Genomic DNA, 72,089 nt, shown 5'->3' with positions numbered 1-72,089 from the left:
ACAACCTTAGCATGGCATGTAAACTTTCTCTGTATCACTTTCCTCTGCATCCCTTGAGGCTATAGCAAGTTACAGAAAAAAAGAGGAAAAATAGAAAAGGAATGTAAATTGATACGTGCCTACATAAATAATGAGAAACGAATCTTTACATAGGCTCTAAACTTTGTTACAGAACATCCAAAGATTATCTTATCTGTACCATTGTAGAAATGTCAGGCCTCTCCATGACTGTGAGAGATACAGCAATGTGATATGCTCATAGGAGGATGTGTCCTGTGTTAGTAAAAACTTCCTCCATTAAAGAAAAGGGGGATTTTTGATCTCTCCAGGTCCAGTTTTTTACAATGGGTGGCAAAATACACATTAGCATTTGATTAAACCATCTTGTCCTTTAAAGTTAGTTTGTATATATATCACTGCGTCAGCTCATTAACACTTGGACAAAGTACATAGTAAGTTTGTAATTAAACATCCTCTCCCCTCCTATGGAAGTCAAACACAATCCTAAGTTCTTCCTTCCTTGTATTTGTTTATGCTAAAGCCTTGTCATTGCCCCCAAATTATGTTAGTTTTGGTGCATACTTCAAGTGAATTCTTTTATTGTCGTGGTTCAGATAGAAAAACAAACATTTTTGCATATACTTAAATGTTCTTTTATTCAGCTACCAGTTCCAGGTAACACACCATGCAAACGAAAGTCAGTTCTTTACCACTGATATAACTCAGTTAAGAAATATTGAAACATAAGTACAGACATGACAGAGACTAAAAATTAAATGGGCTGGACATAAACAGCAAGTCCACTGTGGTGTTATGTGGCTGGCATACTTCGCAATAGCCAGACAGAAGATTTTTAAAAATGGCAACATGTCATAAACAGATATTATATTAACTGGCCTTTATCTTGAGAAAACATTCTGTTTGAGCCAAACATCTCCCACTCCTGAAATAAAATGTGTTGGAGTTTTAATATTTTTTATGATTCTGAGGCCGCATCAGTTCAGTTCTCTCATCCTTTTTTAATGTAAGTAATATTTCCTACCTCCACTAATATCAAGTCAAGACATATGGCTGAAATACCCATTCTATTTACTGTAATAACATAGTATTGTAATTCTCAGATTACCTCAATGTGTTTTGAATTCAGTAGTTCATAGTGTAACCTTTACTGGTAAAGGGAACAACATATTTGTCCTCTCTTGGCGATTTATATTGGTTTGATTTTTCAGCTCAAATTATCTGTGTCATTTTAATTCTAGTTTTCATATCAATAAATGGGCTCACTCTCTTGTATTTCTCTGATCTTATGAAATATACACAATTCAGACAATTTTTCTCTTCTAATCAATGTCACTTGAATTTTGTTCTGTTCAGACTGAACACATATGACTGAAAGGCTTCCTTCCCTCTCCACCCCCCCTTAGTTTTAGTAACTCTCAGGTAATTTTTTTTTCAAGTCTACTTTCTCCTTTTGTAAGTTTCTATACAAGTTTTTTTTCACTGTTTCTTTAAACCCTTACTACTTGCCTTCTTTTCTGTGTAATCTAGCATTAATGTCAATTCCTTTTATTGGAAGGCAAATAGTTCAGTAGGTTTTTCCAGGGCACACTTAGAAAGTTTCTACCGCTTTAGAAACTTTACCATTTCTATTTACCGCTTTACCATTTCTATTTGTTTCCCCCACTATCAGTAAATGGTTAAAAATAGACTAAGTGGATCAGTATCCTTGCAGTGCATACAGCCTCCAGTTTGAACTGTAAAATGTGGGTTCACTGACCTTACTAAAGCAAGTGTTGTGGAAAGGCTGGCTGGTCTGAATTTTTCCAAAGGCTAGAGGGAAAAGTTAAACTTAACAGAAGAACCAGTAGAGTGATTAATTTTAGCAAAGGGGCTGGCACCAGACTCGATCACTTTTATTGCCAAAACTGATTAATTCTTCACATTTAACCAGTTACATTTCATTTAGATACACACACTCTGACTTGGCTGTGGTGTTGCATGTTTAAGGCTACAGATAGTCTATAGGATGATTTTCTTGAGGTAATTTAAATGGAATTGCTGACACTTCATGGCAAGCACCATGTCTTCATATATGTTTGTATTGCACTTAGCACAATACAGCCCCAATCCTGAATGCAGTATAATATTATAGGGTTGGTGTAGACCAGGGGTAGGCAACCTATGGCACGCGTGCCAAAGGTGGCATGCGAGATGATTTTCAGTGGCACTCACACTGCCCGGGTCTTGGCCACTGGTCCGGGGGGGGGGGGGCTGCATTTTAATTTAATTTAATTTTAAAAGAAGCTTCTTAAACATTTTAAAAAACTTATTTACTTTACATACAACAATAGTTTAGTTATATATTATAGACTTATAGAAAGAGACCTTCTAAAAACTGGAATGCGAAACCTTAAACTAGAGTGAATAAATGAAGACTCGGCACATCACTTATTTACTTTACATACAACAATAGTTTAGTTATATATTAAAGACCTTCTAAAAATGTTAAAATGTATTACTGGCATGCAAAACCTTAAATTAGAGTGAATAAATGAAGACTTGGCAAGCTGCTTCTGAAAGTTTGCCGACCCCTGGTGTAGACTTTATATTTGTATATTAACAAAAGAGATGATTTTCCAAATTTGATCTATTTGATGAAGTGTCTAATACTTGTGAATTTTCTAATTCATTGTAAACAATGATTACAAATTTCAGTGGTCTTACACTGTCTGAAAATCATTAAGATCTTCTAACAGAGAGACTGATATCTTATTGTGAATCAGCTAATGTATGAATATCAATGAGTGATAAGCAGTTTTGAAAGTGTTTCTGATAGCTCTTCAACACAAATACTGAGTCAACATGGCACCATTTCATGGTTGGATGTGAGGTGAAGAAAAGTAAAAACAAAATCCAAGGAAAATAATTAAATTAGTTGAGAAAAGATTAATTAGTTGAGGAAACATAAATAAATTATTCTATTTGACAGACTGAGTGCAGTAATGTGTCTTTAATTTCTAAACTTCTTGCTTAATTGTTGGTTTACTTTTTCTCAGTTTTCCTTTGTTCAGAGATCCATGTGTCCACTTCTTAATTTGATTTGATATTAGGGGTGAAATCCTGGTCGCACTGAAGTCAATGGCAAAACTCCCATTTTCTTCGATGGGGCCAGGATTTCACCTAAGATCTCCCCAATGTTCATACAGTCATTCCAGTGCTACTCTTTGCTGGCATGTCATAGAACTTCAAAATATGCTGACATAATGTCCCAGGAGATGTGTTATTGCTGTTGTTATCAGTCCTAACAGAACCATGAAACAGCTAAAAAGGAGACTGAGACTGACCTAAAGAATCACCCCAAGTATAAGCTGAGGTGAAACTTTGGGTCACTTACTGTGGTGTAGCTGCCCAACAAATATGGACATTTCAATGAAGCTTAAAGTCACTTATAAAGTTGAGTCTGGTGGCCAGAATTTGATCTCACTTACAAAGAGTTGCCAACTTTCTAATCACACAAAACCAAGCGCTCTTGCCCTGCCCCCTGCTTCACCTCTTCCCCAAGACCCCACCCCTTCTCTGAGGCCCTGGCCCCAACTCACTTCATCCTCCCTCCATTCACCCTCCTTCCACCTCTCACTCTCCCCTACTCTTACTCACTCACTCATTTTCACCAGATTGAGGCAGGTGTTTGGGGTGCGGGCTCCGGGGTAGGGCTAGAAATGAGGGTTTTAGGGTGCAGAAGGAGGCTCAAGGCTGGGGCAGGGAATTGGGGTGCAGAGGAGGAGGGTGAGGGCTCCAGCTAGGGGTGCAGGCTCTGGGATGGGGCCAGGGATGAGGGGTTTGGGGTGTGGGAGGGGACTCAGGGCTGGGACAGGGGTTTGGGTATGTATGGGAGTGAGGGCTCCGGCGGGGGGTGCAGGCTCTGGTGTTGGGTGGCGGATGAGGGTTTTGGAGTGCAGGAAGGGGCTCTGGGCTGAGGGCTTGGGCCGAGGGGTTTGGAGTGTGGAAGGTGGCTCCAGGCTGGGGCAGAGGTTGGGCAGTGTGGAGGAGTGAGAGCTCTGGCTGGGGGAGTGGGGGGTTGTGGTACAGGAAGGGGCTCAGGCTGGAGCAGAGGGTTGGTGTGTGGGAGGGGGTACGGTGTGTGGGCTCTAGGAGGGAGTTTGGGTACAGGAGGGGGTTCTGACCTGGGATAGGGGGTTGGAGTGTGGGAGAGGGTTCAGGGTGTGGGCTCCAGGCAGCACTTATATTATGTGGCTCCCAGAAGTGGCCAGTATGTTCCTGTGGCCCCTAGGCACAGGGGTGGCCAGGGGGTTCCCCACATGCTCTCACTCGCAGGCGCCACCCCTGCAGCTCCCATTGGCTGCAGTTCCCAGCCAATGGAAGCTGCGGAGCCAGTGCTTGAGGTGGGAGCAGTGCACGGAACCTCCCTGGCTGCCCCTGCACCTAGGAGCCAGAGAAACATGCCATCACTTACAGGAGCTGCGCAGAGCTGAGGCAGGCAGGGAGCTTGCATTAGCCCTTCTGCGCCACTGATTGGACTTTTAATGGCCTGGTCAGCAGTGCTAACCAGAACTGCCAGGGACCCTTTTCAACCTCGCATTCTGATCGAAAACCAGATGCCTGACAACCCTATTTACACTGGTGTAACAATACTGATTTCTAAAAAGCTGCTTCAGATTTGGCCTCAGTACTGCTAAGCACATAAGCACTTGCTTGTATGATCTGCTGAAAAGGGATGTGTGACAGGCTGGACCCTTGGGAAGCCACCTGATGTGCTGAGATACCACTGAGTCTACCTGTTCTGCCAGTATGGGCCCCCTTTTACCTGTCTTGTTGAGCCAGGCTATTGAAGCCTCCTCTAACACATACAGGCAGGGCCACACCCAGCTGCAGATCAGCTCTGGGAAGACTCAGTTTAAGGGACTTGCTCCAGCACTCAGATGTCCACCTCCTTTGGAGTGCAAACCCAAAGATAGATTATAAAATGTGTCCACTCCCTCAATGTGGAGAGAGGTGTGCACACTTCTTGCCCTCATCCGTTAGAAATTACAGAAACTGGGTTTAATAATTAACAAAACAAATTTTATTAACTATAAAGGACAGATTTTAAGAGGTAAAAGGGGTAACGAACAGAACAAAGCAGATTACTAAGCAAATGAAATCAAACATGCAAACTAAGCTAGTTTCACTAAAGACATTGGTTACAAATAGTTTTTCTAACCCTAGATATTGTTGCAGGCAGGTTGCAAAGTTTCTGTGGTTCAGAGTTCCAGTTATATTCCTTTTCAGTCTGGACTCCTCCATTGCCTTCCCTTCAGATGGCTTTTGCAGACTTTCTTCTTGGGTAGACAGCCATGGAGAGGAGGAGTCCTGTTTGCCTTCCTCCCCACCCTTAAATAGGATTTACATAAGGCGGGAATCCTTTGTTTCCCAAACTTGACCCCCCCCCCCCTTCCCTTACAGTGGAAAGTTACAAGAAGTCCCAGGTAATGTTTTAGCATCAGATGATAAGACCACCTGACTTTGTAGGATCACAGCGCCCATGAGTCAGTTGCAGTATGGAGCGTCCACAGGAAGGCCAAGCTTTTCACAGTCTATTGTCCTTGTTGATGGGCCATCCTCCCTGTCTGGCTTTTCCATTGTTGTACCTGAAGTGTTAGCAGTGGGCATCACCCAAAGTAACATAGTTGAAATACAGATACATAGTCAATATTCCTAACTTCAGATACAGAAATTATACAAATTGGATAATCACATTCAGTAAATCATAACCTTTCCAATGATATCTCACATGAGCCCTCTTGCATAAAGTATATCTCAGTTATGTCATGTTCATATCATAAGCATATTTGCATAAAGCATATGGACTGACACATCACAGGATGGACTTAAGCATATGCTTAAAGTTAAATATGTGATTAAGTGCTCTGCTGAATCGGGGCCTTACACCGATGTAAGTGGTATTTGAATCATGCTCTCTGGTGAACTTCACCCATGTGCATAAGGCAAGTGTAAAGCCTAGGCATCACTTAACTCACATAAACCCTATTTTGAAATATTAAATGGGGAATGGGGTTTAAGTGATACCTAGGCTTTGTGTTGGTCCCCTGAACATGGGTGAATTTCACCCTAAGTGCATTCATCCAATATTCCCAGTGACATGAGGATTTACATCTGAAATTATTGTTGTTTAGCTCACTGAACGGGATTCTTCCCTTACATTCCATGCATCAAACAGACAAGCTCTTTAAGCAGAAGTTTTTTGGCCTTGGAACTTGTCCCCCTTTCCCCCCCCCCACCATTGGTCTGCTGGAGCTTGACTTTGTTAACACTCTAGGCATAAGACATAGCTCATCTTTCTCATTTGTACAGGGGTTGGGCTGCAGAGCAGAGAACCTTTATTATTACACCTGTTTTGAGTGGATGTGTGTGGGGGTCTTATTTAACTACAAAGCCTGCTGGGGCATATTTGTATAGTTATTGCACTGGAGTGAGCAGTCTATTACCATATATATTGCATAAAACAAATGGCCTATGGGTGTCCACAGTGTGGGCTGGGTGCCTCTTTATTTAATATGTGTACAATCATTCTCTCCATCATGAAAAGAAAAGGAGACTAACCTTAGAGACTAACCAATTTATTTGAGCATAAGCTTTCGTGAGCTACAGCTCACTTCATCGGATGCATCCGATGAAGTGACCTGTAGCTCACAAAAGCTTATGCTCAAATAAATTGGTTAGTCTCTAAGGTGCCACAAGTACTCCTTTTCTTTTTGCGAATACAGACTAACATGGCTGTTACTCTGAAATCTCTCCATCATGTCTTCAAGAAAAAGTACTTTATATTCCAGGGGTAGGCAACCTATGGCACACGTACCAAAGACGGCACGTGAGCTGATTTTGAGTGGCACTCACACTGCCCGGGTTCTGGCCACCGGTCTGGGGGGCTCTGCATTTTAATTTAATTTTAAATGAAGCTTCTTAAACATTTTAAAAAACTTATTTACTTTACATACAACAATAGTTTAGTTATATATTATAGACTTATAGAAAGAGACCTTCTAAAAACTGGAATGCGAAACCTTAAATTAGAGTGAATAAATGAAGACTCGGCACATCACTTCTGAAAGGTTGCCGACCCCTGTTATATTCCTTCCTTGCTCTTCTTCAACAAAGTATATTTCTATACTTAAAGCACCTTTAGTATAACACTTCATCCTTACAATATGTTATGCCATTGGAAGGAAGAGTATTTTTACTATTAGAAAACACAGATGGGCATAATACAGTCAGCCATAATTTGGTACCTTCCAAATTCATTTCCCATTTGAGGGAAAATCATTTAAGCAAAGTCTGGGTATTTTTTTTAAGTGTAACTTGTTTCATTTACTTTATATACCTTAGTCCTTAAAAAGAAGTGGTCAAACTGCATGCAAGTGTAACGCCAACAGACCCTGGTTGTCGGCGGGCAGGATCGAAGCTGGGACCTTAAATCGCTGGCCCCAGGGCAGCTACCCCTTTTGCCCCCCGCTGTTGGCGGCCCTTTCGGTAGGGTCCCTATCGGCAGGGCTACTGACAGGGGTGGGGTGGGGGGCAAAAGGGGCAGCGGTGTTAAAGTGCTGCCGTGGCAGTGCTTTAAGGAAGGTCCTTTGCCATGACAGAACTTTAACATCAGCTGTGTACGGGCTGGTACCAGCTTCTTACTAGTACACCGTACTAGCCCACTTTCACCCCTGTTTGTGGATTATGTACTTCCCCTAGCTGAGGAAGCGCATCCTGAGTGTCAGAGATTTTGCAGTTGAAATCCTGGATAAGCTGCCACTTGTAATGCTGACAGACCCCAGCTGTTGGGCAGGACTGAACCTGAGGCTTTTAGAGCTTAGTGCATGAGCTGCTACTGCATGAGCTAGAAGCCAACTGGCTGCTAGCTAATGCTGTAGAGAAAACTCATTTTGTCTCTCTCTCTAAGTGGTCTCACTGCCACTAGATGGGACAGAACACCACACCCAGAAGGTGTGTGGGTTACACAAGCAATTCTCTTCTTTGAGGCATCTTTGCCAAAATATATTGCAATGCCCAGTGCCCTGAGTAACTGCCCCTAGAATTGGCTGTATTTATAAAGATTAAGACAGAGCACAAATTCTCCTGCTGCTTGCAGCAGCCTCCCTCAAAAGAACCTTCATCACAAAACTAACAAAAATACAACATTTCTTCAAAGACTGAACAGTGTTCACAGGGTAATATAAAGAATGTGTACAAGTATGCCTGACCATGCTATCTGGTGTCTCCTGCCATAATAAGAAATTACCCAAAGCCCAATAAACAACAGTTTATAAAAATATTAGAAAACTGTACTTTCTGCAGAGTTTAAACAAGACCATTTTCCTCTGTATTGCAGAAAGTGTAATTCCTGTGCAGTCAATTCTTTTGGACTGGTGCAACCAGCAAGCCACTGATTTTAAATGTGGTAGACATGCCTAGTGATGAACGAGTTTGGGATTAAGGTATATCATTAGATTATTCAAATCACTAAACCTAAAATTTCTTTTTGACTTGGGTCCCAATTCTACAATTTAATCCATGCCAGCAGACCCCTGTACAAATCATTGGGATTTACTCTCCTAAATTATGCAGGTGCTTATGAAAACTGCACCCTTACCACATACTTCACTTAGACAATGATCCTTATCCCTACTATGTCACTGATTTACTGTGAGACTTTGGCAAGTTATTTATCCTCTCTGTACATTAGTTTCCCCATCTGTAAAAGGGATAATAACGCTTAACAGCTTCACGAGGCATTGTGAAGCTTAATGCACACATTTTTGCAAAGCCCTTTGTTATCCTTGGCTCATCCTACAGGTTTGGAATGCACTGGACACATGCCAAGTATTAATGTTATTGTACCTTAATTAAGGGCAGATTTTTCATGTCCCAACTTCTTTCCACCACAAATGAATGGCTACCTAATCAAGCACAAAGGAGTTGCAAGCCTACTTTGGTTTAAAAAAATCTCCCAAACTTAAAAACATTTACTGTTAGATACACATGAAAGCAAAACTGCAACTCACCATAAAACTAGAGTCTCTGTAAACATGAGAAAGACAAACCTTTTCAAAATATTTCTTGACAAGCTGTTGATGGTTCATATTGGCAGTGGGCAACTGCAGAATATTAATAAAGTACTGGGAGAAGAACAATCTGAACATGTTGGTCATGACTGACCGAAAGCTGAAGTGCATGATATCAAGATGCATTATTTTTCTCTAGTTATTGGTCTTAATTTGTCCTCGTTACTGCAATATTTTCTTTCTTTCTTTCTTTTCTTTCTTTCAGTGGCTTTCATTGGCACTAACCTTTGACATTGAACCATCCACAGAGATGGACTGAACTTTTGCCCAGTTGATTTTCTTCGTGGCTAGAAATTAGATTCCAGTGAGCAAAGTGAAATCTAGATAACTGTGCTTAGCACAATAGGGTCCTGTCCCATAGGGGCAAAGAACAGGCAGAGCCAGCCCAACACCTGGTGGAAAAGCCTATGCAATGGATGAATTTCCTGGGGGTTTATGTTTTTGTAGGGTACGAAAACTATATTTGTTCAACTTTTTCTCAGTGATGTGATGGTAGTGATCTTTAAACAGGTATATTTTATTTTTTTAAATGGAGGACTTACTCAGTTTATCACTTTAAATTGTGTTACATTATGGACTTAAAAGTTGATGGTGTATAGACTGCATTGGTATAATTTTAGTTTGGGATAAAATGTTGATACATTAATCTGAAATATCTTCAGTTCAAACTGATGAAATATAGGAAAATAGATTCATGTCTGAATTTTTTTAATGTGTATTTGTAGGATCTGCCCAAAAAGTTTGTCAGCAGAGGAAGGAAATTGTGATCAGTGGCAGGTAGGAATCTCCGCAATTACCCTGTAGTACACCCTCAGTTGGTCTACCTATAGGAATGAAGTAGTGTATTTAATGCTAAACTGAGTTTGTTTTCTGGATGCTTAGAAGTGGGATTAATAAATTAGCATGTCTTCTGGATGGCCAGGAGAATTTTTATTTATTTTTTTATTTTTTATTTTAGCATTTCAGACCCTGATTCAACAAGGCGCTTAATCATAGGCGTAAGTGCTTTGCTGAAGTTAAACCTCAACTAGCAATCTATGAGGTTAGAAAAAACTCTTTGTCCCCATTGTCCAAATTCTTTATTTCTTTCAAATAAAGGACCTGATTCTCCTCTCACTCCAGTGTAACTCAGTGGAGTCACATGAAAGTAAAACAGGATAAGTAAGATCAGAATAAGGTCCAAGGTCTTGTCTTGTACTTTGTGTATATTATGTGCTGTATGTTTGTAACAGATACCTATTCCTGCCAAAACCAGGCATATCTGATGTGATGCAAAAGCCAAATTATTTAGGCTTTTCCAACTTTGCATAGGAGCCAAATATATTTTTGTTTGATTTAGCTCGTGGAGGTCTGTTATTACAGAGGTGATGTTTACAATCATCTTGGAGAATCTTGGAGTGCTGTGACTTTATGTATGGGCTAGGCTGGTAATAGGTAATCTTAAAGACAACCCTATGTTTTTTTTCTAACATATACTGTATGCATTGCTATGTGCACTTTACTATGGGTGTACTCAAAGCATACTGCAGAGAGATTAATTTAAGCTAACACAGTTCATTTTTTACTTTTTGCTAAAGGTAATCATATCACTGCCACCACTGATACAATTTGCTATGAGAAATCTGAGCAGTCTTTAAGTGGCATGGAAAAAAATCACATGGAGATCCACTGGCAAAAGTATGCATAATGGAAACCTACACATAGTTCTGGGTTCGTAACTTTGGTTGGTGGTACAGAGATGATCACTTGAGCTTAAAACAGAGCTGAAATGCCCAAAAAGGAACAGAAGGGGAGGGTGGAAGCTTTATTGCATGCTCTCTACATGTTCTGGAAATGCACAGAAGTAAACACTGAATGACTGGTGCTCTATGTTTTTAGGGTCGGGAGATGCCTGGTGGGAGGATGGCAGGACTGGGAAGCAGACACTCTATCCAACATGTTCTCCACTGACACAAGTTGATTTCTAAGCAGGATGTGGATGGTCTTAGTGTTCAGATACCAGATGAGCAAAGTATAAACCTTAATTGGACAGGGGGTTGATTTGATTTGTCCATTAATTCTTGGGCTCCATAGTGTTTGCTGGTTGCACCTGTTATCCCTCCCATAAGAGGAACATGAAGTGGTATATCTGTAAGATTTCACTCCTGAAGCTTTCTACAAAATAAAATTATTAGTTGTTAAAAGTTTGAGCCATTTATTCTCTTGGTGAAAAACTTTGCTCTGATATCCTCACAGCAATTGACTTTAAGACTCTGCCACCTATACATGTTCAGAACGCTCTTTGACATCAGTAGGAATTCTGTGTATGTAAGAAAAGCAAAGTATTACAGTCAAGTTCTGTAATGTGCATCTGAAAGAAGCACTGTATTCTTATGAGTTGCAGCATACATCAAAGTATGCCAACAAACCTGTCTGAAAACTTCAAAAATAAACACGTCACAGAATCATAACTTTTTAAAACTTTTATGATGGATACACAGAGAATTTAAATCTGATTTGAAACTTAAAAAAAAAACCATTTTCAGATAGTAAAAGTGAAGGAGATTTCAAATAGTGTTCAATTTAATAAAAGCATTTTTGGCAATTTGTTACTTGGTATTATTTCCCAAAGGCTTGTAAACTTTGAGTAGATGTTATTGAAATGGCATTTAGTAACAGTGGATTGCAACTTTTGAATTGAACCATCATTTACTATAGGGGTGAAATCAAGATTTACTTTATATTTTGACACCCGTGTTTGAATTAAAAGGGCAAATCCTTAAGACACTGGAGCTATGTCAGTTCCCACCAGCTGAGAATCTGGCCCAAAATGTCACTTTTCTATAAGTGATTAATTGCTAAATATAACTTCAGTGATTGGAATCAATAATCTGTAACAGTTACAAGGTACTTAATGGGATTCTCTGACTAACTATTGCCAAGTAATTCCCCCCCTCCCTCTAGGGTAGATATGGGTTTAAAGGCAAGTATTCATGCTATATCATCCCAAGCCTTCTAGTACAATTTGGGAGTTTGTTCTCTATTGTGATTATGATTTATAATCCGTTGCCATTATTATCAATAATATGCATTTGTTAAATTCAGTGTGCTAAAGCAAAAAGGTCGCTATTTGAAACATTATTTCTACTTTTCATTTACAGCCTAGCTTGAAAACAAAGCCTGACAATGCCGCCAGCAACAACAGCACCACAATACGCACCCCCAGATGGAGGATGGGGCTGGGTTGTGGTCTTTGGGGCTTTTATCTCCATTGGATTTTCCTATGCATTCCCAAAAGCCATCACAGTGTTCTTCAAGGAAATTCAGGAGATCTTCCACACATCATATAGTGAGATAGCTTGGATATCATCGATTATGTTGGCTGTTATGTATGCAGGAGGTAAGGCATTTGAGAAACTAACAAATGGTATAGCTCTTTAGCGTTTTGTGTAGTCTTAAATAATGTAAAGTTAATTCCTGTTGCCTGCTTACACACTCACTCACCATACCCTGACTTATGGCATAGCTGTATCTACTCCACAGTTAAGGTTGCATCTATGTTTCCATCATGAACCCAATTATTTCACCAACCCCTGATCCTTTCTTAAACCTAAAAAGTAATATATGTCAGGGTTGGGTCTGGAACCAAGGTAAAGTTGTTCTACTATATTTGTCCATAACTGGACAAAAGGTTCCAACTTTGTCACTTTTTAGCCAAAAATACCTCCAAAAATCAATCACTCAATCAATTAATCACACTAAAAACCATGCGCATAAAGGAGGGCAATAAAATTTAGTCTACCTGATTCATTGGTTCATCTAGTTCAAATGTAGGGCTTGATATTGCCAGGTGCTGAGCACTACAATGGGGTGCTGAGTGCTCTCATCTGCCAATGATGCTCAGGGCCTCAAAGTGTTCCCAGTACCAAACATTAGTTGATTGCACTTAAATTTAGAAAATTCTGATATTAATATCAAGTTTATGAGGCTAGCTGGCCCTCTGTTCCCCCTGTGGTCTCTCTGAGGGCACTTCCCCTGAGGTGTTAGACCTCTTGCCGTTACCTGTTTTGGATGGAATCTCATGATTATTCCACTCTTAGACCAAGATCCAGAGCAGTCCCCATGTATACCAGCTGCTTATCACCCTGCAGGTCCTACTGGGTTTCCGGCACCTCCATTTCCTCCCTTTGAGAATGGAATGGACAGTGAATAAATATTCCAACACACCATGTTCTTGAAAACAAACAAATAACTGTATTTAAGATTAGAAAAAGATAATTATACATTAGGAAAAAAAGGACTAAAAATAAAACTTGTACACATGCCTATCTTATCTAAAGTACTACCATCCCATAATGGCACCCCTGTGGGTTGCTCTGTCTGAGTATCTCTCTCCACACCCTGGAGAGTGTGTTTTAAAACCCTGACTGGTTTCTTCACTCTTTTGGAGGCTTCTTTAAGTGCTAGTGGTCTTGGCCTTCCCAATCAAACTGGTACTGTAGGCTTTCCAGGGGACTAGTTCAGGGTTATCAGGGCCAGTAATTCTGGTATTGTCATTTAATGGCAATGGAAGCTGATAGGTGACTATCATAAGACATCTCCTCCTTCGTGTCTGGAATGTTCAGGATGGTTCTCTGTTGGGAAACACTTAGTCAAAATATATTTGTCCTGAAAATAGGCCAGAGGCAGATTAAGATATAGTATTCATAATTATTAAAGAGCACCCACATATTTCTCACAAGTGACACCTGAATAGTAATACAGCATGGTAATATCAGGCCCAATAAACTTAAAAAGTGATTGCTGGAGACATACACTTTCATGTTTAACAGAGTAAGCTCCTAGTCCTTTTCCTTACAGATGTAGACCTCACAGCCTCTGGCCTGGGATGTTCAGGGGCAGTGCTAGGACAGGAGATGGAGTATAGTCCTTTGTACCAGGCCTATTCTGGGCAAGGCTAGAGGCTCCTGTATTAGCCCCTGCTCCATGCAGAATCTGGGAGGTGCAAAAGTGTCTTAAAGCCATTTTTGCTTCCCTTTCCTCTTAGCTGTGCCTTCTGTCCTGGGCCTCCTGAGGGCGTGGAGTCTAACTGTTTGTAACATGCCCCTCTAATCACTGCAAAGTTTTGTAAAGGCAGATTTGTCCTGCAACCTTAAGTAAGTGTTTTGTTGCCTGGGATTAATGTTTAATTTACACAACCATCCATATAATCTCTCAGTTTGGCCCTTAATTATTAATAGTTTGAATGCTAATTATATAATATTCAACAATGGAAGAGTTCATTTTAGGAGACCACAAAACAGAAAGAGTTTGTTTATGATACTTGTTAGGGGGCTTATTCCTTCACCCACTTACTTCCCTGGTCCTTCTCGCATGAACAGAGAGCAACAATACCCGAAGTCCAAAGATGTAAACAATTCGACGTTTATTAGGGTGAACTTCCAGCAAGCATGATTTCAGTTTCCTTCCTTAGTGTCCCCCTTCCCAGCTCCGACACCACAGAGCCTTACCTGTGTCCCTGTTCCCATTCCCCCGCCTTAGCAAAACATGATTCCAATTTCCCCACCCCATTCCGTTCCCATTCCCTCTCTTAGCAAAACATGATTCCAATTCTCCATCCCCATTCCCTGTTCCCATTCCCCCCCCCGCATACTTCCTGATTGACTGCAGACTATATAGTAAAACTTGAGTTCTGCTTAGCTATACCTTAACCAATCATTTTCCTGAAATTTAACTAACCAATCCTAACATATTGTAACTTGATTATGTAACCAATTATATCCCACCACCTTAATTAGTTTACACCCAGCAAAATTAATTATACAGCAGACAGAAACAATCACAGAACCAGACAGAGACCATGCAAATAAACAATAGCAAAGTGGGAACTATAATGACAAAACAATACAGAAGTGAGGATTTCACATCCCAGCTATTGATAAGTGAGTTCTTGCCAGACAGGATGCAAGAACTAAGTTTCCTTTTACATCTTCTAGGCACTTCCCTTTCTCTGGAGGCGATAGGCATTATCAGGACAGGATTGTATTCCTAACAGCCCAATAGCACCTTATTTCAATGTGACTAGTTTGGAATGTGAGGATGTGACCGTTCGCTTCCCAGCTTGTGGCTGCCTCTGCTGCTTAGCCTAAGAACAGGGCCTCAGTCTGCCACAGTAAGGGAAGGCTCTTACACCGGCAGACAGTGATTTTGATGGTTTCTTTTATACCTCTATAACTAGCCAAGTGATAAGAATACACCTAAATTCTTAGAGTATAGGCCTTTACAGACAGGCCTGAATTTCTATATCCTAACAATACTACCTATTTTTTATTTAGTATTTCTTTAAATCCAGTGTCCAACAACCTGATAATTTGCCATTCAGTCTAGACTAACCAACGTATACCTCAGTCAATGTAAATAACATCAGTACAAGAAAACTGTGTAAAGTTATTTTGATGTCTTATTACAATGCTAACAGTGAGCAACCCTGCCCAACATAAACTTTCTTTGAAGCCACAGCTACTGTATAACTGCTTCCTAAAAAATAAGCCATTTAGACAATCACTGGAAGAATATGAAATAGGCAAGAAAAACATTTGAGAAGGAAATCATTTTATTGTTTTTCCTTTCTGGATATGGCTATGTTTGCATTCTAGCATTTGATGTACTGTAATCTGAAATAAGTAGGAGGTACAAGCTGCACTGTTTACTATGAAGTGCACTAGGTATATCTAAAATGTTACTGGTACGCTTTGTTCAGCATACTGCTAATTGAGGTAACCTGAAAAAAATCTTCTTAAGATCTGACATACTCATTATGGCTTAGCATTCTGCCTACTAATCATCTCAGTGGGGTCTTTGAGTAAGTTTGAATCTATTCAGAGGTTCTTTGCTTAGGGGCTGCAGCCTCTTGCAGTAATTAGATGGCATCTGTGTCTCAGTAACAAGATATTAACTTACCTTTCAATGTTTGAAAAAAAATGAAAGTAATAAAAGACATCCAGTAAGGAGCTAAAAGAATGTTAATTATATTTATCACTTACTTCATACTTAGAATAAATGGCATTAAATTGCAGCAGACCATCTGGCAATCCGTATGGTCTCCTGGAGTCCTGGTGAATTCCAGCAAAAAGGTCAAGCACAGTGTTCACCCTGTTAGGAAAGCACTAAGCAGAGGTGGCAAATAGTATAAATTAAATCAATATGAAACCCTTTTCCCCTCTCAATCCGATATAATGCACACTTGTATGCTTTTAACAATGAGCACATATATTGTGTTTCTTTTTAGTTAGTAAGTTATTTTCTGTTTGTTCAAGTTGATTAAATTGCCAACCCTGAAAACAATGTCTTCTGTGTGATCATCATGGTACATGGACAATGGGCAGCCAGTGGCAGTGAGAGCTCCCCATATTGTTCAGCCTGTGCAGACTGAATCATTCTCTTTGGAGAGGAGCAGTAGTTCAGTCGCCATGGCAACTCATTCTTCTGCCTCTCTTGAGCAGAAACTGTCAATTGTGTTAAATTAAAGGTGATGGTTTTGTGATGGATTCCTGATCACAAGGGACTGAGATTGAGACCACCAAACTTATTTTACTGGAGGCCAAGACACAGGATGTTGTAGGGTTTATGTGTCAGTAGCTATAATGCAACTTATTTCTATCTACCTATCTACTTTTATATTTATATAACTATAGATAAATATATTAAACTTCGCTCTCTATTTATTTCATAAATTCACTTTTTACTCTACACAGCATTAACTGCCAAAAAGTGGCTGCAGTAAAACAGAAGGCTTCCTCCAAATGGTTGCCTTCTTAGGGTTCAATCCACTTCCCATTAAAGTCAATGGAAAGATTCTCATTGTCTGCAATAAAAGTTTGATAGGTCCCTTCGTGACAACTCTGAAGCCAGTTCCATGTGACAGCTCAGTACACCCCAGACAAGTCTGACCCTATGTGTTAGTTTTCCTTGGGAAATAATATTTGTTTTTGCTATTAGATTCTGCTTTGCTACTGTTTTTTTTTTTCAGTGATAAGTTCCATGGTGTCCCAATAATGACTATTTAGGGTTCAGCACAGCAGAATGAAACATTTCTCTCAAAGAAAAGTGTTTTGGTATTTTATGGTTGTAATAGATAAATAAATAAATAAAATTATGGCCATTTCTATGTACAACTTCAAAGTCCCCTTCCATTATTTGATAACTTTTCACAAGAAAACAGACAATACTATTGAGAGTAAGACAAAATGGTATCACATCTTTATTAATTAAAATATTCTTCCATCCCCACTCCCCACAGGTACTGGCACTACTTAAAATTAAAGACCCACAGGCATGATAGAAAGGAATTGCAATAGATCATGGTGTCCTAGCCCAAACCAGAGTGGTGCTAAGTGCCCTTAACTCCCATTGTCTCAACTTCTACTTCAAAGGGAGTTGAAAGATCAGCATTTAGCAGGACTGAATCCCTTGAAGAGTTGCCCTAGTTCATCCAGAGAAGGATCCATTTCCATTCTAAGTGAAGTAATTTTTCGAAATAGATCATTTAAAAAGCACTTTATGATCCTTCTGGATGAAAGATGCTATAGAAACTTAAGTAATAATTGTGACAATTTCACACTAGATGAGCTCTGACAGTGGACAAAAAGTACAGTAGTTCACTTTTCTCATCTCTCTTTTCCCCATGTCTTAAGATATGTATGTTTTAGGTTACTTATTTTTATATAGCATCAAATTCTGAAAAGGTTTGTTCAGATGACAATTCAAAAATAACCTACAGACAAGTGCTCATCGTGTCTTTGTCAAATATTAATTGGGAAAATAACTTTTCATATGGTACGTTCAAAATATTTGCAATTTTACCTCAGTGGGTGTTTCAGTGATATTGCTGTGAAGACGAAATGGCATGCTCTATGGAAATGACAGTTTGCAAAATCCATGTAACACAAACAACAGATGACTGCATTTTTAACTTTTACACTAGCAATAGGTCCCTGTGATTTTTCTGTTGAAGTACTGAGAGGTTTTTACTGATTTTTATAGAGCTTGGCACACAAATCTGAGTGGATGTGAAGAAGGTGATTGAGAAACTTTCCTGTTCTGACCTATATCCCTTGTTGTGAGGGACAAACCTATATTCCCCACCAGAATATGCAAAGTGTTGAATTTTAATAACCTAATTTAAAGTGTCATTGAAAACAGAATGTATCAACTTTCCAAATGCCTCATGGGCATGAGGGAATAGTTCACATTTAGTTTAAAATATATGTACAACATCTATGTCAAGTTAATTTGAGACTGCAGATAAAGGAAAGGGAGTCATAATGAGCTGACACAAGAACAGAGAATTGTGAATCTCATTAACAAACTGAGACAAATACAAGAAAAGAAGTTTCAAGAGTAACAAAAATAGTATAAACTTACAGTAGCTTAATTTAAAAAAAAGACTTGCAGGTTAAAGAAGCCTGAGAAATCCTTCATAGGCCAGTATAACCTCTTCTTCCTATGCCGCTTCCAAGACTTTGCTAATAAGATTGAGGGTGTACTCTGTAGGACAGTTTTCTAAGTACTGTCATAGCAATCCTCCTCCTAAATCCTCAAGCTTTCCTAATGCACAGAAAACACTTATTTAACTGGACGCAGGAAGAAAGATGCAAAAAGGGCCCTCACTGGTGACTTTTTTAATGTTGCTGTTTTCAGACTACTCTAAACATGTGGATGAGCTCAGTCTACTATTTTTCCTTTCTTGTCAGTCTTCATGTTGGGCTCAGATTCAATAATAATAATTTCTCCCTGGGGTCGCTTGAGCTTCCCCTGGGAAGCCAGCCTCACAGTTAGGAATATGCTGCTATGGAGAGAAATACCATTTGATTTCATATTATAATGTTATAATTATAAGTATTATAATGTTTACCATAATTCTAAATAATTGCTTTAGAAACATTAAAATGTCAGAAAACTATCTCCCCCGCAACCCTCCTTCCCCCAAATTTGTGATAAATGACAATATAGTGTATACCATAAAATATATTTTCAAGTTAAATTCTTTACGTGGCATGCATTATTCAAACCACTCACATTTAAATACATCCATGTAACATGAATTATTTTATTTATCATTCAGCAGAGCAACTACTTTAATCACTAACCAGTTTTACTTGCTCTATCTTTTTTTCTTTTTTTTTTTTAAAGCTGGGCACTTATATCAGCAAAGCGCTAATACTATCAGTGTTGCTATCCAAAAATAAAGATTCTTTATTCCTGCCCCAAGTTTTTCGGAGTAACCAGTCACTGAAAAACAATAATAAATAGAATACACCATAAAGTACAGTCTCTGAGGGACTAAAACCTTTGGTTTGTTTAAGATAGATATCAAGGGACAAATTTTGTCCTTTGATATGTGCATTCAACTTGTAAAGCATGCTTACTTTGTGTGTACTAATAATATTGGATTAGTTCCCACAATGGTTCATCATATCAAGGATCATACAATGCTTATATTTATGATAAGTGTGTCATGGGACTCAAAAGGTCAAGAAACAATGGTGTAGCACATATGGAATCCTGAGATACTTAGGCAGACACCCAAGAAAGTACAATGGGGAAGGAAAAGTCTATCTAGTCCTGCTGTGTATACTATTGTAATCATATTGCCACACTAAATGAAATAATAAACTTAATGTTTTACAATGTACCTATTATAAAGCATAACTATTCCATTGTTTTGGAATTAGAAAGAAATATTTGCCTGTTTATTTTTCAAGCGTATATTCCAGTGGAACAGAGTTGAATAGAGGCTCATTTGTAAGATATTTCCAAGTCAGAGTCAAATAGCTGTTATTATTCAGAAGAATCCTACTGTAGTTCATAAATATATGTGGTTGATAATGGAAACAAGTAGATCATGGACTTATTAGCGAGAGATGGGTACTGATCCTAAGGGAACTCCAAAATACAAACAATGAGACAGTGTTGACCTGGGTTCTGAGACTAATGTATCAGTTAATTTAATTAACTAGTTTTCAAGCTCTGTGGGGAGGTCACATGCAGTATCTACTGCAAAAGGTTACTCTATTCAATCAAAACCTTCTTGTGTCGTTTATTTAGTACTCTGTTAATTTTAAATTCACCTTTGCCAAACGATCAATTATAACTGCTTATTTAAAAGCAAATTTTGCATTTTTCCCCTCTCAGAATTTCAGGAGTAACAGGGAACATGACCAGTCCCCCCTCCTCCCCCCACTCCTGTCCCTACTAATTTTGGCAAGCTATTTTTTTTCCCAAAGTCAAAAACCAGTGAAGCAGTTGCACTACAGATTTGCATTAAGTTTATTCAGATGAGGAAATATTTCTTTTAGCTATACTAGCTTTGACAAGCAGATCAAAGAATGTGATTAAACTAGACGACTTTGTTGTGAAAAAAGATGTTGATTTCTTCACTTAATTCTAACACCCCTTACAACAGCTTCCCTCCTGATAACATCTGCGAGCAACATGCTCTGTTCCGATATCTCTGTATAAAACTTTGAAGTGATTATAATGAAATGCATTGATTTTACAAAATTCACAATTTAATTGTTCTCTTTAAATTCCCGCTATTATGATGGTTTATATTACATTACCAATAGAGACCCCAATTGATATCAGGGCCTCATTGTGCTAAGTGCTGTACGCTAAAAGACAGACCCGTCCCCAAAGACCTTACAATCTAAGTAGGACAAGACAGACGCAGGGGTAGAAAGGAAGTATTATTATACCCATTTTACAGATAGGGAACTGAGGCAGAGATTAAATGGCGCAAGGTGCCGCAGGAAATCTGTGGCAGAACAATGGTTTAACCCAAATCTCCTGAGTCACAAAGTTTTGTCAGCATAGCTACATCAGTTAGGGGTATGATGAGATGTGATTTGTGACTGACATCATTGTGCTGGAAAAAGCCCCTTGGGTAGAAGCTGTTATACTGGTAAAACTGCACTTTTGCTGGTATATCTTATTTTGGCTGGGGAGCTGGAATAAGCTATACCAGCACAAATGCAGTTTTGGTAGTATAAGCTGTATCCACCGTAGGAACAGTTTGCTGAGACAGCATATGAGTACAGCTATGTTGGCGAAGCTTTCCAAGTGTAGACCTGACCCTGGTCTAGTACCTTATCCACAAGACCAACTTTTCGCACTGTGAAGTTCTGCACACATTGTTAGCAAGCAGAGCTTCTGGTGCATTAAACAATAATCAAATATGGTATTTGATACTACATTTTGTATCCTGCATATCATTTAACAATGTTTCTCTGTCAATGCCACAGCTTTATCAATTGTGAGACCAGTTGTGGTGCCATTACAATTTGCTAGCGCTCATAAAGTTATCCACTTATATACATTTTTTTTTGCTGAAGTTGTTCACTGAGCAGTTGTTCGTAACAAATATAATTTCCCTTAATATAGCTTGCCTAAATCACATCACCCACTAAATAATATCTCAACTGGATGTATTTCCTGATTAATCCAAATGAACTGCCAAGTTTACACTCTTTTGTAGTTGATTGATCAACTGACGCTTGAAATCTGTGGATCTGTCATCAGTTCTTCTGCTTACTGTGTGCTTTAAAAGTTGAATATACTTCAGTTTCTTTGCAGCAGGTCCCCAGGCATTTCCCTGTAAAAGTCACTATCCGCTGGCCATATTAACTCTTCTCTGACGGTATGAGGCACCCTACGTTTTGCAGTTCTGTGTGTCGCCTTCTTTGCCTTTCCAGAAACAGGAATGGATTGAGTGAACATTTTCTTCCTTTATAAGAATAAGCTTTTTACCTCTGTGGAAATACTAATTTGACTTGGATTTTATCTCCACCTTGTATGTTCCTTAATGCTAGAATGTGTTTGGCCCTTAAGCATGTGAACAATAGAGGAAGGCATAATGAATTTCCTCACCTTACCCAGTCTGCATAAGAGCCAGACACCATAGACCAGACATGGGAAAACTACGGCCCACATCCGGCCTGCAGGACCCTCCTGCCCAGCCCCTGTTCTCCTGGCCCAAGAGACTAGCCCTCGGCCCCTCCCCTGCTGTTCCCCCTCCCCCGCAGCCTCAGCTCATTGCACTGCTCACTGCTCTGGGCAGCAGAGCTGTGAGCTCTTGCTGGGCAGTGCAGCTGCAGAGCCGCAGCCTGACCTGGTGCTCTGTGCTGCGTGGTGGCGTGGCTGGCTCCAGCTGGGCAGCGCAGCTGCCTGTCCTGGTGCTCTGGGCGGTGCTGCTGTAGCGCCATCAGCCACCGTTGCTCCAGGCAGCACGGTAAGGGGGCAGGGAGGAGGGGCGGGGGGTTGGATAGAGGGCAGGGAAGTTCGGGGTGGTGGTTGGGGGCAGGGGTGTGGATACAGGGCGGGGAGGAGTGGTCAGAGGGCAGAGAATGGGGGTTGAATGGGGGCAGGTGTCCTGGGGGTGGGAGGCAGGAATGAGAGGAGGGGTTGGATGGGACAGCAGGGGGCAGTCAGGGGCAGGGGTTCCAGGGACAGGGAGCGGGGCGGGGGGTAGGGGGTGCATGGGGCAGGAGTCCCAGGGGGGCCGTCAGGAGACAAGGGGGGTTGGATGGGGCAGGAGACCCAGGGAGGGGGGCATTAGGAGGTGAGAAGCAGGGGGGGTCGGATAGGAGATGGGGTCCGGGCCACGCCTGGCTGTTTGGGGCGGCACAGCCTCCCCTAACCGACTCTCCATACAATTTCAGAAACCCGGTGTGGCCCTTGGGCCAAAATGTTTGCCCACCCCGCCATAGTCTCTGTGACCAGGGGAGCACAGGGAATGCTCCCTATTTTCCAAGGGGCACACATTGCCCTAAATGGTCAGGGAGAAAGTGGCACAGCCCTTTTGCAATGGCCTGCTTGGCAGGATTGGCACAAGTGAGAGAATGAGCTTGAAGCGGTGTAGCTGTGGGTGTGCCCTCCCCAGGTGTAGGAGAAATCAAAGAAGAATTTTGTCTCCTCAAGGTAGAATCCCTCTCTGAACTTCTCCCAGGGTGGTTTTGCTCTGAACTACTCCTTCAGTTGGTCTGTGCCTAAATGGCACAATTAATCCCTGCAGCCACATTTTTCAAACGTGAATGTCTAATGTTAAGCATCTTAAATTGATGTTTACACATCTAATTAAAATGGTTCTAATTTTCACAGGTGCTATGGTTTAATTCCCTAATTGCTGCACAGAGATGCTATTTGTAGAGATATTAGAGAATTCCTTTGCAGAAACCAGGCAGTTTAGGAGGGAATGGAGACACCATAATTTCTATGCTGGAGATGGGAGTGAACTGCATAAAGTTTTAAAGGTAGAAAAGAACAAACATAGCTTTATTATGGTGAGACTACGGTCCTTGTTTGCTTTCTGGACCTCTGCCCAGCAAAGAGCAGTAAAAGGAAAGAACTAACACTGGGATATAAATACTCTATTGATGGTGAGTCTGGCTGTGTGCTATGTTTGATGAATCTGCAGGTGATTGTCAAATTGAAACCTATGCATTCTGGGATATTTAGTGCTGGGTGGATAAAAATCAATTAAAAATAAATTAGATGTTTTTGTTTGTTGAAATGGGATTTTTTTAAATTTAAGTTAAATACGGGTTTAGTTTTTAAAAAATAAAACTATTTTAAAATTAACTTGGAATTTCACAACCCATGTTAAGTCCTAAACTTCTTATAGTATATTAAAATAATTTAAATTAAATACAAAAATAATTTTAAGTAGTCCTTGTTTGCCACCAAGTTTTCCCACATTTCCCATCTGTCTTAGAGCTAATGAAGAGCTCTGTGAGGCTTGGAAGTTTCTCTCTTTCACCAACAAAAGTTGATCCAGTAAAAGATATTACCTCACCGACCTTGTCTCTCTAATATCCTGGGACCAACACAGCTACAACAACACTGCTACAGCTACAACAAGTTTTAAAGTCAAACCACTGAACTGGTGGAAGTCACCAGCTAAGTGCCTGGAGCCAGAGCTCATTAGTGCTAAATCAGCTTTAGAAAGCAATGGCCTCTTCTGAGTTATAAAGAGAATATTTTCTTCATTTCATCTCAGTAATGTAGTTCAGTTCAATGTCTAGTTAATTCAAAGATAAGAAACCAATTGGGAATTGAAGAAAGCAAGAATCTATGAATAAAAACTAGATGTGAGAGGATGAGGTCCTCTAGTTCTGAAATCTTGAAGGACATAGTGACCAGAAACAATCATTTTCCTTCACTAACGACAGATAATACTTCCTTTGTTTAGTAAATGAGTTCATTTTAAATACACAGCAAGTATCAGGGCTGGCCTTACCATGAGGCCAACTGAGGCGGCTGCCTCAGGTGCCAGACTGTGGGGGGCTACCACTAGGACCCAGAGTGTAGAAAATTGTGTCTGCTGCTGGTGCATATGTATTCTCTCTGCTCTAGATGCACAGAGATGGTGGAGTGCTGTGCTGGAGGAAGGAGGGCTTAGTGTTGTGTCATGACATACTGTTTGAAATAAATGTTGTAAGCAAGAGACTCCAAGGTATTGACCTTGATCTATCTGGAGCAATGGAACAACTGGACAAAGCAAAGTCATACCTACTGTCTTACCGGTCAGATGAGGGATTTCAAAACGTTCTGAAGAGTGCACAGAAGTTAGCAGAGGAACTTCACACTGAAGCTATTTTCCCACCCATTCAAGAATACAAGTCACTGAAGAAGACAACATTTTGATTACGAGGCATGAGATAATCCCATAAGAGACCCCAAACAACAATTCAAAGTTGAATTCTTTAACCAGGTGCTAGATTATGCAATACAGTCAGTTGAAGAACGTTTCATGTAGCTCAAGGAACACAGCAGTGTATTTGGGATGTTGTATGATATTCCAAAACTCCTCACTATACCTGAAGAAGACCTACACCAGCAATGCAGGGCACTAGTGACAGGGTTGACACATGATGACATGCGCGATATTGATGCGAGTGATTTAGGTGATGAACTAAAAGCCCTTTCAAGATACATTTCAGCAGGATCAAATCCAAAGGTTGTTCTGAAATATATGTGCACAAATAAGATGACCACCCTCTTTCCAAATGCTTTTGTTGCTCTGCGCATACTTCTAACACTTCCTGTAACAGTTGCCAGTGGAGAATGCAGCTTCTCCAAGCTGAAGTTAATAAAAACGCTCCACAATGAGACAGGAGAGGCTGGTCGGCCTTGCAACCATCTCAGTAGAGCATGAGCTGGCCCAGACTGTGGACCTTCAGGAAGCAGTTCAAATCTTTGCAACCAAAAAGGCACGGAAAGTACCACATTGATTATTCAAACAGATAAAAATGCCAGTGTTTACTATGCGGACAAGAAAAGTTACATTTGCTGCTCAGGCATTTGAAAGTTAAGTGTTACTTAAAATTTTTGAACAAGGCATTTTAAGTTGTTAGTTCTTCTTTATTGGGGTAGGTAGCAGAGCAGTATGATGAGAGGAGTAGAACAGGAAGAAGGCAGAATTGAGACCTTCCAAAGTTTTGGCCCAAGCGAGGGGGCATGGGGGCATCATTTGAGCTCCCCGCCTCAGGTGCCAAAATGTTGTGGCCCGGCCCTGATGAGTATGGTTAAACTTTTTATCTTATGTACTCAGAACATTTAAGGTAGTTTTATTTAATTGAAAATGTAAAAAAATAGCATTGTTCGGCTATACCGAAAGGATAGGAGACAGTGGATATGGTTTAATCAGGCCGCAACTTTATTATTAGATGTCTGGGACTACCTGGCAGATAAAAGTGTACAGTGCATGTAACTCCATGATCATTTCCCTGGGGGCTTCTGCCAGGATCCCCTTCTTCTATTCTGGGATCTTACCATCCCCTACCCCTCAAATGAGGGTTACGGTGGGCTATAAAGGAAGGGAGGGTTGGCTCCCTGCTGCGCCAGTCATAGGTGCCCCACTCCCATCCTCTGTCCCCCATTCTGCTCTTTTAACAAACACTTCCTTTAAATCCTTTACCAAGCTATGTATCTGGTCACTGTATGCTTCCCTATGGAGTACCTGCACTGGACATCAATCCCATACTTACATAATGAGTGCTCACCATAACAAAGCCCCCTTGAGACTGCTGTGAGGAAGATGAAACTGCCCCCAGCCCCACCCCACACTCCAGGCCAATCTGGTGGTGAGGGAAAAATTCCTTCCCAGCAACCCAAGAAAAGAGTGGTTTGTGTGATACTCACAGCAGGTCCTGACCAACCTGGCATTTTGCCACTTCCAAGGGCAGAGAGGGTGGGTGCTGTTCCATGTGGTCTGGGGAAAGGGGGCTTCTCCTGCCAGGCTCACCCAACTGCCCAGCCCTTCCAGTCCCTGGGGGATGTCAGCGTTGCCACACTGCACACTATATGTTTGAAGCAGCTTCTGTGTCTCTCTCTCACCCCCAACCTGCCCTACACCTGTAAAGCCCTACACCCCTTCCCCCAGCAAGCTGGACACAGCTTAAGGTATGAGGCAGTCATTTTAATTTTTTTCAATTAAATTTTAATTTTCATCCAAATAGAGCTTGACACAAATTACAAGTAAAAGATTAATCATCATCTAGTAAATAAGAGATGTATTGTTCAACATTTTCTACACAATAAAGAATGTAAACATTAAGAATCTGAATAAATGTAAGTTAAGCTATACAATTCCATAGATAAACATATCTGGATATACAGTATCCTCCTGGTTAATAAAAAGAAGCACCTAATTTCATTTAAAGGCTATATTATATTGCAAATCAACATGTTTTAATGGTTACCAGGTAAAGAAACAATCTTTCTTTAGAAAATAAAAAAGTACAAATACAAAACACAATTAAAATTGATGATTTAAATCAAGGTTTTCTGTTTGCTGATTTAAATCATGATTAAAATTGGTGCCTTAAATTGCTTTGATGCAGGCTATGTCTACACTAACAAACTTACAGCATCACAGCTGAACTAATACAGCTGTGCTGCTGTAAGATCGTTCATGTAGCCGCATTATGCCGATGGGAGAGACCTCTCCTGTCAACATAATAAAACCAGCTCATGTCCCTGAGTGACAGAAGTGCTAGTGTAGACATGGCCTTAAATAAAGCCACCGTGGACTACTTGCTACTGAAAAAGATTGAGGTGAAAATAAGGAATCAGACAAGTGGAGCTATTGGGACACACGTTGATGAATGACACTCTTCATCTGCAGAGTTGTGCTGGTGTTTCAAGCATGTAGAACAGCTTCCTGAGACTGAATCCAGACTGTGGGCCTGATCCTGAGATCACTATGCCTCTGACCCTGCCAACATTTAGGCATGTGTTTTTCTTTAAGCATATGTGTAGAGTAGAGCCATTGATTTCAAAGTTATGATCGACTACTCAGGTGCTCAAAGTTAAGCAAGCCCATAAGGGTATGTTAACACTAGAAATATAAGTCGACCTGTATTAGGTTGATTTACAGCCACTGCAGTAATTACTGTGGTGATTCATGTCCACGCTGTCCTCCTTGAGTCAGTGGTAAACACCCACACCAGGAGCACTTCCACTAACCTAAAAGGGGCAGTGTGAGGAACTGAGAGTCCAGTCTCTCAGCTCCACTGGCAGCTCCCTGCCAGGAGCCTGGCTGCCCCACGGGCTCACAACCTTCTGGAGGGCTGCCCCCAATCAGTTCCCCATTCCCCTCTGGGAGTGGGGGAAGCTGCCCTGGGCTTCTCACCCCAAGGGAGAGGAGTCTCACGCTGGCTTCCTGCTGAGAGCGGGGTCTGGCCACCCGTGTTTTTCATCCTGGCTCCCAGCTGGGATCACTGGCTGCCTGGGCTTCTTGCCCTGGCTTCCAGCTGGGAGTGGAGTCCATTCTCCCCTGGCTCGAAGCTGGGAGCAGGGTCCAGCCGCCCAGCTCTCCAGAGGAGGGGAGGGTAGCTGGGCTGTAGCTTCCAAGCTTTCTTGTCAATTCCACTGCAGGAGCCATGACATTGACAAGACATCCAACAGCCCATGTAAGGGATGCAGTGTCTACACAGACACTGTGTCACCCTAACTACACCGACATAAGCCTTATGCCTCTCGTGGAGCTGGATTTATTATGTTGGGGTAGTAGGGCACTGACATCTCCAGGAGGAAGGCTGTAGTGTAGACACTGACATAATTAGGTAGACAAAAGCTGCTTTATGCTGACCTAACTGTGTAGTGTAGACCAGCCCTTAGTGTCTTCAGGATCAGGGTCTTAAACCAGTTTAGCTTCAGTGGCCTGCTTCCCTTAGGCACTCTTGAAATCCCATCCTTAATTGTTATTTATTCCCACATGTTAAATGAAGTAACATGAAATTATATATAAAGTATTAATCACCTCTCTCCAAAGCAAAATATAAATAAATAAAATAGAGAGGATTAACAGCTAAGATGGAGTTGAACTCCTCATTTAGATAACCACTTGCCTAAGCTCTTCAGTATAAGACCTATTGCTGCTAAACTTATCTCTGTTTCTTATTTTGCTCCCATTTATATGGGTCTTTAAGTCTTGAAAGGAAATGATCTTTTCCACGTAAAATGTACTTTAAAATTTTAAATCATTACATTATCTAATGTGATTGCTCACCATCGCCTTTTTCTTTCATCACTGTGCTATAAAATGATGCAGTTTGTCATTATGATTTAGAAGGAAGAGAAAAATCCTGCTCTGCATGCATTGGGGTTCGGCCTAGGCCAATAAGGCACTGTGTCACTGCCTGCCCTACAACTCTGGGTGCTAGCATGACCCAACATCCCGATATTAGGGACTTTGTCTTATATACGCAACTATACTTCTCCCACCCTGAAAAAAAAGTTTCCTGATTTTTCACACTTGCTATCTGGTCACCCTAGCTGCAGCTCACAGTCCTGATACCAATAGACCACAAGCATTCAGGTCACACCCTGGTTTACACAGCCCACATCCTTTTTGCAGAATAACCCCAACACCCTCCAAGTCCTGAATTTTCCCCAAACTGTCTGTGCTGTAGTGTCCAGCCCTCTTGCTGAACACTTAGAGAAGTTATTAAGTTCACTGCTCCCTTAAAGGAACAGGACCCAGCAGCTCTTTACCTTGAGTGAGGATAACAAACATTCTAATTTAATCAAAGCACTGAATTAGTTTATAGTAAAAGTAAAACAAGTTTACTAAACAAAAAGTCATAGGTTTAAGTAATACCAAGCATAAGGAATAAAGATAGAAAGGGTTATAAGCAAACAAAAGTAAAAATATACTTCTAACATGAAAACAATTTTCAAAAGTTACAATCTTTGTCTAAGGAGGTTTCTCATATACATTCAGTTACCAGAGACTTCACCCCCGTTGTATGAAAGACCCACCATTCTCTGATTTCAAGAACTCTGGTCCCTTTAATCTTTCGAGTGATGGATGTCAGAGTGGTTTCTGTCCTTGCTTATATTTCCCAAAAGTCAATGACCTTGCTTCAGGAAACAGGAAGGTTATTTAGAGCTGCAGGTTCTGTCCCCTCTCAAGATTGTTAAGTAGTCATTTTCCCCCACTTCCTCTCCTGATGGCTTTGTTTACTTTGCATATAAACATGATTTTCTTTGTCTTTGGTCACCCCTTGCTTAATTTACATCAGAGATACATTCAAGCAGATAAAACCACATTCCTTTGTCTGGAACAGGTGTGGCTTAGCACTGCTTGCCAAATACATTTTAAGAACATATTTGCAGTGCATATGTAAAAAGTGCTTTGTGGGTTTCTCACACATACATCATGCAAGAATATTAATAATCAGTGAGTTATTAGTTTTCCAGTGATATATTACATCCCATCTTTTGGGTATATATCATGACAACAGTGTGCCAACTGCCATTGTGGTGCTCTTAGGATCACACCTACCAGGAAACTTCAGAACTGTTACTTAAAAAAAGAGAGAGCACTATTTAAGGATCTTTAGTTAAATATAAAAGACTCCCTCTATAGAATTTATTGCAAACTTACTTCTTAACATCATAGTTCAATAAAGAAATATTTATCTGATTAACTATTGCCAGGAGTCCATGCTACTTCTAACCTTTGAGTCAGAAGTCTTTAAAAAAGTTCCCTGGAGATATAAAATTGGAATTTGAGGACACTCTGCAGCTCAGCTTTAAGAAATATGAGTCTGATTCTCTTCTTCCTTACATAGGTGTAGACTCAAAAGTAACTCTATTGATTCCCTGGAGCTACACCGTGCAAAAGTGGTGTAAGTTAGAGCAGAATCAGGCCCCTGGACTGTAGTGAATTATTCTAGTCAGGTACTGAGGTGGGACAGTAATCTGGTGTGATAAACCAAGGCTGGTAGTGATCTAAAACAACATGACTCAAACAAAAAGGCAAAACAATATTAGAGCAGGTGGGGTTAAAGGGTTTCAGCAGAATTTTTGATGAAAACATGTTTTGTTATTGTTATTATAGAATTTTTCAGAGGAGCATTTTAACTTTGTTCAAAAAACAGTTTTCTATAACTGAAAACCAAATTTTTTTGTCCAAAAATTTCCAAAATCCAGAAACATTCAGTGTCCTGCAGAAAATTTTTGGGTTCTCCAATTAAAACAAAATCATTTTTTCAAGGAAAGCAGATACTTCCTGCAAAAAAATTTATTTTGGTGAAAAAGTTTTGACAGAAAATTTTTGATCAGCATTTTTATCCATCATTTGAGCTATTACAAACTCCTTGTGAAGTCAATGGTACTTGTGCATGTGTCTGCAGACAGAATTTGGTTCGCATCTTATTTAGAAGCCATTAAGTTTTAAGCTGGTGTAACTCCATTGATTTTAATGAAGTTTCACCAGTGAAGGAATAGCAACTATCTCATCAAAAACACCCAAACTGTGTTCACTGCTGTATAGGACCCAGCTTCTCCTTCACAAATCAGGGAGAGTGCTGCTTCCAAAACAGAGATAAATGTAGCTTTAGGCACGTCACTCTTTGTGTCTCATGTGTAAAATAGAGGTGATGCCTATCTTACCAGGGTTGTAAGGATAAATACTAGAACTGGTAAAGAATTTTCTGACACAGTGATTTTTCAACAAAAAATTTAGTTTCCACAAATTTAAAAAGAAATAGATTTTGCTGAAAATATTAGTTTTCTGTCAGGTAAATCTAAATGAAACATTTCATTTCAGGTTGTTCAACCCCAAATGAAAACATTTTAGTTTGTTGACATGACATGAAATGCTTCATCATGAGTTGTTTCAACATTAAATTGCATTCCCCTATCATGCATGTATTGCCTTGTAGGAGTTGTAGTTCAAAACTCAATTCTCTCCTATGGGCTGAGGTTCCTGGAGGACTCCTATAATACAATGAAGGGACTCCCCTCTGACTGAGCTGTGTCGTGTCACATGGGGGTCATATGAGTCTGGTTGCTTTATGGCTGCTGTAGTCCTGCTAGGGAGCCTCTTTAGAGGAAACTGGGAGCATCAGGCTTCCAAACTACAACTACCATAAGACAATATGGAAATGGGAATGGGAATGGAAATTGAAACAAAACATTTCAAATAATTTCAACAAACCAAAATGAAATGCTGATTTTGGAAATGTCAGAATGTTTCATTTCAAATGAAAATGTTGAAACAAAATATTTTTTTTATTTTCATTCCATCAATAATTTTGAAATTTCAACTTTTCATCCTAATTTAGGATGAAAACAAACATTGAAATGTCAGAATTCCTGTGGGGCAAAAATTCCAAAATTCACTCACCTCTAATACATACGTTTAAAAATTGCAAAATACTCAAATAATACATTGATGGGGCCATATAATTCACTGTAGTTAGATTGCAAAACAGTTTCCATTATATCCTCTGTTTCCACGAGTAAATTGGCTGTGCAAGGGACAGAGAAACTAAAATTTTCACTCTGTATGGGCCGTGAAGTTGCAGCAGAGCCATTTCTCAGACAACTAATAAAGAGTCAAGCTTTCAGTAGCCTTTATGGCAGCTGTGACCACTGTGCAGAGGAGTTTAGGCACCAGAAGAACAGTAGTCATTAAACAAAATTCTTTTAAAAGAGTTCTGAAATAGAGTTCTGAAATCATGACTGTCTGCCTTGTTCCTTGAAACTCAGTCTGAATGCCACAAAACTTTTGCCTGCTAATTAACTATACAGGAGAGTACTTTGTCCCACTAAACAACTAAATCCACAATGTGTGGGCTAGATTCTCCAGTTTTGCACCTCGTGTCATCATTTACACAAGTACAAAGTGTATGCAAAGAAGATGTACACTACTGCCATTCTGATTAGTAACTTTGTAGTAACTTTTCACAGCTGTAAATAATTACTGAAGTACAAGGCAGTGAAGATTCATGCCCTGTGACCACTGAGAAAGCAGAGTTTATCTAGGATTAAAGGAAAATGGCAAAATACAAATTTGTTTTGATCACCACCTGTTGCTACATGCTATAAAAATGTAAGTAGCAAACTGTTCAAATACATACATCAGTTAGATCAGTCAGGTTACTGTCTAGTCAGTCCTCATTGAGACATATTAATTCATACTAGAGAATCATAGTTCTTCCTAAAGGAATAAAATAATTCGTTTACGAGTAAACCTAAATAATATTCTCATTACAAGCACACATGCTAAATTCTTGCAGAAGCTGGTATATTTCACTGGATCATTTTAATGTGTTCTAGCTGAAGAATATCAACATAACTCCTCAGATGAAAGGTGGTTCTGGTAATGCATGATGTCTAGGCAGCGTTTGTAATATAAATCATGAGAAGCCTGTGGTTTAATGGCCATTAATTTATTTTGAACTTGTGATACATTGCAATCATTAGAAGTAAGCTACTTTACAATAGCTCATGGAGAATAAGGTTTCTGCCAGTAGTGGGTGTTTTATTTCTTGATGCCAATTAGGAAAATATATTTCTAAGGCCAAATAAATTCTGCCACTAACCACAGTAAGACGGCACTTCATCACCACAGGTTCTGGACCTAGGGGTGCAGGGGGTGCTGCAGTACCCCCTGGCTTGAAGTTGTTTCCATTATATACAGGGTTTACAGTTTGGTTCAATGGCTCTCAGCATCCCTACTGTAAAAATTGTTCCAGCACCCCTCTTGGTCGCTAATTCTTTCCAGCAAAGTTCACTTATTTCCCTACTCACGTGAGCAAATTTCATCTATATATTTTCGTTAATATTCAGAAGAGCCCGAGTATGGTTCTCTATGCTCCATTGCTATATGGGGGAAAAACACCACAGATTGTCACTGCCCTTCTAGTCCATGCAAAATTCAGGTGCTAAATATACAATTCTTTGGCTCTCTCTCTTGCCCTGTCACCTTCACTGTCTCTTCCTCTTCTAGTGCATCATATTCAGGCTTTTCCTCTTCACTCTTCATAACTCTAACCTTCCCTATTTGGCCACTTTATGGTAATATTTTTTTTTTATCAAGGACAATACATTTTCCTCACAGAAAAAAACAAGTCAAAATGGCTTCTGTTGGCTCTGCAGCACACAGGCAATAAATAAATTCAGCTAATCCAGAGAAGAAACACTATGTGAGTTCAGCCATATGACAACACCCAACAAACCCAGCTCAAAGCTGGAAATCGCACCATGAAAAGCTTCATTGACATTTTTGCTGAAATCTAGGAAGTGTGTATAACTTTAACAAAATGTATGCTGACTTGAAAATTCCAAGGGCAAAGTTGCATTTTCATGGAAACACTATGTAATGGCCTCCTGGGAACATCCTCTCCATATACTTGGGTTGGACCATAGATGTTGGAATTAGCAGTGATGGGGGTGCAGCAGCACCCCTTGGCTTGAAGTGGTTTCCATCAGTTTGGTTCAATGGCACTCAGCACCCCTACTATAAAAATTGTTCTATCAATTGTACAGGACTTTAGAACAACCTAAAAGACATCACCCACTGAGAATCCAGCCCTGGTTTACGATTAAACCTAGTGCATGCTGCAACAGGACTTTGGGAGTAGTGAAATTTTTCTACTGATAGTAAAATCACCAAAAATTCATTTATTAGGGGACTGAAAATTCAGGCAATGTTTGGCAAATAGTTTCCAGCTGAATTAAAAAAAAATGGAAATGTCTAAATGTTCAAAATTTTCTGTTTTATTTTGACATTTTCAAAATGAACAATTTCAACATTTTTAAATGAAATTTTCAAAATAAAATATTGTTTAAAATCAACATTTTTCAAAACAGAATGTTGATTTGAATTGTAAGAGACAAGGTGGGCGAGGTGATATCTTTTATTGGCCCAGCTTCTGTTGGTCAGAGAGACATGTTTTTAAGCTTACACAGAACTCATCTTCAGGTCTTCAGCTGCTCTTCAGATTTTAACTGTTGTTGAATTTTGTTGTTTCAAAATGTCATTTCAAATCCACATTTGAAATGTTTTCATAGAATCATAGAATATCAGAGTTGGAAGGGACCTCTGGAGGTCATCTAGTCCAACCCCCTGCCCAGAGCAGGACCAATCCCCAACTAAATCATCCCAGCCAGGGCTCTGTCAAGCCTGACCTTAAAAACTTCTAAGGAAGGGGATTCCACCACCTCCCTAGGTAACGCATTGCAATGTTTCACCACCCTCCTAGTGAAAAAGTTTTTCCTAATATCCAACCTAAATCTCCCTCACTGCAACTTGAGACCATTACTCCTTGTCCTGTCATCCGCTACCACTGAGAACAGTCTAGAGCCATCCTCTTTGGATCCACCTTTCAGGTAGTCAAAAGCAGCTATCAAATCCCTCCTCATTCTTCTCTTCCGTAGACTAAACCATCCCAGTTCCCTCAGCCTCTCCTCATAAGTCATGTGTTCCAGACCCCTAATCATTTTTGTGGCCCTTCGCTGGACTCTTAGCAATTTTTCCACATCTTTCTTGTAGTGTGGGGCCCAAAACTGGACACAGTACTCCAGACGACGCCTCACCAATGTCGAATAGAGGGGAACAATCACGTCCCTCGATCTGCTGGCAATGCCCCTACTTATACACCCCAAAATGCCATTGGCCTTCTTGGCAACATGTTCTTGTTTGACTTGAACACATTTGTTTTTGTGTTTGTTTCACTGATGACAAACAAAATAATTCAGTTTCAGTTTGAAGTGAACTGACTCTTTTTTCAACCACTGAACCAAAAAAATAAACTATTCAATCAGCTCTATGTGGGTGTATAACTAGTGTTGTGTGACTCGTCATACAGTTAGATAGGAGCAATGACATTCAAAGTACTGCCAATCCTTAGCATTCAAAAATCATGAGTCAGGCCCCCAGAAATCACAGATTGCCTTTAATAAAATGAAATTAATAAATAATAATAATAATTAATAATTAATAAATAATGAATGGGGGTTATTTTAAATCTTTTGGGGTATACCCAGATACATGTTTTCAAGTTTTTCTCCACAACCATGATTGTTAGATACTTACTTGTTTTTTTTTTTAAATGAAAGCTGAGACCCTCATGTAATCACCGGACTCTAAGAGCTTTACACAACACCAGATATTGTGAGACTTTCAATGAAATTGAAAGAATTGGCAGTAGTGGGTTCATCAATACGCGCACTTTCTTATTGAGTCTTCCTTGATTAAAGGCAGTCCTAACCAAGATCATAACAAACTGCACGTCTTGACTTTCTAATATTTCATGTCAGATATTTTGCACAGATTTACATATATACAAGAAGTTCTGCAAAGACTAAAATGGGATAAAACCATGGAAAGAAATGGAATATGGAAAATATTGAAAGATACTATGCACATAATAATGTGCTAGTCTTCTGTCTGTCTGTCTTCACTAACATTGCCCTTTACTCAATGGAATATTATCATCAGGCCTCCACAGAATGATCACATCTCTCGTTACTGCAGCATGTAGATAGAAAGACAACAGAAGAGGGGAGAGAAGAGCAGGAAGACAAGAAGAGGAGCAAGAGAGCAGAAATAAGTTTCTGTTTTCCCAAAACCTAATTCAGTAAGAAAGTGTGACTTGTGGTAAATGATTTTTTAAAAAGATTTTGATAAAAAATTCAGTGTAAAATACTGTTGAAATGTTCATTAAAGAATGGGGAAGTATTCCATTCTGAATCCTGCAAAATGGAACCTTCCCATGTTTTGCTCAGCTCTGAGCTGGAGTAGAGGTTAGTGGTGCAGAGCTAGATGAAATGAATAAGTTTTGAAAAGGATTTGAAGGAGGACAGTGAGACCACTTGGAAAACAGAAAGAGGGAAGCTGTTACAGGTATAATAAATATCTTTCAAGCATGTTAAGATTCAATGCACCACATAAGTGCTAAGTGTTGTTATTACTACTGCCAACTCAGGAGGATGGACCAGTATAGGGCTTCTGGCTCCTTTCAATCTTAAATCTCCTGTGTTTCTAAGTATTTAACAGTTATATTGCTTCAAGACTTTTTGATCCATAAGGAAAAGCAAACAGTGTAACCTTTAGATGTCATCCTGTTATTAAAGGGACCCTGTCAATCCCCATAGGTCTCATTTTTAACTTGCCTGGAAAAACAAAGATTCTCAGAGTTGTTTGATAGCAGAATTTATTTGTGTTTTTTCTGGTCTTGTCAGCTTGCCCATTTATTAAGTATTCACAAGGAACAACAAAAGCGATCATGCTGGCATAACCACATTGATATACTAGCCTGAATTTCCATGCTTAAGATCATGGGGGTAGAAACAAACACTTATAGTCTGCTCTGTTTGCACCGCATAGAGTGTCCTGGCATTTGTAATCTACCATGTGTATGTACAACGACAATAGGCCAGATCCTCAGCTGCTGAAAATTGGTATAGCTTTGTTGAGTTCAGTGGAGCTGGCACCGGCCCTTTATTTTGATCTTACTGATAGTTTTCTTCTTCTTCTTTTTCCAAATCATTTGTTTTTAAATTCATAAATAGAAGCATACAGATGTAGGCATCAATTCTGCATTCTAGTAGTCCAATAATTCTATCCTCAGACAAGTAAAAACTAAGATAATCTAGTTGGGAACATCTTGTAATCTACTAGGAAACATTTACATTCATATTAGGGGGTTTGAAAGGAGACACACCAGAAGATCATTTACTGGTTAGAGTATTTCGCAGCATCTACAGCTTCTAAAAAGCTCACACCGTAATTGCCAAGCGTGCTATTTAGATTTAGGCATTGTATCACCATATGTACAGTTTTATGCACCTCTCCTGTAATAATGAGGCAAATCTGTGATTCACTTCTAACAATTACAGTACTTCAGCACCCATCTCTAAATACTAAACATAGCAGTGTTAGCCAATTAATCTTATAGCCAACATTTATTTCAACATGCATCTTGTTTTTATGCAATTTAAAGGCTGTCATCTTCATTGTACAGACAGGGGTCCTCACAGATTAACAGTTTTTCGTTACCATTGTTCCCTGACTCACTTCTCAGTTTAGCTGCCAGTGCTGAGACTGTCTGACATTGATTAGTTCTTAGTTAGGGGCTTGTATACACTGACAATTTACAGTGCTGCAACTTTCTTTCTCAGGGATGTGAAAAAACACCCCCCTGAGCACAGCAAGTTTCAGCGCTGTAAAGCGCCACTGTAGACAGTGCCCCAGTGCTGGGAGATACGCCCCTCATGGAGGTGGGGGTTTTTTAGAGCACTGGGAGAGAGTTGAGCACTGGGAGAGCTCTCTCCCAGTGCTGCGCTGTGACCACAAAGGCATATTAAAGCGCTGCCGCGGCAGCGCTTTAGAATTGCCAGTGTAGACTAGTCGTTAGTTCAGAGGTGGGCAAACTACGGCCCATGGGCCACATCCGGCCCACGGAACCGTCCTGCCCGGCCCTTGAACTCCCGGCCGGGGAGGCTAGCCCCCAGCCCCTCCCCCGCAGCCTCACCTCACCGCGCCACCAGTGCTCTGAGTGGTGTGGCTGGCTCCAGCCGAGCTGCACGGTTGCGAGCTACTACCGCTCTGAGCAGCTTGGTAAAGGGACGGGGAGCAGGGGGTTTGGATAAGGGGCAGGGAATTGCAGGGAGCAGTCAGGGGACAGGGAGCAGGGGGGTGGTTGGATGGGGCGGAGGTTCTGGGGGGCGGCGGTCAGGGGACAGGGAGCAGGTGGGGTTGGAAGGTGTGGGAGTTGGGGGGGCTGTCAGGGGGCGGGGTGTGGATAGGGTTTGGGGCAGTCAGGGGACAGGAAACGGGGGTTTGGATAGGCGTGGGAGTCCGGGGGGGGCTTGTCCAGGGGTGTGTGTGCAGATAGGGGTCGGGGCAGCCAGGGGACAGGGAGCAGGGGGGGTTGGGTAGGGGGTGGGGTCCCCGGGGGGCGGTTAGGGGTGGGGGGTCCCAGTAGGGGGTGGTCAGGGAACAAGGAGTAAGCGGGAGGTTGGATGGGTCGGAGGTTCTGAGGGGGGCAGTCAGGGGGCAGGAAGTGGGAGGGGGTAGATAGGGAGCGAGGGCCAGGCTGTTTGGGGAGGCATAGCCTTCCCTACCAGGACCTCCACATAGTTTCACAACCCTGATGTGGCTCTCGGACAAAAAAGTTTGCCCACCCCACCTTAATTAGTGTTATCCTGACAGCAGTGCTATTTAATAGTTTACTCAAGTAGTGGAAATTGTCTTTCCAATTAGACACATATATTTGTATTATGATAAAGGGATAAGAACAGTGAAGCATACTGTTCAGTAAATAATATCAATAGATGTTTATTTTATAATATTAATAAATGCTTATTTGTTAGTAAAATGATCTGGACAAATTGGATCAATGATCTGAAGTAAACAGGATGAAATTCAATAAGGACAAATGCAAAGTACTCCACTGAGGAAGGAACAATCAGTTGCACACATACAAAATGGGAAATGACTGCCTAGGAAGGAGTACTGCAGAAAAGGATCTGGGGATCATAGTGGCTCACAAGCTAAATAGAGTCAACAGTGTAACACTCTTGCAGAAACAGCAAACATCATTCTGGAATGTATTAGCAGGAGTGTTGCAAGTAAGACACAAGAAATAATTCTTCTGCTCTACTCTGCCCTGATTAGGCCTCAGCTGGAGTATTGTGCCCAGTTCAGGAAAGATGTGGACAAATTGGAGGAAGTCCAAAGAAGAGCAACAAAAATGATTAAAGGTCTAGAAAACATAACCTATTGGGGAAGACTGAAAAAAATTGAGTTTATTTAGTATGCAGAAGAGAAGACTGAGAGGGGACATGATAACAGTATTCAAGTGCTTAAAAAGTTGTTACAAAGAAGAGGGAGAAAAATAGGATTTGCAGCAAGGGCAGTTTAAGTTGGACATTAGGAAAACTTCCTAACTGTCAGGGTAGTTAAGCACTGGAATAAATTGATTAGGGAGGTTGTGGAATCTCCATCTTTGGAAGTCTTTAAGAGCAGGTTAGACAGACACCTGTCAGGAATGGTCTAATACTTAGTCCTGCCAAGAGTGAAGGTTACTGGACTAGATGACCTCTCAAGGTCCCTTCCAGTCCTATGATTCTATAGTTTCTGAAATCAAATATATAATTTACAGGCCATATAGGAACATAACTAAACTGACTTGGATTTGTTCCCAGTCTGTTGATCCAATGAATGGTACTAGGGAGTATCTCTGAATACACATTGTCTTGATAACAATGGGGAAAAATTCCATATCCTTTGGGTGGTGAAATTGTTCAGAAAGTGAATATTAGTTGTCCAGAAAGTGTGTATGGGGTTTCAATGATGAATATGGATGAAATACCAAAAACAGAGTTGGGAATAAACTAGGGATAAGTATATTAAGTTAACAGCAGAATTCACCGCCCCAATTTGAATTTTTATATTTAGATGTCCCACGCATATAGACAAAGCTATCAGTCTCCAAAAAGGAACTGCAGGCAGTCTTAAAATCTCAGCTGATTAACTGGGAAGAAAGCAACAACAAATGCAGGATGAAGCATTGGTTGGAGGCACAATCGTGCACATCACATTGACGCTTGACGCTCTTGCCTGTGAAGCCCCCAGTGTTTTTGATTTAGCTCTTTTCACATTTTCTACCTAGTTGTCTGGCTTGTGTTGTTCCTCTCTTGGGCTCTGTCCCTGTGGTCAGGTGAACTTCAGGGGTATATTTAATTCTTACTCCACGGGTGGCGGATGAAGAGGTAGTTGGGGAAGGCTAGGCCCCTCCTCTTCTACCAGAGGCCATGCCCCTCCTCCTCTGCCCCCTCCCCCGCTGGAGCCCAGAGCCCCACCGCAGCTGCTGCCCCCCCTGCCCCAGGCCAGCGCCTCCTGCCCCCCAGCCCCAGAGTACAGAGCACCCGACCCCAGCCTTGGAGTGCGGGGTGGGCGGCACCGCGACAGCACCCCCGACCCCGACCCAGTGTGCGACCACCCCTGACCCCAGCCATGGAGCACAGGGCAGCCAGAGCCACTGCAGCGCCCCCAACCGAAGCACCAGGCGGGAACCAGTCCTAGCTTCCCCAAGTCCTGGCGGCAGGCCATCCGAACCCAGACCAGCCCCAGCCTGGGCCACAAAAGAGTGGGAACTCACAGGCACTCCTGGGGGCGGGCCATGCCAGACTGCTTGGGGAGGCTCAGCCTTCCTCAGGCTATGGTACCCGCCATCCATGTCTTACTCAGTTTAAAATATTTGGCCTGGGCAAGAGGACACTTGAAAGCCCTTGATATTAATTGGCACGGGTCTCCAGCTTTAACTGAGTGGTTTCATTGTGCAGGCAATCTTGAGGATTCCATTTTTCCCATGAATTGCCATATTATTTTTAAAATCAGAATTACACTTGTGTTGCTCCTGCACACAGTTCTTTTCCACAACAGCAATAGGAGCAGCACAATTAAATGAATGTGATCCACAACTTCTAAAGGGGCTTGTGGGATGACATTATGTGGAAGGGCAGCAGAAGAGTAATCTTCCATACTAGGGGTTGGTCTGTAAGGAGTGCACCCCACAAGCAATGGAACATCTCCTCTCTGCCCCTGCTGCTCCTGTTCATAGAGGTGACCAAAGAAAGCACTTCAGTGTAGAACTTTGAGGATTGCATTAGTTTTGCTATGTTGCTCCTTCTGAGGAAACCCTGAGAAGAGGAGCACTAAAGGCAGCCCTGATGGTAATGTGGAATAGAAGGAAAGAGTTTAAAGCTCCAAACCTCCAAACACATATGTGCATGCCTAACTTTACACAAGTGACATGGTACCATTGGAGATAATGCGACTTCCCATGTGCACCAAGTTAAGTGCATTTGTAAGTGTTTGCACGATCGAGGCCTTCAGGGGGAATAGGAGAAACAAGAGGAGGAGAAGGAAGGATAAAAATAAATGAGTGAGCAAGATGCATAAATAAGGATTATGTATATGACAGGGTCTGTCAGGCTGTTCCGACCCCTGCTGGAGGCATTAGTGCCCTGACACTCCTGCTTAAGAAAAACCCTCTCAGGCCAGGCTATCAGCAAAATCTAGACCTCCAGAGGCCTTAGAAGGGCCAGGAAATGAAACAAACCACTAAGGAGCCAGCAGACCAGTTAAAAAGGCTTACCTGATTGTTCTGAGGGTAGTGCGGAGTGGGACTTGGACAGAGGAGGAGCTCCCCAGAGTAACCCAGAACCTCAAGTCCAGGTTGGATCCTGGATTAAAGAGCTGCAACAAAGCTCCTGCCTTTATGTTTGTTTGTTTAGGGACACAGATTGTCAGATTCTGAGTTGGTTATTAATTAGCTATTTAAAGACTGTATGCCAAAGCTTATGGCACATGCTGCTTCCTCTGGACCAGCTCCCACACCTTGTAAACTGAGCCAGGGAGTACCTGTATTACCATGTCCCAATGCAGGGGAGTACAACAGTGCTGAAGGGAGCCGCTTACAATTTATTTTTTATAATTCTTTGAAATTACAGATTGTCTCATATATATATATATATATATATATATATATATATATATATATATATATATATATATACATAAATGTGTGTGTGTATGTAAGAAATCATTTCTAATTGGGTAGGATGAAACTCTTTTATAGAAAAAATAAATAGATACTAGGCAAACAAGGAATATTATAAGACAACTAATATGATGGGAAATTTGCATCAGTCAAACAAATTCAAATAGCAATAATAACTAGAGCTGGTTTACTTCATAATGAATATATTAGCTGACAAATTAAGTCTTTTCTATTTGCAAATTGCTAGTGAACTTATCCTAGTTTCAGGTAATATGTTTCTTATTCATAGATATTTGTCAAATAGTGCATGTGGGGTCTTCATAAACTGTTCACTTTGACTACTTGCTGTCTGAGGTATGTGGTTGTTCACCTGAATAACAAAGTATTGTTTCTGCTCCCTGACAGGATGACCAAAGATTTTTAAACAGAATAAGAAGTAGTGAATGATGAGCAGAGAATAACAAACAGGGAATAATGAATAGCTAATACTCTTGTTCACACTTACATGCACGTGAGCAAGGGTATACGAATATTGTATGAAGTGTAGTCATTCCCCAAGCATGTGTTTAAAAAACGTCTGCATAGAAACATTTGACAATAGCTAATAAAATGAAACACAGGCAGACAAAGAACTCATTCAGAATTCAAACAAATGGTTGCAAACACTGTTTTTGCAATATTCAGACGGATCTAAGCTTAAGAGTAAAAGATATGTTACTTCAACAATTTGAATTTCAATTTACTATCATTTACTATAATAATGAGAATTGTTATAATTTTAATCACTCTCTTTTCTTTAAATCTAGCATTCCTAAGAAATAATATTGCAAGTAAGAACAATAGCAAAGAAGGAAGAATGGCTAAGGAGGAAGATATCTAGGACTCTAAGGGTCTGTCTTAGACAGCAGCTGGGAATGCATTCCCAATACAGGAAGATGTACATGCTCTAGTTCTGCTGGAGCTAACGGCTAAAAATTGCAGTGTGGCCACAGTGGCACAGGCTAGCCGCCTCATTATGTCCCTAGGGAATCAGGTGGGATTGTTCTCAGGGGGCTAGCCTGAGCCACCACCTGTGCTGCTGTGGCTGTGCTGCTATTTTTAGGTGCTAGCTCAAGCAGACTAGTGTGTGTATGTCTACCTGTGTTGTGAATCACACCTCCCTCCTGCTGCACAGACATATCCTAAGGGGCTGATCCTTCACCCCCTGAAGTTAATGGCACTACTCCCATTGATTTCAGTGGTGCAGGATCAGATCTTAAGAGAAGTCCCAACTAGTAGACACAATATATGCAGAATAAGCCTCTGAGCTCTTTATCTTCGTTTTTTGAGTATTATATTCTCTGCCTCTTTGAAACAAATTTGAAACAAGAAAGAAGAGATGTCACCCCACTATGCCTTTTAACAGGCAAAACAAAAATAATGGCAGGTTTTGCAATTTGATTTGCATATGGAGCACTCATCTTTAAAAATAGGTTTTATAGTTAAAGATGATTATCATCTGTCAAGCATGGCATGATGCACAGCAAAAGCCAGGTATTGCACATTCTGGCCATTTGTCATGCATTTTGAAGTCTTGTGTCACAGACTAGCTACTCTGGAGACTGAAAGGTAACAGTGAGTGTGGCGGGCAATGCCTTTCATTTGTAGGACCATACACTGTCCATGATCCTAGAACACTATGCCCATAGTTTATTCTATGTCTTAGCAAAAAGGAGAGAATAGAAGTTGATAAAGTACAGGTAGGAACTGAAGAGAAACTGTCAAATGAAAAAGAGTCGCATTCAATTACATCACATGAAGGCAAACAACTAAATATTGACACATTTTATTAGTGCTTGTATATAAATGCAAGAAGTTTAAATATTGATGGGTGAACTTGTGTGCCTGGTATTAACTGAGGATATTGATAGAATAGGCATCACAGAAACGTGGTGGAATTATGATAACCCATGGGAAACAGTAATGCCAGGGTACAAAATACATAGGAATGACAGATTAGCTCTTGCTGGTGGGGGAGTGGTACTATGAAAGGAAGCATAGAGTCAAATATAATAAAAATCTTAAATGAATCAAACAGTACTGCCTAATCTCTATGGATAGAAATTCCATGCTTGAATAATAAGAGTATAGCAGTAGGAATATACTACCGAACACCTGACCAAGCTGTTGACAGTGATATTGGGATGGTCGGGGAGATTGGAGAAACAGAACAGAAAACCCAGTAATAAAGAGGGTTGTCAAATATCCCCATTTTGACTGGTTATATGGAATAGGACAGAGGTGTGCAAACTATAGCCCGCGGGCCACATCTGGCCCACAGGACCCTCCTGCCTGGCCCCTGAACTCCTGGCCTGGGAGGCTAGCCCCCCAGCCCCTCCCTTGCTGTTCCCCCTTCCCCACAGCCTCAGCTCACTGGGCCACCGGTGCAATGCTCTGGGCGGCAGGGCTGCGAGCTCCTGGGGCAGCGCAGCTGCAGAACCGGGCCTGACCCGGTGCTCGGTGCTGCACGGCGGCATGGCTGGCTCCAGCAGGGTGGCACGGCTGTAGCACCGCCAGCCACTGGTGCTCCAGGCAGCGCAGTAAGGGAGCAGGGAGCAGGGGGGGTTGGATAGAGGGCAGGGGAATTTGGGGTGGTGGTCAGGGGGCGGGGGGGTGGATGGGGTCAGGGCAATCAGAGGGCGGGGAACAGGGGGGTTGAATGGGGGGCAGGGGTCCCGGGGGGTAGTCAGAAAGTGGGGGGATTAGATGGGGTGGCGGGGGGGCACTCAGGGGCAGAGGTTCCGGGAGCAGTCAGGGGACAGGGAGAAGGGGTGGTTGAATGGGGGTAGGGGTCCAGGGGGGCAGTCAGGAAGGAGAGGAGGGGTTGGATGGAGTGGCAGGGGGCAGTTAGGGGACAGGGAGGAGGGGGGGTTGGATGGGGCAGGGGTCCCGGGGGGGCAGTCAGGAACGAGAGGAGGGGTTGGATGGAGCATTGGGGGGCAGTCAGGGGTGGGGGTTCCTGGGGCAGTCAGGGGACAGGGAGCGGGGGTGTGGATGGGGCAGGAGTCCCAGTGGGAGTGCGTCGGGGGCAAGAAGCGGGGGGGGGGGCAGATGGGAGCAGGGGCCGGGCCAAGTCTGGCTGTTTGGGGAGGCACAGCCTCTGCTAACTGGCCCTCCATACAATTTCTGAAACCCGATGCGGCCCTCAGGCCAAAAAGTTTGCCCGCTCCTGGGATAGGAGGACAGGATGCAGAGATAAAATTTTTAGACACCATTAATAAGTGCTTCTTGGAGCAGCTAGTCCTGGAATCCAGAAGGGGAGAAGCAATTCTTGATTCAGTCCTAAGTGGCACACAACAGGTGAATATAGTTGAACCAATCAGTAATAGCAATCATAATGTACTTAAATTTAACATCCTTATAATGGGGAAAATACCAAAGAAATCCACAACAGTAGCTCTTCACTTCAACAAGGAGAACTACACAAAAATGAGGAGGCTAGTTAAATGGAAAATTAAAAGGAACAGTTACAAGAGTGAACTTCCTGCGAGCTGCATGGAAACTTTTAAAAAACACCATAATAGAGGCTCAAATTAAATGTATACCACAAATAAAATAAAATAATATAAAAAACAGTAAGAGGACCAAAAAATGTCACCGTGGTTAAAGAACAGAATAAAATAGGCAGTTAGAGGCAAAACATCATCCTTTAGAAATTGGAAGTCAGATCCTACTGAGGAAAATATAATACTACTAAGGGATATAATAGAGGACTAAAAATCATGAATGGGGTGGGGAAAGTAAATAAGGAAGTGTTATTTACCCTTTCACATAACACAAGAACCAGGGATCATCTAATGAAATGAATAGGCAATAGGTTTAAAACAAACAAGAGGAAGTACTTCACACAATTCAGAGTCAACCTGTGGAATTCGTTACCATGGATTGTTGTGACGGCCAAAATCATAACTGGGTTCAAAAAAGAATTAGATAAGTTCATGGAGGATAGGTCTGTCCATGGCTATTATCCAAGATAGTCAGGGATGCAGTTCCATGCTCTGAGTGTCCCTAAACTTCTTATTGCTAGATGCTGGGACTGGATGACAGGGCTGGATCACTTAATAAATTGCCCTGTTCTGTTCACTCCCTCTCCAGTATCTAGCACCAGCCACTGTTGGAAGACAGGATACTTGGCTAGATGGACCATCGGTCTAACACAATATGGCTATTCATAAATTCTGATGTTTTTATTGATATCACTGGGAGCTCCACTGTCACATGAGGACAATGGCTCTTAATATCAGCATAACAAACATCAAGACTTACACTAAAGTCTTTGGAGTACTTGTGGCACCTTAGAGACTAACAAATTTATTTGAGCATAAGCTTTCATGAGCTACAGCTGAACTGAGTTGTAGCTCACGAAAGCTTACGCTCAAATAAATTTGTTAGTCTCTAAGGTGCCACAAGTACTCCTTTTCTTTTTGCGGATACAGACTAACACGGCTGCTACTCTGAAAACTAAAGTCTTTGGCATTACAGTGAATGTGTTTCAGCAAATTGTTTAAAACTGAGAAGATTATTTTCTTAGTGATATGCATTTAAGAAAAGTGTGAATGCATAGTCTTAGTCTGTGCATACCTGTTTTCTAGTAAGATTATTCTGAGGATAGAAGAACTACTATAAATACTGGTTAGCTATAGATAAGTACTATATTGCTAGGAGCAGTGAGAAATTTGTCCATGACACTGGATTACTTAATATGCCTAATCTTTACTATGAGGTTAATAATAATTTTTCTTAGTTCTGTGGAAGTAGACAAATTAGATAGGGTCCATGTTAATCTTTTCAAAAATACAATACTCCTATCAGCACAACTGCATAAGGAAAGATATTGCCAACCTGTATTCAGTCTTTCACCTGCAACCATTCACACAAAAAGAAAAAGAAACACCTACTGAGATGAATAGATAATATTTCAAAGAAGTGGGCCTCAGCTGGAGAACTGTTAAGTGTTTTACTTGGGGCACTGCTAAACTGAGAATCATGCCTCCTGAAATCTCCTGTGAAGCATTAAAAATAGTATATATTTCATGAGGTTTATCATTAAAAGAACAGTCCTGTATTTTTAATTTTAGATTAACAAGTTAGTGGTTCCAGTTTGGTTTCTCATTTGAGGAAGGAGCAATCTTCTGTGCCAGTGGTTCCTTGTTCAGGTCACTAGTAATAATGTTTAGATGAGATCTTTGAAAATTTTAGAGATGAAAAAACTATGTTAAGTTTAGATTCATGGAAGCACATGAGCCCCAAGGGAATTGAATTAATCACTGTTAAATGCTAAGCAGGAAAAGTTCAGTCTGTCTTTTCCTCTGATGGAAACATTTATTAATTCTGCAAAGCACCTTGCATTTGCCAGTGAATTTGCTAATGTTCGCGGTGACACATTTACCACTTAAATTACAAGCTGCTGGTTTTCCAAATGTTATGGTTTTCTGAGAAGAGTATTTGCAATTTACGTATCATGTGCTGATTCTGTTTCTAGCTATCTTCATTTCAATAGCATGAGGGACCCTTTGTGTAAAATATGTGCCCTGTGTTGCATTATATCTATTTATATAGATCGCTTTCATAGATATTTTGGCTTCATCTCATTACTACCTATTTTCCCCCACTCTAAGGATTAGAACCTGCAAACATTTATCATGTGTATGTCTTTACTCATGTGAATAGTCTTATTTAAATCAATGGAAATATTCATATGAGTAAAGTTAAGCAAGTGCTCAGATGTGTGCAGGATCTTGCTTAAATCATTGCAAGTGTGACCTGAAAAAATATTGTGCCATCAGTTTTTAAACAGAACTTCTCCTTTGAAGTCAGTGGAACTAAAGCAAACTGATTCTGAGGCCATACAGCCCTTACATGGGAGATGAGAATTGGGCCTATTTTTGACTACACTTGATAATGTTTTCTCCTGCTGATTTACAAAGAAGTGTTACAAACTGTATTAATTAATACTTCCATTTTGTGAATCCACTGTGCTACCTTGTTGTAAGAAAAAAGCTCCATAGCAGGGCATACAAGGGATAATAAATATTATTGACAGCTATCCATATAAATAACAATCAACGTGGATATATGCTTCTTAAAAACTGGGACAATTCCCACACTTTAAAATTTTTTTTGGCTGGATTCACAACTTCTACTGTGTCTCTGTGTATGTGTGTGTGCGCATGTATAAAACTGCATTAATTTTAAGTTAAGTTTTCCAGAGCACATCGCACACAAATCCACATCAAGGCACACAAGGAAACAGCAACTAAGACATTCAGCAAAGTTTTCTACGTAAATATAACCCATAGCCCACAAATTTCAGCCTCATCCTGAACCAGCCATCAATCTTAACTGACCACATCTCTACTTCCCCAGTGCACATAAATATGCAGATTTCAATCCTGTAATTTTGATTTAAAAATATCATATATAGAGCAATCATTAGCAATATCGCTCACCCATTTGTATAGCTTTTTTATAAACACTGCAGAAAAACATTACACAGCTACCATTTGCAATCTGACATAACACCTTGCTAATTTACGTATACCAGTACAAATCCATATGCAGTAAACTGTTAGGGGAAGAGGCAGTCTTTTCATTATGTGTTTGTACAGCACTGTCAGGAATAAAGCCATGCAGATATGCCTGCTCTGTCTCCTAACAACCTAATTAGCCTGACAGATCTCCCTGCCTGATTGGCTGAAGAAGCTATCAGGCTTGCTCTTAAGCTCAGCAGTAGCAACAATTTTCTGGCTGCACAACACATATGCCTGTGGTTATGCTTCTTTCCTGTGCTAATCTTGTTCCAAGCCCTGCTTTTGCTCCACCTTGCTCCAGCCTGGACCCTGTCCGGTGTTGGGACAGTGCTGAATTATTATGAATTACTGTCGTTGATATGAATAAGTGTGATAACCCTAACCCTAAGCAAAGTAAATTAGTTAGTTCCCCAATTAACATCTGAAGAGATCTGTGATGCTGTGAGACAGAGGGCCTTGGGGTAACCCAGACCCTGCTGCGAGGGGCCTTTGTGGGATGTTTGAACCAGAAGGCCTCGAGGTAACTAAGACCATGCTTCAGGGGACATCTGATAGACTAAGTACCCGAGAGAGAAAAAAGGAGAAGAAAAGAAGTCCCCATCTAGGACTGGTAGCTATACCTGATTTGTTTGCCAATCAGGATACTGTGTAAGGCCAGCATAGTTACTGAGGGTTAATGCTTGGGGAAAAGAGGATTATTAGGGAGATGTGTATTATGTAACTTTACTGCTTGTGCGATTCTTTCTCAAATAAATTACTATGCATTAAGCATATTATTTCCAAATTTTCACTGGTACCAGTAACAGTCCGCCCAGCTGTGGGCCATTAAGGATCCATTTCAGCATCTGGCACCTGCTTCTGCCTTGGACCTAGCCTTGCCCCTGCGTTGCCTCACTCCAGGTAACCTGGTTTTGACTCTTGGCTTCAATTCATGACCTCTGACTTTGATTCTGACCCTTGGCTCTGGTGTCTGACTTCTGAGCTCTGGTTCTGACCACACTTTCCAGTTCTTGTCATTCCCTGACTCACCACCCACAATCCATGCGTTCATTGGTGAGCGAGCACAGTACAATTCAGCTCCCTGTATTTCCAACAATTTTGTCTCCTGAAACTTGACTATGGGGACCACAGACCAGGAGCCTTTTACATTTTGGTTTGCCTTCCCCAAGATTCAAGTCTGAGCAGGTTAATCCACAGGGAATCTCAGCAACCTCCAAGACCCCTATCACTGCCTCTGTGCAACCTCCCAAATATAAGGACTTTGTCGCTGTGTGTGTTAAAAAAAATACAAACACCTTGCCACCCCATTGACCTCCAACCTGGTGCAGAAGCCCCTTTCAGCTACATCTACTCCCTGAACTGCAGGCTCTCCATGACTACCTCCAGGAAAACCTACAAAAGGGTTTATTAATCTTTCCATGGGGCTCCGATTTTCTGTGTAAAGAAAAAGGATGGATCTCTAAGGCCTTGTGTTGACCATCAGGTGTTAAACAGGGTTACAATTAAAAATGGATATCCCCTCCCTCTCCTTAATGAATTCTTTGAAAGACTCCACTCCACTAAGATTTTTACTACACTGGACCTTTGCAGGTCTATAGCAGGGGCGGGCAAACTTTTTGGCCTGAGGGTCACATCGGGTTTCCAAAATTGTATTGAGGGCCGGTTAGGGGAGGCTGTGTCTCCCCAAATAGCCAGATGTGGCCCGGCCCCCACCTCCTATCTGAACCCCCCCTGCTTCTCGCCCCCTGACAGCTGTCCCGGGACTCCTGCCACATCCAACCCCCCATCCTCTGACGGCCCCCCCGGGACTTCTATCCCATCCACCACCCCCTGTCCCCTGACCATCCCCGGAACCCCTGCCCCTGACTGCCCCCCACCGCTCCATCCAATCTCCCCTCTCCTTCCTGACTGCCCCCCCGGGACCCCTGCCCCCGTTCAACCCCCCTGTTCCCTGCCCTCTATCCACGCCCTGGCCACCTGACCACCACCCCAAACTCTCCTGCCCTCTATCCAACCTCCCCGCTCCCTGCCCCCTTACTGCACTGCCCATAGCACCGGGTCAGGCTGCGGCTCTGCAACTGCACTGCCCGGCTGCCCAGAGCATTGTGCCAGTGGCATGGCACACTGAGGCTGCAGGTGAAGGGGAATAGCAGGGGAGGAGCCGGGGACGAGCTTCCCGGGCGAGGAGCTCAGGGGCCGGGCAGGAGGGTCCTGTGGGCCGGATGTGGCCCATGGGCCGTAGTTTGCCCACCTCTGGTCTATAGCTTGGTTCGGATTGGAAAGGGATATGAGTGCACACAGTACGGACACTTTGAATATTTGATCAGGCTTTTCGGCCCAGTGACTTTCCAGCACTTCATGAATGATATCTTCAGGGATGTGCTAGACGGCTTTGTAGGCATTTATCTTGATAATATCTGCATCTTTTTTGACTATCAGGCTCTTCAGGATCACCACATGTGCAATGTCACAGAAAGACTTCACCAACACCATTTATGTGTGAAGCCTGAAAATTGTGAGTTTTACCAGGATATGATATAATTAGCTACATTATCCCAACAAGCTAACCATGGACCCATGCAAGGTTGCAGCCATATCCAGCTAGTCTGTGCCAAAGAACATCCTTAGGGCACATCAATTCTTAGACTTCATTAATTTATACAGGCAGTTCATTGAGGGTTTTCAAGTTTTCAAGTCTGGTTTGAGCCAGACCCAGGTCTGAACTACATCCCCTAGCAGCTGTAGGCTTAACTGAAAGCAGCTTAAGAAGTGTTCCTGTCTCTAACACTCAGATGCCCAACTCCCAGTGGGGTTCAAACCCCAAATAAATCAGTTTTACCCTGTATAAAGCTTATGCAGAGTAAATTCATAAATTGTTCGCCCTCTATAACACTGGTAGAGAAATATGCACAGCTGTTTGCCCCTCCACCAGGTATTAATACATACTCTGGGTTAATTAATAAGTAAAAAGTGATTTTATTAAATACAGAAAGTAGGTTTAAGTGGTTCCAAGTAGTAACAGACAGAATAAAGTGAATTACCAAGTAAATAAAATAAAACATGCAAGTCTAAGCTGAATACAGTAATAAAACTGAATACAAATAAAATCTCACCCTCAGAGATGTTTCAATACATTTCTTTCATAGACTGGACGCCTTCCTAGTCTGGGCACAATCCTTTCCCCTCGTACAGCCCTTGTTCCAGCTCAGGTGGTAGCTAGGGGATTTCTCACGACTGCCACCCCCTTTGTTGTGTTCCACCCGCTTATATGGCTTTGGCACAAAGTGGAAATCTTTTGTCTGTCTGGGTCCCCACCCCCACTTCTAAATGGAAAAGCCCCAGGTTTAAGATAGATTTCAGTACCACATGACATGGTCACATTTCCCATGTGACTCCAAGCCTTCATGCCTCCCAGCCTGATTCACAGAAAGCCTGCCTGCAAACAGAGCCATCCACAGTCAACTGTCCTGGCTGATGGGAGCCATCAAGATTTCAAACCACCATTAATCCCACTTTGCATAATTACAATAGGCCCTCAGAGTTATATTTCATATTTCTAGTTTCAGATGCAAGAGTGATACATTTATACAAATAGGATGACCACACTCAGTAGATTATAAGCTTTGTAATGACAAGTTTCAGAGTAACAGCCGTGTTAGTCTGTATTCACGAAAAGAAAAGGAGTACTTGTGTACTCCTTTGTGCATATGCTCAAATAAATTGGTTAGTCTCTAAGGTGCCACAAGCTTTGTAATGATACCTTACGAGAGATCTTTTGCATGAAGCATATTCCAGTTACATTATATTCATACTCATTCATACTCATTCATAAGTGAGTGCAACGTCACACACTGCTTCTTGAATTATGATCAGGACAATTTGTTGTCTCTGCTTCCATATGCAAAGCTTGCATATAATAATGCCATCCATGCCTTCACCCAGCAAAACCCCTTTTTTGCACACTAGGGGTTTCATCATGACTTTCATTCAGATGTCCCCATGAAGTTCCAAGTACCCATTGTTGCAGATCTAGCTATCCATCTCTGCCATGAGCTCAGGGAGCAATTACAAATAACTAAGAAAGCATATAAGCATCACACTGACCAGGAATGCCAGGTCACTCCCAACCTTGCCATAGAAGGGAAGGTCTGGCTGTCCACCTGCAATCTTAAATCGACTCACTTCTTGGCCAAGCTGGACCACCAATATCTGGGCGCTTTCTAGAGTAAGGCATGGGTCAACCTGTAACATTCAAATGGCAATTACCCAAGTCTCTGAAGATTCATTCCATATTTGATGTCTCCCTCCTATATATATACCGAAAACCCCTTCCTGCACCATTCTAGCCTTCTGCCTCCACCTGTAACAATCCAAGGGTAGGATGAGTGCATGATGAAACAAAGCCTTGACTCCCTGTGTGTTAGGGGACAACTCCAATGCTTGGTGGACTGGGAGGATTACAGCCTTTATGAATGGTCCTGGGAACCAGCGGAACACATCCACACCCCAGGTCTGCTCTGAGCTTCTCCCAGAAACTACCCTCAGAATCCAGGCATGAGGGTGCCTGCGGGGTGCCCTCAAAAGGAGAGGGTACTGTAGGAATAAGGCCCTGCAGCTGCTCCTGCTCAGTCTCTCTACAGCCTAAGGAGCACAGCTAGACGACATCAGTCAAACTGCCTGATGGATCACATCTTCTGATTGGCTGAAGAAGCTAGCAGGCTTGCTTTTAAGTCCAACAGCAGTTCTCTGGCTGCTCATCACATACACCTGTAGTTATGATTCCTACCTGTGTGTGTCTTGTTCCAAGCCCTGCTTCTGCATTGCTCCCACCTTGCTCCAGCCTAGACCTTGCCCTGTATGCAGCCTTGCTCCAGCCCTGCTCCTTCCTTAGACCCAGCTTTGTGGCTGCCTTGCCTTACTCTAGGTAACCTGGCTTTCACCCTTGGCTGTGATTCCTGACTTTGGCTCTCACCATTGGCTATGGCACCTGGCCTCTGACTTCAACTCAGACGCAGGGCTCTCATTCCTGGCTACTAATGCCTGTTCTAATCACTTGGCCTGCTACCTGCTACAACCACTAGCAACCACATCCTCCTGCCAAGTGCCTAGTGTACTGGAGTTCTGCTCTGTGATTGGGGCTCCTAGGAGTTACTGCAGTAAAAATATAATAAATAATAATAATAATTACTATTACTATTATTAATAACAAGAGCCATGTACAGTGTAATACATGAAAGCCAAACCAACCCTATATTAATCAACAGAACTCATGAACGAATAACCAGTAAACATGGTTAGAGTTCAAAAGTTATTCAGGGTGGAGAGGGAGGTATGTCGGCTATGGGTGATAGTGAGGTAGTTTAGCTTAAGATGAGGAACAGATGCATGGAGAGCAGATGGGATACTGAAAGACTTAACTGCTTTTTCCTTGTTTTATATGCTTTGTGCTAATGAGCTGTGCAGTTTAGCAACCTTAAATCAACATTAACCCCCCCCCCCATTTTTTTTTGGAAGGGAGGGAGAATATGTAGATATATGTACTGCAAATTTTGACAAGTTTTAAATCTCATGTATCCTTTTTTAGGTTCCCTTCCTCCATGCTGTGTTGCCCCCCCGTCCTACCCCTCCCCCCAACCCTACAGAAGTGATCAAAAGCCTTTGGAAATAGAAATTGTATCACCTCACAAATCCCTTTGGTCGCATTTAGACCTATCAAAAATAGATTTTAAAGCATTGTCCAAGGATGTGAACAAGTTTTAAATGTGATCAGACTAAAAATTTTACGTTTCACCTGATGCCACACAAGCCATTTTGCAAGCAGTGTCAGGAAATTACAAAAAAGCATTTGTTGTTGAGCAAGTAGCTTATACAGGAAAGGAAAAACTAAGGTTTTGTTTTAGCAAACTAACCTAGGTCACTCAAACAAATCAACTCATCACATGCAAATAGGTTTTGTAGGTAGTAAAATACGAAACTAACATTAGTAGATGTGTTTTTTTTAAGATTGTAGAGTTCCTCAGACATTTCCAGTCTGGTAGAAAACAGAAGTAAGTCTAAATCCAGACGGAAAAGAGCTACACTGACTTTTCCAACCATATGGCCAATCTTGTAGTTGTGTTTTTATCATTGGACTTGGCAGGCTGCCATCTATAACAGTATATTACCACAAGCTAAAATAAGACTATTGTGCTTATTTTCAATTTCTTTCATGACTTTTATGTTATGTACAAATGTGTCACATTGTTCAAATTGACTCGTTTCAAATGCATGGTTTCAAAGGGATCAAGTATGATGTATGAAGTATTTATTGTTAACATTTGTTTTAAATGCTATCATTGTATTAAGCAATCTTTAGTGTAGTCAAGACAGAAGAAAATTCAAAGCACAAGTGGGCAGTACACTAAACACAATATGGGCATGAAAGAGTTTTAGTTCCAGTAAAAATTATATCAATGAGAAGTACATATACATATACATAGGAAAGACTTGAAGATGACCTCTATGTAGAACTGAAGGTCATTGGTGGCAGTTTGATACCTGTACCAGCTGGTGTTATCATCTTTGCAGTCTGATTAGCTATCATCCAGTTAAGTTAAGTTAAGTTACAAAACATTTTTCTTCTATCAGAAAGAGTGTTACCTGTTTGTGGAAAATCTGTCTAAGAGGAATATACTGGTTCTTAGTATAAAAAATGATGGAACAGAGAGAAGAAAGCAGGGATTCTACTGTCCTAGATTCTCTTCTTCTTATAAATTAATGGCGTATACCTAATATATTTGGACTCATAAATGTTATTCTACCTGAGAGCTCTGCAGGATATAGATTTTATGCCAACTAAATCTTCCTTTATTCTATTCTGTGGCCTTAAAACTGATCTGCCACTACCATTACCTCTAGGTATTATGAAATGGAAATATCTAGGTATTATGAAATTGAAATATTATCTGGTTTGCATCCTTTGAACTCTTAGAAACCTTCATTAGAAAGCTGTTTCATTGTCTTCAGAGTTAGGTCATTCATGAACTATGTATTCCTTTTAGGGATGATAAAAGATCAGAACAGGTAAGTGTGTGAGTGTGTGTGTATTAAACATATAACACATAAAATGAGTCCTAAACATTCAGTTCAGCAGAAATATCATGTTATGATTTTTAACAATAGAATATTTTACTGGTAAAGTTCTTTTAAGATCATATTAGCCCAGTTAGTATTTTTTAAGAAGGTAAAAGTGTCATTCCTTCAAACATCTGCTTTTTATACCTTATTATTCAGTCATGTGTAGTCTTTTTTAACTGCCGCTCATGTACAGCGTCATGGCTTAGCACGAGAGGAAAGATTCAAATGGTGATTGAAAAGAGAAACTAGCAAGTGAGAGGATAAGAACAACATAGATTACTGGTACCTTTTTTATTTAAAGGGAACAAAAATATATTCTATTTCTACACCAGAGTCGTGTTGTTCACCTCTGGCCAAATCTTCAGCTGGTGTAAACTGACTGCAATGGAGCTATGAAGATTTACACCACCTAAGGATCTGCCCAATAGGTTTAAATTTACCACTGTGCAGAGGGGCCAGCACAAGGTGAATTGCACAGCAAAATCTCATGTAAACACTCAAAATGGAACCTAAGTGTGAATTAAATGGCATGTAGGCTTTGTACAGAGGTGATATTCATCCTTATTCATTTAAGAGCTTTCAAGTGAGAGTCATAGAGTTTATCATGCCACAAGTTTAGGTTACCCTTCCTATGTATAAAGGTACTTTATATAGAGCCAAATGCATTGAACAAATACTAAAGCACCTGCAAAATACAAGTCAGATTAATTAGTGACTTAACCAATGATGTATATTACACGCTGGGTGTACGTTAGTGAAAAAAAAATAATTTAAATGATTAAAGTAGTGCCATTTGCGTCAACCTGGCATCCTGTGATGTGTAAGATAAGTGTAATTTACATAGTGAGAAAGCAATAAGCCTGAAACTTTGTTGCCCTGAGTCTTTTGTAGTCATTTACATCAGTGCAAAGTGGATGCAAAATGTTCCCATGCTTTTCGGTAGCATTAGTGTAAATGATTAATTAAGCTGCAAGGCTACAGGGAATCAGGCCCAGAAGATGAGAAATACATAAGAGGAAAAGCAACTGAAAAGAGGGTATACAATAAGCCACACAGGAATTGGGCATGATCACAGGATAGAGAATGCATGGGATCATGATGAAGAATTTAAAAGTGCTGATTTTGAGAGCTGGCTAATATATCCAGCGTTAGTGTTCCCACTGGTGACAGTTTAAGAAAAAAGCTCCAGATAAAAATCCAGAGTCCTTTGCCATTTGAAAAGGCTTCAACTGTTGCCATCTCTCTCCTGATAATCTGCTGAATAGTCCATCTTGCTTTGATAAAACTTCTAGACTTTTATTGTCAAGCTGGTTATCTACTGTGACCAGTGTTCCTCCCAGTTTAGTCAAGCAGGATGTTTCTGTGATGTTTCCTCTGTGTGATCTGAGGAATGTGCAATGTGTTGAGAGTTTTAGACTGCTAGAAAGGATAACTTTATATTGAGAATGGGAGAAATTTTGCTAAAATATCTAGCAAAAATATTTCCATTTTTCATCAACATTTTCACTCTTCCATTTCCATGATTTCTGAAAAGGGCAAGGAGTGGAGTAAGAGGAAGTTGGAAACCATATTTTCCTGTATTTGTTATATACCTCTGGGGTCCCCCATAATAGTGAGAAGTTTTTAAAGAGAAAAGCAAGGAGAAGAACTATTAGAAACATCCAAGAGCATCCTTAAGTATCTTTGGGAGGCCAAGGGAGAAGACATCACCGACTGGCACATGTTTGTTATGAATTATTTCCTTTAGAGGCCATATGTTTACCATCTCAAGGGATGAACTGTCTTCCCTCAAGATGCAGCAGGAGAGGTGGAAGCTAAAGCTTTATGGTGGAGCTAGGACTATGGTTCCTTTTTACAACATTTTGCTTGGGACTGTGACTTTTCCAGCCATGGACTTCGGGAAAACTCCTCCCTTTCCCCACCCTTAAGTATGACCGTATTGCAATAGGTCAGAGTCAGAGCCTGGAAAAAAAAACAAATCTTTGGGAAGAACTTGGTCCACTCCAATCTGAGATAAAACAGAAGTATAAATGGCTCTCTGGAGAGCAGACATCTGGGCTAAGCAGTCCTGATGTAAGAAGTCTAGTCATGACCAAGCATAAAGAGAAGGCTTTAGCAGAATCATATGGTATTGTTAGTTCCTCTGTTGATCAAATCAGTCCCCAGGAAGAAGAGTTTTGACCGATCTCAGCATCCTTGTCAGTTTTACTAAAACAGTGTTTTGCCTCAGTTTTGTACATTCCTGCAGACTGGCTACCTCAGAAAGCATCTAGCCACAAGGGCTAGTGGAAAGGACAGCACACTAGCTGAGTGTACATGCACCTTCAGAACCAGCTTGCATCAGTCCTCTTACATGTTGACTCACTGGTCTCATACATACAAACAAGACCACCAGATGATCCCACAAATGTATGAGCTATGGAGCCAGACCTCCCCTGCATGTAGAGCTGAATCTACCTTTCAGTGAGGCACGTGAGGAAGAAGGATGGAAAAGCGTCCTCAGCTACCAAAAGCCGCCTGTGTACAGCTCCCTGACCCTCTCCCAAACCATCTCTCTGTAACCCTCTTATCCAGGTTGACACATACACAGGTGAGAATTGTTCCCTTCTTCCCTTGAAAAGTCTGCCCACCCTGCCAGCCAGAGAAGAATTAAGTGAAAATCCAGGCAAGGATAGAAATAGAAAGTACATAATTTTCCCATGTAAGAGTCAAGAAGTCTGCATATTGAATCAGAATTTATTTTTACTTATTTTTTAAATATATATACATATATATATTAGCAAATGGCATGATTTTGCAACTGATTTTTTTCTTGAAGTTGAATGGTTGAAATATGCTTTATATTCAAAAGAAGAATTTGCAGCAGATATCAATACATGCTTGGATGTGAACATTACTTAAATGATTTTAGTTGCAGTTAAATGTAAAATCAAATTTGTGCATGCCCGTGCAAGGCCTGATTGCATGCTCACAATTAGAATTTATGCAGATTCGTAAATCCACATACACTGATGAATATGTGGTAGTTTATGAGACTCTAAAAACAAAGTATATGCAAAGACATCAGCAGAAAATGTTTAATCCACTTATTAGGTCTGATTGAAACTGGGAAATATATGGAATTTCCTCATGCAGTGGCTTAACCCAACATTATGGTTTATATGACAATTAACATTCCCCATATGTTTGTATTTTAAACTGAAGTACTGGAATATTCCCAGAAAACAAAATTAAACTGGAGTTAAGGTGGTAAATACATGTTGATAACTTACAGGAAAAACTTTAATAGAATGTTGTAGTTAAAAAGAAGTTTGAAAGTCAACAAATTGATTTAAAAGTTGTGCTTAAAACAACATTACACTCAATGGCCATGCAGAGCACAGGTGCCTCCAATTCTTCCCTTTTATCCTCACCTACCACCCACCCAAGACCATGGGATCTCAAATAGATCAATGGCTCTCTGGGATCTGCACTGGTTGCCTTCTAGTTGGAGTTTAAGCCAGTATTGGCTTTGACCTAAAAAGTGCTAAATAGCCTGGGACCTGCCTGTTTACAATATCTTTCATTGTTGTACGCAGTGTAGTTGTAGCCATGTTGGTCCCAGGATATTAGAGAGACAAAGTGGGTGAGGTAATATCTTTGATTGAACTAACTTCTGTTGAGGAGAAAGAGACAAGCTTTTGAGTCACATAGAGCTCTTCTTCAGGTCTAGGAAAGTGATGTTTGGAGTACCTTGTCTCTCCACTCATGAGATATTTATTTCCCCATGCATTACTGCCATAATTTAAGACCAGTAGACATGGGTGGCACATAATGAAGGCTGGGGGAGGCTAAGCTTCCCCAAACCTTGTGCCACCAGGAGGAGGAGGGCAGTGGCGGATTTGGAGCCCCCAGAAAAATCTCCCCCCGCCATGGTCCCAGGGCCAGGGTGGGGGCACGTAGCTTTTCTGGTCTCAGGGCCACAGCGGGGAGGGGAGAGGGGCCTCAGCGTGGAGGAGGCAGAGTGGGGGTGTGACAGGGCAGGGCCACTGGGGAAGGGGTGAAATGGGGTGTGGCCTTGGGGGGTACAGGTGAAAAGGGCTAAATTGGGGAGGGGCTCCAGGCTCAGAGCTTGAGCCAGGGCTGAGAGCTCCTCTATGAACCCAGCTGAGGCTGAAAGCTCAACCCCAGCCGGGACCAAGCTCTCAGCCCTGCTCCAGTGGCCCCAACCAAGCTCTTCTCTGTGGAGGAGAGAAGGGGGCTGAAAGCAGCGGAGGTGTGGCCTTGGCTGGAATAGACTGGGCCTCAGCTGGACAAAGCAGGGTAGGGGGCTAGCCTCTCCAAGGGGAAGCGTCACTTGCAGCCCATGCCAGTAGAGATGCTTGAGCTACAGTTTCCAGGGAGATGCTGGCAGAACTTTCTCCATGAATCTTCTCTTTCCCTCCCCTTTCCCATTCTGAAAAAAAAGCCCCAATATGTTCCTCTTCAGGATACTTTTTGTTGTGGGGCTTCTGAGATGAAGAATGTTGTTTTAAGGGTCATTTTTAGGGAGGGTGGGGGTATTTGCCTAATTATTTTCTTTAATTAGTTTCTGTGGTGTATGGTGAAGGCTATTCAGGTTTTGTCTCCATGTTTGGTTGTGCTTTTAAATAGTTGGTAGTGGTGCCTCGGTGGCTTTTTGGTGTTTGTATTAATAAATCTGAGTCAACAATTTAATACATCTTGTAATGAAACCCCTCTCGGGTGCCATCCCCATATCCTTCCAACACTCAACACTCCACGCTCCAGTATGTGTGCCTCCCATCCATTCTTCCATGGCTCTTCGAACCCATTCCCTATTCCTGATTCTTCTTCCCTCATGAGAAGAGGTCCAAGTTGCTAGAAGTCCATAACTCCAGTATTCCATAATCTTGTACACCTCTACATGCAGCTCAAGATGTTGTTTATAATGTACAAAGCTTTAAATGGCTTGGGACCCAGCTCTCTGAGTGCTCACCTCTCCCACTCTCTCCTAGCATGATGGTTGTGATGGGGTTCCTGAGGTACAACCTGAACTGTGGGACTGCTGAGCCCTCTGTCCCACCAACTTGGGGTATCCCTCTCACACTGTGATGCTGTGACAAGTGACAAGTGGCCAACCTCTGTCAGGTACTGCACTGACATAGACATCCACAGACAGGGACACACCCAACTGAGTTACATGAGTGCTTCTCCCAGCCACTCATAAACCAACAATAGAGAGGATCCAGCCAATTGCCCCCAGTTCTCTAGCCTGGAACCCTTGGAAATGCCATCTTGTCCTTGTTAGAAGCCTGACCAGTGTAAGTTTATTATCCAGTCGATATGGAGAGGACACACACTCACCTTTGTAACCTGAGCTGATATTGTCCAACCACTTCAACCAAAACACACTGCTTTAGGTAAAATGGAAAACAGATTTATTAACTACAGAAAGGTAGATTTTTGGTGATTATAAATAGTAAGCATAGAGCTCAAAGTTGATTACCTAATAAATAAAAGTAAATTCACAATCTGACTTCTATAAACTGAATAGGATTTGAATCAAGCAGTGTCTCATCCTGATGGATGGTATAAACAGGTCACAGGTACATAGGCTAGAACTCTGCTCTGGTCTGGGACCACCCTCCTCAGTTCAAAGTCTTTGTCCTCCAGATGTGTTTCCAGGGGTTGAGTTGTGGGGGAGTGAGGCCAAGTCGTGATGTCACTTCCCCTCTTTATAGTTTCTTCCAGCTTCCTGAAAAGATTTATGCTTGTCATGTGGAGGTCCACCCCCATTGGTCAAGGAGCCTCCATTGTCTACATGCTCTTTCTGAAAAGTCTTCTGGGATGGCCTTTGGGCAAGTGAATTCACCTTTAATTCACCATCAGCATGTCTGGCTACTCCATTGTAGTACCTGAAAGGCTGGTTGTAGGTGTTCCCAAACTCACAACATATTTTAGTAACACACACATCAAAACTTCATAAAACTTCAAATTAAATGGTAGTATATACAATCCAACAGTATATTAATGTTCAACAGATCAAGACTTTTAAGATGATATCTCATGAGGCTTACTTTGTACAAAACATATCATAATTACATGACAGCAGTGAATATAGGGGTTTCAGGGTGCTGGTTTGAGGTACACAATGCAACAATGGTTCTTTCCTGGAGTTGTACATCCCAGGACGGGCAAAAGGGTGTTCTCAGTAGGAGTCTTCATGGTTGGATCATGGTTCATGAGAGCATAAATTCAGTAAGCTTCAGGTCACAATTCAGGAAGTATCTGGTCAAAGCTTTGAGTTTGATTTCTCAGTTCCATGCTTCTCAGTAATTTTTTTTTTTATGCTTAGTGCTGAAAGAAGACATGCCAATCTATCACATAGTGAACTGTTCCCAAAGTATTTCTGACCTGACCAGAAATGAAAAGTATTGTATATCTCATGAGAAGGCCTCTCATCCAAATATCTTAAAAACTGTGCTGGAAACCTTTTGGAAAGTATCCAGACTTCAGTGTGTTTAACGAAACTAAAGACTGTATCATGCCATTGATTTTTAAACTGCACTTCCATCTAGGACAGTGTTTTTCAATCCGTGGGTCGCGACCCAATACTGGGTCGCGGCATGTCATGCACTTGGTCGCCTTGCTCTGGTCAGCACTGCCAACTGGGACATTTAAAAAGTCCTTTTCCAACACTGCGCTGGGCCCCAGAAGTGGCCAGCAGCAGGCCCGGCTTCTAGGCGGGGAGCCATGGGGTTCCGTGTGCTGCCCCCACTCAAAGCATCCTGTGGGCAAGAGTCGTTCAAAGCTGCTTGCGCACCACCACCTAGGAGTGGGACTCATTGTTGGCCGCTTCCAGGGTGCAGCGTTATCCGTGCTGCCAGGAGGAGGCGGGAAGCCTGCTTCTGCAGCCCAGCTGCGCCGCTGACTGGGAGCTGCCATAGGTGAGTCTGTGCTCCAATCCCACGCCCCATCCCTTGCCCCAGCCCTGAGCCCCCCCAAACCTGGAACCCCTTCCTTCACCCCAAACCCCTCATTCCCAGCCCCACCCCAGAGCCTCCACCCCCAGCCCAGAGCCCTGACCCCCTCCTGTACCCCAACCGCCTACCCTAGCCCAGAGCACCCTCCCGCACCCTGAACCCCTCATTCCTGGCCCCACCCCGCAGCCTTCACCCCTGCACCCCAACCCTCTGCCCCAGCCCTGAGCCCCCCACACCCCAAACCCCTCATCTCCAGCTCTGTTGGGTCATGGGCATCAGCAATTTTCTTCAATTGGGTCCCCAGTAAGGAAATTGGAAAACCATTGATCTAGGGTGACCAGATGTCCCGATTTTATAGGGACAATCCAATTATTTGGGGCTTATATAATTATCTATGTCTTATATAGATGCCTATTACCCCCACCTCTGTCCCGATCTTTCTTACTTGCTATCTGGTCAACCTACTTCCATCATATTCAGTTGAGACTTATACTTAAAATACTGATGGCATGGTATGGGCCTAAGACTTTTGCATGTAACCCATCACTAATAGTATCAGTTTTAAGATAGGTCAAACATTTGGACCCAAAGTAGGACATATTGCAAACAATGTGTATCTCCAATTTTGTTGAACTTGATTTGTGTTGCCAATGAAAATGCTTATGTATATTTCTTTAGGTATTTATTATGAGAAATTTGTACTTGAGCCAATACACAGTAGGAACCAGAATGATTTGCAGTAAAACCAAATGTAATGTTTGACATTTCACTTTATATCTGGTTTCTTTTATCACCAGTTCTAAATCTAACACCCCCACCCTGCTTTTTAAATGGAGTGAATATAGTGCTTAAAAAAGTAAAGCTGTTAATGATGGTTAGGGATACATATAGTACAATCAGGTGTAGTGCAAGCTTCCTAAAGCAACTCTGACGGCTTCTTAGTCTTGATATGCCAGACACCATCTATTCCTGTTGTGGGCCTTTAAAGAACATACAGTGCACATCATGACAGATTGCATGCTGGTTCTTTGTTTGGTATGGACAAAATGACACTGGAATAAATTTCATTTGAAACTAAAAAACAGGTTTGTAGCCATATTTTCAAAGTTTCTAGGCCATTATACCAAGCATACTTCAGAAGCCTCAGACTACAGAACAAAATAATACTGTCCATTATCACTCTCATTCAGATCTGGACAAGGAAAATAGATCTCAGCTGTGAGTTATTTATGCACAACTTCAACACTTTAAACAAGTGAGTAGTCCCATTGACATAATTAAGTGTGTTGCCCTAGTCAACAGCAGCAGTTATAGGGAGTTCAGAAGAGCTTTCATTCTATCAAAAGGTGTAATCTGACTCATTTAGAGATCTCTTCTGCTCTGTTAATTATAGTTTTGATTAAACAACTTCCTTCCATTTGAAATTCTGAACTAGACTGCAGACAGTGGGCCTAATCCTCCATTTCTTGCATACCCAAAACTTCCATTGACTGGGCCCGTTGTTGGTTCTCTGAGAACTGTAATTAACAAGCTTGCTACACTCATGCCTTACATCCTTTGATCCACTTCCATGATCACAGGTTATTATGTAGGGCCAGATTCTTCAAATACACCCAGGAAGGGTGAGTAGTTCTTTTGACTTCTACTATGTAAGTTCTTGTGCTGTCAGACTCACAGGGAGGGACTTTTAATCACTGAAAACGCTCAACTGCAAATATATTTATCACTGCATGATGGATCATTTATCCTTTTCCTGCCATTAGGTCCCATAAGCAGTGTCTTGGTGAACAAATATGGTTGCCGGCCAGTGATGATGGCAGGAGGTGTATTGTGTTCATTTGGAATGATTGCTTCCTCTTTCTGCAATAGTGTCCTGGAGCTTTACATATGCGTAGGAATTGTTGGAGGTAAGTAACTGGTTCAAAAATGGTAACTAGTCCAGTTAATTTCAGCTATCCTGCACTGTACTCCTTTAAACTGATTTTTAGGATATTAAATTACTGCTTGGGCTATTTCATGCACCTCTGATTATTTTATTCAATAAATGCCCTATGTATGTGCCATACTGTACTGCACTATAATTACAATACCGGAATTGACTGACGCATGACAGCACTTATTAGAGTAATTTGTATTGGATTTTGCATTGATTTTTTTTTAGCTTTCAGTCATACCATACTATGAATAAAACAGCAGAGATGAGTAGTGGTCTAGTAGACACGCAAACTCTATACTAAGCTCTATAGGCTCACAAACTATATATATATCCATATTCGGCAAAATAGTATGCTGGGCAGGGTCCAGCTGGCCCCAGAATAAAAATATTCCTGTCTGAAAACAAATGCTAAATCACCAAAGCTCTAGGAACTGATCAAAGGGTGGGAATTAAAGTAATAATAAAACCACTAGATTAAATTACCTCGCTACCAAAGGGATTCTAATTTTTTAAAAGCATCTCTTTTGAATAAAGAAAAGGTGAGCTTAGAGGTCATATAGAAGCATAGAATACACAAATGAGATCTTATTCTGTCACTACATCAAAGCTTATGTTTATCTGTAATTGACTTGAGTAAAAGTTAATCATTTTGAAAAAAACCCTTTCTTACTGAATGTGGTGGGTTTCTCGTTTGTTTTGTTTTGTTTAAGACCTCACCTCTCTACTTTTTAAGAGTCAAATGCAGAGACCCACTACCTAGCGCAAGGAATGAGCTAGGTACTGGGTTTGCCCATGGGAGAAGAGGGAAGGAATCCTTCCTCTGAGACTACATAGCGGGTGCATTGCTACTAAAACTCAGCGGTTCTGGTGTATCCCCACCCAAAGAGAAGGACCACAGGTGGATCCTCTGACTGCACATCTGGCCCAACTCTGCCTCACCCCTGTGCTCTGCTGTGCAGGGAGCTGGGGCTGTGCATCCCCACACAGCCCCTTTCCCACCCCAGTGCAGTTGCCACTTAACGAGTGATTCCACTACCAGGACCTTCAGAGCTGTGGATGTGGGGCTGGATTTCCTGCAAAATCATTATTTATTAATCATTTTACACCTTACTTTGGATACATGTTCAACCTTAAAAAGGGATAGAGGGATAAAAGCCAGTGGATTTATACTTCTAAATATAATGTGCTCTCTTTTGTAGATGAAGTGACATTTAATAACTTTTGTGAAATGAACCAGGAGAGAATTGTCTTGCAGCTTAGTAAAATACAAAAATGGTGTATTCAAGGTCTTGATACCATTGTTCCTCTGTCACTCCATTGTCTATATAATTGCTCAAACACTACTATGAGTATTTACTTTTATTGCAATGCAATACCAGGAAATGACAGAACTCGAGTGTGACATAGTGCTGACATTAAAATGTGTGGAAAGCAGTGAAACCACATTTCATTTTCCAGTGCTGATAGCATTTTATCTTCATTTGGAATTTCTGAATGGCATTTTAGCTTTTTTGAATGATTTTGTCTGCTTATCGTGAAGGGTTTTCAATGTATTACATGCAATAATGCTGTGCTCTTTTGTTGTTTAGGTCTTGGCTTAGCCTTCAACTTGCAGCCTGCCTTGACTATGATTGGCAAGTATTTCTATAAGAAACGTCCCATTGCTAATGGACTGGCCATGGCTGGAAGTCCAGTGTTTCTAAGCACACTGGCACCTCTCAATCAATTTCTCTTTAATGCATTTGGATGGAAAGGAAGCTTTCTCATTCTGGGAGGACTTCTTTTGAACTGCTGTGTGGCTGGGTCACTTATGAGACCTGTTGGACCAAAACCAGTCCCTCCTGTGAAAAAAGATGTTGAGAAGGGATCAGGAGATTCAGCCTTACACATGAATAACAAGAAGTCGTCATTCTGGCAAACCGTGAATAAATACTTAGATCTATCCCTCTTTAAACACAGAGGGTTTCTGGTTTATTTGTCAGGAAATGTTATTATGTTTGTTGGCTTCTTTGCCCCAATAGTATTCTTGGCTCCTTATGCCAAACACAAGGGAATTGATGAATATTCTGCTGCTTTTTTGCTGTCTATTCTAGCTTTTGTAGACATGTTTGCTAGGCCTTCAATGGGACTTGTAGCAAACTCCAAATACATCCGGCCAAAAATCCAGTACTTCTTTAGTTTTGCTGTCTTGTACAATGGCATCTGTCATATCATGTGCCCACTGGCCGAGGACTACACAGGCCTGGTGGTGTATGCTGTACTTTTTGGGTTTGCTTTTGGAATGGTTAGCAGTATCCTTTTTGAGTCATTGATGGATCTCGTTGGTGCTGCCAGATTTTCCAGTGCTGTGGGACTTGTCACAATTGTGGAGTGCTGCCCTGTTCTCCTAGGCCCCCCTCTAGGAGGTAAGGATTCTTTTTTATTGTCCTTTCTGATGTCACTGGGCTGAGTGTAAATATTTAAGTTATTATTTATATGTATCTAAAATATTAGACATGCACATGTTACTTAATGTTGCCAGAAGAACTGTCATGTTTTTTTCACCGCTTGTTCTTTTGAATTTACCTTTTTTTTCCCCCTTTTTCTTTTTGGCATATCACAGATTTAGATTTATATGCAGATTTATATTGCCTGTGTGTGTATGGTGTGTGGCCACCATGGCTATGTATGTAGCTATATAGGTAGAGATACATACAGAGATAAGATACAGTATTTGCTCTCATTGCTAGCCACCCAGTCCTATTTTTCATGTGCTTTACTCGGCAGTTAGAAGTGCTGAGAGCATCTCTTCCGTAGTGGTGCTTCCACTACCTCCTGGCCAGCACAGCTCCCTCTCTGTCAAATTGGCTACATTCATGGGACTCCACTTCATTCCCCATAGCAAAGAAGCTACATCTATAGTTGCTACCTCACAAAATGGCTCCTAATTTCCCTAACCAATGTCTGCCAAACCAGTGGCTGCTTAAAAATAAAATGATACATATATAAATTGTCATTTTAAAGCTCCCCACATGCTACTTTACTACCTTACTGCTTTAATCCCAAGTACAAGGGAGGTTATTGAAATAAGATTGTTTCTCACAACATGGCTAGGTAAGGTGCACGCACAAGAAGGCTCTGATGGATGCTGCCCCTCAGAGCATAAGCAGAGCATTGTCCCTCATTATGAAAAGACAGTGCTAGTTAATTTTCACATACTGATCACCACTAGAATTCTGATAATAGAACTGGGATTTTCAAAAGAGTTTTAGTGAATTAGGTGCCCAAAATCCAATTTTAAAATCCCTGACCAAATATTATTTTGAACTAAAAATATACAAATATATACATTTGAGCTAAAAAATATTAGATGTTATAGGTGTGAATTATAAATGTAGATCCTAGTACTGCAAACTCTTTCCTGCACGCTGACTACTACAGGCAGGAGTACTTCCATTGAAGTCAATGGGACTACTCAAGTGAGTAAAGTTATATAGGTAAATGTTTGCATGACCCAGGCTATAATTTGTACTAAAATAACATCTGTTGAACTTATTTGTTAATGAAAATGTAAATGATGCCAGCTGATTATAAAATGTACACTTTATTTTATTGAAATTAATATTTAACAGTTATACAAGTCATTCCAAATGATCTGATCTCATCTTATTTTCATAGATGTTGGAACACAATAGATTCCTCTAACACGGACAGTTGGCATGCCACCTAGTGGAGGGACTGTGCCTATGACTAATAAAATCCCATCACCTCAAACATTGAAACCTATATTAATATTAAATCTAATATTAATGGAGTAATAAAGTATACAGCTATTTATTTTTCTTATATTTGTTATGTGGATTTTTTTAAAAAGGATACATTTTGGATATAATCACCTTTGGATATAGTCACCTTTGTTAATATCTCTACTTGAACAGAGAAAACAAAGTAGGGATGAATAGGCTGAAAAGCTCATATTCCAGTTTTGATCTGTTCAGGTCTCTTAAAGTATTATGATGATCTCATGCATGAACATTAAGTTAATTTTTGTTAATAATTCTTTGAGACTGGCACCATTACAAATTAGCAAATTGCCTGGGATATCTACCTAAGTTGCAACAATATATTAATATTTTTGTAGACTATATTATTATCTCAACATATAAATTATTTTAGTATTCCCCAGTAGTAAGCATAGGGAATACTGCCAATACTGAGGTAAACATTTCTATTTGTTTAAGGCAAAAACTACTAACTTTATAAAGGGTAGCCACTGTGCATTACCTTCAAAGGTCTTATTGCATTAGATAAAACATTACTGCTTTTAAATGCTTTGTAAAATGTACTTAAGTTTAATATTAAAGCAGGTCAACAAATTTCATATGGAACACTTTTCCAATGGAAAAAAATTAAAGGAAGCGTTTTGATAAAGTGAAATATTTTGACCTTATCAGAATAAAACATTTCATTTTTTGTTTTGAAATTATATATATTCTATTGTTTTCTATCACATTATATTATAAAGTTCATTAAAACACAATTTTAAAATATACAAAAATTATAAATATATAGATAAATCAAAATAGAAACAAAACTGTTAGATTGACTCAAAACTCCCCCCCCCCCCCGAAATTTCATTTAGCAGGATATTGGACGTTTTTCAACTTTATTCTGATTTGGAAAATTTGTGATTAAATGTTGGAGTTTCCCACAGAAATTCTAACTTTTGACCAGGTCTAACTGGTATGTCAGTATTATGGCCCCAATCCCGCAAACCATTTAAGCACATATTTAAATTATGTAAATCATCCCATTGACTTCAATAAGACTACTCATACGTAACTTAAGCATGTGTTTTATGTGCTTTGCTGTAATGGGAGCCCGTCTTTTAATTTAGAGTTTAGAAAATGCAACAGAATTACAAGAATGACACAATGCGAAAAGGCAGTCAGAATACATTTTTCTTTGATCTAAATGGCTTATGCACGTAAATCATGCTTGCTCATTGTGGCACTCCCCTTCTGGCAGTGGCAAGGTCAACCTGAGATTGACGAGCCTGATACAACCGGGACTAACAGAGCAAGTTCTTTTAGCTCAGACGGTAGAAGTTCATGTGTTAAGATACAGAGGTACCACATTTGATCTTTGCTGCCGATGATCCACCCTGGAGAGTAACCATTACCCATACAAGTTTGGGAACACACTTCAGCGTGTGAAACTCAGTTTTCATGACAGGGGTGTCTGCACACCAAGGTGAAATATTCTGTCTTTGGGGACAGAAGAAGTGGAACACAAATAGCAGCGGCACAATGAGACATAGTGACAGCAGCTGAGAAGGCAGACACCTTTCCAGATTCTTGTCTGCAAGCAGCCGCACTGAGTGCTAGGCATTCATTCCAAAACAACAGTAGAAAGACATTAGGAGGAGAAAAAAAAAGACAGATTTGAATAGAAAAGTATACAACCTACTATTGTTGACTAGGCTCTACTTCCTTAGTCTTTCAATTATTTTACTACAGATGATGAATGCAATAACTGCCAATCTAACTAATATAAAATTTGTCACAGCTGCACTGTACATCTGTCTGTGAAAATGCCCAATATAGGACAACTTTTATCATGTTGAAAATACTTTTTATTGCAGGACATATATTGATAATACCTGTGGAAGGATCTGGAATTTATTTCTGTCTACAGTCGGAATATTTTCAAGTGTGGTTTCGTTTTGTTTCTGTCTTTCAGGTTGGTTAGTGGATATAACTGGAGACTATAAATACATGTACATTGTCTGTGGATCAATTGTGATTGTGGCAAGTATTTGGTTGTTCATTGGCAATGCCATCAACTACAGGCTTTTGGCAAAAGAGAAGAATTTAGAAGATAAAAAACAGAAAGCACTAAAGAAGGAAGCAGAACCTTTGACCAACAGTGAGAATGAGGAGGCTGCCAACAGGGCTGACAAAGTACTCAATGATTCTTCGGAAAGGGAAACTAATATTTAATATGAAATATGGCTCAGACATCAATGTTTTTGACTTCCATTACAAGTATTTTGTCAAGATACAGGCCAGGTTTTGTAATAATAATGATCAGTCACAATATTGGATGAAAACAGAAATTTGCCAAATTTGCCAAATTACCACTGACTGTTTGTTTGTTTGTTTGTTTATTTTGGTGATAAGAATTTTAGGTTTCAGAGATAGCGACTCCATGCACATGAGTCCATTCCAACTATGACTATAGACAGTATGAGTCAGGGAGAGTTAAACTTTAAGGTCCTCCATGACAAATTTTCTTGTTCCAAAATAACTTCTAACGCAACAGTATCTGTTTAGTCTTGTTACAGAAGCCATCTGTCTTAACCCTCTTGACTGCCAATGCCTGTTGACTTCTCCCCACCACCATATTTTGGCCTCTAGTATTAAAGAAGGATATCAGATTATGGGTTAAGATCTGAAAAGGAAGACAAAATATTGAAATGTCCTGAGTAAAGTGCATAAGAAACTGCCTGCCCTTTTATAATGTATGCCCACTACATCAAAAGGATGTATTTATACATATAACTACAATGGGGATGTAAAAGATAAGGTTAGAAGAGAAAAAGGTAGATTTTTTTATTGCTAAAATGCAATAAATGTTTCAATATAATAAATACAAGTGTTTGTTTCGTCCAGTGATAGCTAGCCACATCTTTAAACATTTACTTTTGAACTGTGAGAACACTCAGGCAGCATTAATCCAAATTAGCTTAAAAAGCTGTTTGTATTAAAAAAAAATAAAGATGAACATGTCAGTGGTACATAGCTTGTAAGGGTAGCTACCATATCATTCATCAGATACATAGACTTAAATTAACAAGAAGGACTAACTGGTTCAGGGGATTGGAATGGTTCAGCCTTTTATCTCTAGTGACCTAATCCAATACCCAGTGAAGTCAAAGTGAGTCTTTCCATTAACTTCAGTGGGCTTTGGATCAATCAGTCCTTTGGCAATTAGTTCAAATGAGAGCCATATGTTTATTCACAGAAGGTAATTATCCTTTGATAGCCTATGTGAAAGGAATTTTAAGATTTAACCTCGGGTCCTTGTTCACAGGTAACCTCATTACAATTCCCATCTACCCACCCAACACATTAAGCGTAAACTAACTCCTTTGTTGACTGTATGAGCAGAACGGCCAAGAACTGAGACCTCTGTAAAACAGTTGAGACATGTTGGGAGCGCAGGGTGAGAAACCTGGCATTGCCACTGCCTGTGGTACGCTTTTTTTTTTTACTGGATTTTGGTGTTGTACCTACAGTATTTCAGAAATACTCATTCAATTTCAACTGAAAACATTACAGGTTGTTTTCTTAAAGGAGGACAAAAATACAAGCAAATACTAAACAGTATCTACCCCTATGATTACTCTTGAAGGCTAATGCTAAAAGCTAATTCCAGGCTTGCAGAAGTTTCAAAGTGATGGTGTGTTAAATGAAAATATTTCTGTTTTATTTAGGTAAGGGAAGGTGCTATTCATAAATGTTGAAGGGAGGTACCTATGTATAAAT

At 41.0% G+C, this 72,089-nt stretch overlaps 1 protein-coding gene across 1 annotated transcript; it reads left to right on the top strand.

The window, feature by feature from the left end:
- Positions 1–12,296: 12,296 nt before the first annotated feature.
- SLC16A7 (solute carrier family 16 member 7) lies at positions 12,297–70,541 on the top strand. Its single transcript, XM_077807756.1, has 4 exons — positions 12,297–12,510; positions 64,388–64,531; positions 66,150–66,965; positions 70,282–70,541. The coding sequence occupies exons 1-4, from the start codon at positions 12,297–12,299 to the stop codon at positions 70,539–70,541; spliced, it is 1,434 nt and encodes a 477-aa protein (XP_077663882.1).
- Positions 70,542–72,089: the final 1,548 nt, after the last annotated feature.

The sequence above is a fragment of the Eretmochelys imbricata genome, chromosome 1 (assembly GCF_965152235.1).
Source record: "Eretmochelys imbricata isolate rEreImb1 chromosome 1, rEreImb1.hap1, whole genome shotgun sequence".
Lineage (NCBI taxonomy): Eukaryota > Metazoa > Chordata > Testudines > Cheloniidae > Eretmochelys > Eretmochelys imbricata.
The sequence above is the reverse complement of the archived record's forward strand: the minus strand, read 5'-3'. Positions and strand labels throughout refer to the sequence as shown.

Coding starts and splice junctions, on each gene's coding strand:
- SLC16A7 (XM_077807756.1), top strand. CDS start 12,297: ATGCCGCCAGCAACAACAGCACCACAATACGCACCCCCAGATGGAGGA. Junction 12,511..64,387: donor GGCTGTTATGTATGCAGGAG/GTAAGGCATTTG, acceptor TCCTGCCATTAG/GTCCCATAAGCAGTGTCTTG. Junction 66,966..70,281: donor CCTAGGCCCCCCTCTAGGAG/GTAAGGATTCTT, acceptor TCTGTCTTTCAG/GTTGGTTAGTGGATATAACT.